At 39.3% G+C, this 72,089-nt stretch overlaps 3 protein-coding genes across 7 annotated transcripts; 1 reads left to right on the top strand and 2 right to left on the bottom strand.

The window, feature by feature from the left end:
* Nucleotides 1-117: 117 nt before the first annotated feature.
* Nucleotides 118-6,254, bottom strand: LOC148874262 (seed imbibition 1). Of its 5 annotated transcripts, none has more exons than XM_088973054.1 (14): nt 6,024-6,254; nt 5,198-5,539; nt 4,819-5,066; nt 4,619-4,709; nt 3,584-3,632; nt 3,228-3,319; nt 3,042-3,149; nt 2,819-2,953; nt 1,847-2,257; nt 1,588-1,729; nt 1,398-1,465; nt 1,182-1,316; nt 857-1,074; nt 118-667 (listed from the first exon to the last, which is right to left on the bottom strand). In XM_088973054.1, the coding sequence occupies exons 2-14, from the start codon at nt 5,386-5,388 to the stop codon at nt 291-293; spliced, it is 2,265 nt and encodes a 754-aa protein (XP_088829180.1). In that variant the 5' UTR covers nt 5,389-5,539; nt 6,024-6,254; the 3' UTR covers nt 118-290. The 5 variants fall into 5 exon arrangements, with proteins under 5 accessions (XP_088829180.1, XP_088829195.1, XP_088829205.1 ...); XM_088973069.1 differs by having other exon boundaries at nt 5,198-5,417; nt 6,024-6,218; XM_088973079.1 differs by lacking the exon at nt 6,024-6,254 and adding an exon at nt 5,926-5,975 and having other exon boundaries at nt 5,198-5,417.
* Nucleotides 6,255-38,918: 32,664 nt separating this feature from the next.
* Nucleotides 38,919-44,128, bottom strand: LOC148874261 (potassium transporter 5-like; the record flags this gene model as incomplete). The annotated part of the gene is made up of 9 exons (XM_088965717.1): nt 38,919-39,995; nt 40,088-40,342; nt 40,434-40,548; nt 40,687-40,739; nt 40,907-41,167; nt 41,268-41,318; nt 43,056-43,310; nt 43,423-43,648; nt 43,862-44,128. Coding segments are annotated over 9 exons (2,367 nt in total), but the record flags the coding sequence as incomplete, so codon positions are not given.
* An 18,323-nt stretch (nt 44,129-62,451) lies between these two features.
* LOC148874260 (uncharacterized) lies at nt 62,452-62,871 on the top strand. Its single transcript, XM_088960531.1, has one exon. The coding sequence runs from the start codon at nt 62,452-62,454 to the stop codon at nt 62,869-62,871; it is 420 nt and encodes a 139-aa protein (XP_088816657.1).
* The last annotated feature ends 9,218 nt before the right edge of the window (nt 62,872-72,089 follow it).

Below are 72,089 nucleotides of genomic sequence, written 5' to 3'. Positions count from 1 at the left end.
AGAGAGAGAGAGAGCCTTTTCTTTTTCTTTTTTTTTGCTTCTTATTTTTTGCGGTTCATGGGACTACACGAGGGGTAGCCCATCCCCTATACTCATGAATAGGTGCAAACATACACCTTTACTAAAACAAGGAAAGACAATCCACATAGATTGCTCATACCATTCATTTCCATGCACTACAAAACATATTGCAAACTCATGTCCATTTAAGCAACTCTTGAGGTTAAGCAAGAGATATTGGACTAAAATTGGATACATTGACTCCCCTAAAAACCGGATGATAGAACCATTTAGAGCTCTATGGTTACGTGCCACTGATATAGCTCTTCCTTTGGGATTCTCAGGACAATGCTTACCAAACCGGAGCCTCCATCATATGTAAACTCTACTTCCTCTGTATCAGCAGTTATCCTCCTAGGCTGAACAGATGAATAGCAACAAAATATGCCACATCCTCGAACTTTCATATCAATTGTTGAGCTTCTCTTAGATTCATATCTCAAATCCTTGATGGCTCCTCCAGAGTTAAACATCTGGATTAGTCCAATAGGAGCAAAAAGTTGTCTGTTGGAGAGTTCCTTAGCAGGGACCACTGTAAGGACTTCATATTCACGGGATTTTAAAGTAACTGGCAAAGAAGAATTTTTTGGAAGATAAATAACCTCTCCTGCAATGGCACAAGAATAGAATTAATATAGAACCAAATATAAATGTTACATGTTTCTACAACTTTTAGTCTTTGACCAGCTTCTAATTTATAGAAGTTGACTTATTATCAAAATTTTTAGCAATCCTATATATTAAAGAGCATAATATGACAGAGATGCAATATGTAAGTTTAGCAAGCAGTTCATACCACCCAAATGAGAATAAATGACAGCATCTCCATTCCATCCATCTTCAGCAATTTTTGGTAGGTACTCAACATCATTTGAATGGATAACCCCAGTGATTGTCCCAGGTTGTTCATCATGGATTAGATTCTTCTTTCCAACCATACACCATCCTGCTCCTTGGCAGTTGAAAACTCCCATAACTCCAGAGAAATCGTTCAGATTCCATATCTTAAGGAGGCTGTATAGCAGCAATGGTGAGTTAATCAGAATCATTCAGATTCCATATGTAAGCTGTGGATGAATACATGTGCATGTGTCTATCTGTGTAAGTAAGACACTTCCTACCTCCTTCCATCTCTGGCAGGGTCTGAAAACAAGCAATCCCTTGTAGGTCTTCCTGGAAGCTTGGCCCGCAGTATGGATCCATCAGGAAGTACAAGCTTCTTTAATAAGTTGAAGTCATGATGTCCAGGTTTGTCACTGAATGAAATGGGTACCAACATGAAAAACTATTCCTTCACATTGTCAACAACCAGAACACAGACCTATGAAGTTACAAACCTGACATAAATAGCACATCCTCCAACTGCACGAGCTGCTCCATGGTATTCAGCCATGGGATGGAGGCTCTGATCAGAACATGATTCTCAAAGTTTATTATCCAACAACACTTGTTAAAAACAAGTTGCCATTCAGCAACTTATGCCATTGAAAGTCTATATGATCATAAAATGGTAACTTTTAAGCTTACATGGAACATATCCCAATCAGGTTGCATGAATTCCCCAAGGAAAATGCTGTTGTAGGCAACAGAAGCAATATGAATCGTATGTGATGCTGGATCTCTTGGCCAGAAATCATCTGATGCTCTTATAACAGCTGTGCGCTTTGAGCTATATAAAAAACACATTACCATATCAAAATTCTAGATGTACATTCTACATTTTTTCCTGGATATTAAAATTAGATGATGAAAACACTGAAAACAAATATATGAGAGCTGCAAGTACCTGTATAAACCATCTGTATTGTGACTCATACAAGATATAATTCCATTGTCCTGGAAATTTCTAGCAATTGAAGCCTCTAATGCTTGATGGTACTTCCTAGCAAGTTTCACTCTCCCTCCATGGCCAGCTCCTAGAGTCTCAAGTATGTTCTGAACATCTACTTTGACTCCATCAATGCCAGCTGATGCAAGATACGAGTGTAGTTCATTGTAGAAGTTGAAAACTTTCTCAGGGTTCACAAGACCTAGGCCATTAAGAGCAATGCTGTTCAGAGCTTGGCATGGCTCATTGGACTGAACCCCAGGAGATGAAATGGGGTATGACATCTTCGATTCATAGTGTTCCATTTCTGCAACACCAGGCTTAACACCACCCCAATACCCAGTTATCGCATGCCACACATAAACATATCTGGACGGAAAGATTGGAAGGAAGATGAACAGATGAACATGTGGTCAGAAAATTTTCTCTATAAAATAACACATTGATTAAAGAAACAGTAGGATAGGATAATTAAATGAAGTACAATCTGCTTTTGATGAAAAGTAACTTAGATACAATCCCTCAAATAAACAAACAAGTACATAAATAATATATAAAGCTGATATTTTCCCTTAGCTTCACATCAAAATGACCACTGTCACAAAAATTTTAGTCCATCTCTTCTCTCCCAAATCTACTCATCTTTCTTTTTTCTTGCACGCGCAAATGCATGTCACTCAACTAATATACAAATGAAAAAGGACCATTACCCAATGTTAGTCTCAGCAATCTGGGGTCTTGGGAGGATTAGACCAGGTACAGTCCTAAACTTTGGCATTTTTTTCTGCACAAAGTGGCTGCCCTTAGACTCAAACCATGCTCTTGCGCTTTCCAGCCAGAGATTTTACCATTAAACCAACCAATGGCCCCTAAGGCCCTAACTAATAAACAAATACGAAGGAAGAAAAATACTAAATAAGGTAAGCTTACTTTAAAGCATGCTTATCTTTAATTTCAGTAACAATGTGAGCAATTCCCATTGCCGGGTCTTTTTCTCTGTGGCCCTCCTTGCCATTTTTCTGAAATTTGTGATTTTCTTTGATATGGGTTAACCTGTTAGCAAAACTGAAAGCAAAAAGATGATACCAAGATGAAGCTAGCATGTAAAACTACAAATGGCAAAAAAAATCTGGATGCTGAGATAGCTGCTCACTTTGCTGCATCTTGAACACCTGATGGGATCCCAGTGGCATCCATACCAACTGTTTGCCATCCATCATCAATTATGACAAACTTTGGGGGAGTTCCACCTTTCTCCAGGCTGCAAAAAGATAGGGATATATCACTCCAATTTACCAGGAAAAAAATACTTATCAGATACAGCCAAGTCGAGTTTTACCTTTTTAAGCCTTGTCTCACTCCTTCTGCAGTCACATCCGTATAGAACGCGTCCCATGTACACCAGCCAAACCAGTTAAGCATATCTGGCATCTAAAATAGAAAATATATATACATAATTCTACCAAAAAAACTGATACTCCAAATCTGCTATATCAATTCAACTGCTCAACTAAGCCTTATCCCTACTATATGGGATCGGCTATGTAAATCCTGTTCCACCAGTTCCTCTTAAGTTGAAATGGTCATTAGCCTCATTGGCTTTGTTTTCAAATACAGGTTAATAGTTCAAGCCTTGTGAAGAACAACTTTTAACCAAAAAGGACATAGGTTGAAGTAGTGAGATAAAAGAAATACCTTCTTCTTTTCACGATGAGAAAATGTTTGTAAGTGCTTCTCCACAGTTCTGTAGAAGTTTAAGATATGATAAGTCCACGATCTAAATCATGTTTACATGAACTGATGAACAAACACAATCTCCACAACCTGAACAACAGCTAACAGATCTATAGCTGTTCCTCAAGATAAAGTGTTGTAAAAATATAATCAAAAAGGCAGAATGGAACTTATCAGTCAGCACTTTCCAAACCCGAAGTGCAGCATTGTTGCAGAACCCGGTACTGAGAAACTAAGAAATGCAGTATGAGAACGGGTTGAGTTGTGCCACTTGGTCTCTTCTTAAAATCGCATTTGCCCCCTATGGTGCAGTTAGGTAAATGCAAATCGGTCTCTAAGATAAAACAACCCACAGGTTTCTAGTAGACATGCACTTGCTTACCAAACCTCTGCGAACCACTAAAGATGATGTTCAAAGAAGACGAAGACGAGGGTTGTGTGATTGTATGTTCTACGGCTGGATCGACCAACACTCTATTTATAGAGTGCTCTCATTCACCCGAATGTATCCTTTCTTAGATCATTTCTTAAAGAGAGAAATGTCTTTTTAAAATAATGCACCTATTTGAAGAAACACATAGAGGCAAAAAAGAAGAGACAAATACAAGAAAGGAGACGTTTAAAATTAAATTTGGTGTGGCACACGTGTGTGGAAATCACTCCAAACCACTCTCACATGCATGTAAATATTGTTTATGCGTGGTCCCTAGTTAGGAGAGCAAGTCTACTAATATACTCAAGTCTATATCTTTGATAAGCAATGTGACTACAAGAAGTTTTTAAGACATTGTAATAGAAAAAAAGTAAAAAAATAAAATTTCCAAAAGGAAAAGGGAGAGAGATCAGATTCTTGTAATTTGAATCTTCCCTCCAACATAAAATCATGACATTAGGCAAGATGAAGTGACAAGATAAAAAATAAAATTTCAGGGTATGAAATGGTCCAAGGGATAAATAAGCTTTTTTTTGGAAAACAAAGGGGATAAGCTTTCTTACTTCACAGTATTCGTTATGGCATCAAATGGATCTAATCCAGCTCCTACGAAAACCAAACGGCTCCCCTCAAATCCATCAACGGCAGGATCCCCTGCATGCACCGGTGTTTCTCTTAAAACCAGAAAGAAAAAACATATAATACCTTCGTGATATTTGAACCAACGATATCAAAATCCATCCAAAATGTTACTCCGCCATACCACTTTCCAAACAGATCTCCAACTCGTCATTTGCGTTGCCTTGAAGAACAGCTCTGAAGGCTCCCTCTAGAATAGGTAAGAAAACGATATAAGCCGCGGATTGGTCTACACCTTCACCGAAGTAAGACCCGTCGTGTCCTTCGACAATCAGAAACTGTGTCTCAAATGGGATATCCTTGCCCGAAGAACCCATCCTCTGTGTCATCCACCATAGCTTGAAGCGGAAGAGACACATGAAACGCAATCCCCTATAAATTAAGAACGAAAAGAAAAAAAGGGTTATACTAGTATTGTCTTATGAACAGAGAAATACATGAAACAGAAGGGGCAAATCAAATAAACAATAGAACAATTTACTTAGAAAAATTGGAAAACATACTCAAGCTTGCCGACAGGAAAGACACGACGACTTCCACTATGATCAGAGGTGACACCGATAAAAGCTCCATTGATCAATGCCTCACCACTAGCGGGAGTGATGACGATGTTCTCATGAACATCAGACAAAATGCAGTTACCCAGAACCGTCAACTTGCCATCAGCAACGGAAATTCCAGCTCCAACAGTCATTTTGTAAAGCAAAACAGAGCTAGTGATACCTACCACCGAGTACTGAGAATTATAATTCGCAGACTAAAAAGCGTAAGATTTTTCTCGTAACTCAAGTGAAGCAAGGAAAAAGGAATAAGAAACTCCGAAGATCTTAGGAAAATCCCATGCACTGCAAAAGATACAAATAAAAATGAACAAAAACAGTCACTCGTTGACAATAACCATGACAATACAGAAGAGAATAGGGGAAAGATGGAAAACCCCCGGACGACCGGACCAGTGCCGCAGGCGGAGATGCTTTTGGTTTTGGAGGAGGGAATATGCATATGCTTATATGTATTAAGGGAAAACTTTATTAGTTCCCACAACTTTAAACTCTCGGGCAATTAGTTCCCACAAATTTAAAATGAACCATTCAGATTCAAACTTTCAAAATGTCTCTCCCTAATAAAGTTATTTATATAACATCACATGATGACATGTGAAATTTATGCAATTTAAAACTTTTAAAATATTAAAGTTATCTTTTCAAAAATATTGTTCATTGTATTTTACCTTAAAATCAAAACAGAGCTTAATGACAGTGCTAAAATTTTTTAGCTTATTGCCCGAGAGTGTGAAGAGGGGAACATCCAGGGATCCACGATGCTCACCCGAGAAGGAGAGAATTCCAGGTAACACCTGTCATGGCAAGTGTTTACTCGGAATTTTTGTTGCTTCTCCACAATGTGGTTGCCAATGCGAGGCTCACTTCATGCCTAAGCTCAAGCTCGAGGAGTTTTCGCACTCTCTCTTAGTCTTTGGTACCCTCGTACTTCTCCCGGAGTCTAATGTTTTCTATTTTGAGTAGTTTGGTTTGTCAGTTTCATGGTGATGTTGTAAGCAGACCACTTTACCATGATAATTCATCATTTTAAGCAACTAAAAACAAGTAAACATGCAAGGTTGTTGGTACTTCCACCATGTATTTCTCAGTTAAAAAGGCGTTAAAACTGGTTTCATTGTTTTCCTTTTCAGTAAATTATATTTCAAGGATAAATAGGAGTTGAAATGGTGGTATCTATTTATCTGATTGTTGACGAACAGGTCTTACACTTGCAGTATTCTTATTATTATTATTTTTTATTAAAAAAGCTAGCCAATCTTCGGTGATCCTTGCAACAACAGTTGGTGTGAGTATCGAGAAACGGCTCATTTGGGTTGAAATGGAGTCATCACCTATCAAATTAGGAAGTGGAGGTGATGGAATTTCCGAGAGTCGCATCAAAACTCATTTTTATTAAATAATGACTCCAAAGCCAGAGGTACTAACTAATCAATCCAGATAAAACTCGGATGAGAGAGGAAAGAGGTTAGGCACCTCTCTCACGGTCCAATAGGTGGGACCCACATGACATCACAAACAAGCGTAAACACAGACATAATTATTTAAACAAACTAACAATAAAGAGAGAAAACCCCCGATAACATGCCAATACAAAAGAAAAACCTCCCTATTTTTATTTTTATTATTATGTTTTTTATCTATTTTTTTTATTTGAGTATTATTTTTTATTTGTTATTATTACTTTTTTTTTTGAAATCCTATTTGTGTGTTTATGCATCAACTATTCGATTAAAATATACCCTTTCCCCGCGATTCTCCCCACTTATTGGCATATTCTAACTGTTAAACTAGCCCCTCTAACGCATGGGTTGAACTTGAATCCATTACCATATAGATTTTTTTTTGCTATATTTTGTATTCTTTTTGGGTACATTACAAAGACCCCCTAGGGGTGATCATTTCATCCTGGCCCGGCCTAGACCACACAAGCCCAGCCCGGAAACTCTGGGCTTGGGCTTGGGTTTTGTGTTTAGGCCCGGCCTAGACCACACGAGCCTAGCCTGGAAATTCTGAGCTTGGGCCTGGGTTTTATGTTTAGGCCCGGTCTGAGCCCGAGCCCTTATTAAGCCTGCAAATTTTAGGATTGGACTTGGGCTTAATACTTCAAACCCGACCTCCATATATTTAAACTTACACATTTTGTGTATAATATATATATATACATCTTATTTTACATTATATTATATATTTTATATATAAATATTATAACATGACATGTATAATTTATATTGTATGTAATATTTTATATTATATAGTATATAAAATAAAAATGTATATGCATGTTATGTCATTTAATAAAAAATGTTATAGATATATAATATTTTATATATGAAAGACATTAGCCCGGAATCAGGCCCAATCCGGCCTAGGCCCGTGTAGACTTGGGCTAAGGCTTATGTTTTAGGCTCGGAACCCCAGGCCGGGCCAGGCCCTGGCCTAACCTTTAGCCCTTATCATAAGTGCAAAGCCCGGCCTAATCGGGCTGATCACCCCTACCCCCTGTATTATGACCGTAAGACAAAAACCTCATTCCGTTAGCATTGTGTTAAAATTTGCCGTTACAGTATTTTTTAATCCCTGTATTACTGTTGTAATAACTACTAGCGAGGGGCGCCCGTGCTAAGCACGGGCAATTACCAAGATTACGATTAAAATCATGTACTGAGAAAGATTATTTATAGAGTTAATAAATATCACTTAATGTAATGAAATGGAAGTAATTAATTAATTAATTTAACTGAATGTAAGTTTTTAAATAATTATTATTGATTAATGCTAGTAAAACTATTAAAAGTTTAAACTGTAAAAGTAGAATAAAATAAACTAAAACTAAAATCTAATATAAAATTATTTTTTGTAAATAAAAGCAACATTTAAAAATAAAAGTGAAATTTTCCCATAAACATCATTACATCAACCAACTTTATTATAGAAGAAATCGTATCATGTTCCGGGTCATACATGGGTAAGATATCTAAGTACAACCAGTTTGAACAAATCTTAATGGAAAAATAAAAATTATTTAAAATAAAATGCAACTTGAAAGCCATCCATCTCGGGCACGTTGAGGTCCAAAAGAATGATGTGAAATGAAGTTCCAGAGAGCCCAAGTCTAAGGCATTTAAACCCAGAGGAAACAACAGTAACTTGACAACCGAGCTTTTCTCAAGGAGCTTTCGTTTCACAGCCCCATTGATGTCATCATAATCAACTAATATAACTTGAAGGCCTCTGAATTCTGAAGGTAGCTGCTCTGATGATCCACCTGGTTCAAAGATGCCTCCTCCTATAGATGGTTGGAGTTGATACTTAAGGTCTCATGCTTTGTGCAAAATCCTTATTGTTTGGAATTACCCAAATGTTCCCTTTCATCATCTGCATATTGGTTTCAAAATCAAAATAGTAAATTCTGAAATATAAGATGCAAAATTAATCACCACAATGATGTATATATCCATCAGTGATATATTCTTCATTAGAGTTATCAATAGAAGCATGAACCAAGCCCAAGCAGATAACCAAATATGAGCCACACATAGAGTTATCAATGCAAGCAAATACAACCCATAAGAATGAAGATAATTTGGCAAACCTTAGTGGCCAATTGTCATCAGTAGACATGGCTTTTCGTTTGAATATTAAGATAAAAGATTTTATGGCTTGGCATATCCTGTTCAAGGTCGTAAACTCTTAATGACTTTCTGAGAAAATTTGTTAGAATATATAGTTTTCTTAATAATTTTGAAAATAACATGTTCAATTTAAAATGTTTAATTGCAATGTCACATGAAAAATTCATTCAGAATATTCCCAACCATATGCAATATCACCTGAAAATTTCTTCTCTCATCTCAGTTCTCAACCTCCATGGTGAAAAAGAAACTTTTACAAGCACATAGACACTTGGCAAGACAAGCTGCTTCCTTGTTCATTTATCAGGGTTGAGAGTACAATGCTAGTCTTTAGCATTGATTCAACTATGATCTGCTGCTCACTGCTCAGATTCTCATGCCGTATTACAGACAGCAGTCCCAAGATAAATATTTTCTCCCTAACCTGTTGCAGTGCCTGGTTCTGCTCTGCTAGTTTGTCTCTCATGAGCTGAGACTCTTCCAGAACTGCAGCATGGGATAGAGCAACAGCCACCTGATCAGCAACCATCTCCACTATCTCCAATTCCTGGCAAGTCCAAACTCTACCACCAGTGTTTGGAAGAACCAAAAACAGTATTGCATAACATCGTGGGATTAATTCTGGTGCCCCTCCTTTTGAAGTTTGCTACTCACAACATGGGCATCCAAATTGCCGCCACAGCACCAGGCTCACCAAATCCACCACTGCTTGCAATACCAAGAGCTGAGTCTGGCCTCAGGATCTTCACTCCCTTGCTCTCGTTAATTTTCTTTACATCCGGATCATTTATTGGGATTGCAGGGCAAGAGTGAATCAACAAACTCTTTCCAAAGTCCGCTGCCACTGTTGTTCATAAGGTCGGAGAAGATCACAATGTTTTTCTCTAAATAGTTATTACAAGGGTTAAAAAATATTGTAACCGCGGATTTTAACAAAAGTCTTAGCACAAGGGGATCTTTGTCGCAAAACAAAGTAGAGGGTAAAAAATAAAAACAGAGCATGCAATTTAGAAATAAAAAAATAAAAACAAAGGTTAACACCGTGTGAGAAATAAAATATGGGTTTCTATGGGCCCTTTGTAGAAGTTGGTTTGACGACTATCTCATCACCAACTTCAACCGCCTTTTCAGATCCTAACCATCTTATGTCAAAAATATACAAAAGAAAAAAAAAAAAAAAAAGAGAAGAATAGAAAAAGGAAACGAGGAAGAGGAACTTAGAAGGAAAATAACAATGGGAAATGTTTAAGAGGATGGTTGCATAGTTAACCTAATCAGATTTTGGCCTGTATTAGCTCTTGGTGACAATGATCAAGATGTGTACTAGACTCGTCTAGTGCGATTTAGGTATACACATAAACAATGGAGTAGAAGAGGTCCGAGTTTATCATGATTTCAATACATCTTTCTTACGATGGGAATAGTGACTGCAGTTGGAAGTTTGATGAGAGAGGACGATCCCCTTAGCTGCAAATCTCCTTCAAAAGGGAAAGAGATGATGAAGTAGCCAGATTTCCGCTACCATTAACATTTCTAGTTAACCAGTAATGAGGACTGAGAAGAGAGCTTTCATTGATTGTTCACAAAAAACCTTGAATGATGGAGAGGAGAAGAGAGGTAATGCGGGAAGAAAATGGAACCGTGCAATGGTTGAGATTCACACTGGAGTTGTGTGAAAATGCTGAGAGAGTATCGCCGTTGGGAGTTCTGTATTCTTGAAGATGATGAATAGGGCTGGTCGTAGGTAGGAGAAGGAGTAGAAGAAAAGGGAAGAAAAGAGAGAGAGAGGGGGGGGGGGGGGGGAGAGAGAGAGAGAGAGAGAGAGGAGAGCTCAGAGGAGGGTAGGTTTGTCGCCGCCTCTATTATTCAGTGACAAACAGAGAAGAGAGGAAGGGAGTGAACAATGCATTAGGTTTAATCATGGTAAATTTCTTAAACTATAGCTACTTGACTAAGTGTATCCTATCTCTATTGTTTCCCACAATTAACTGACTCTACCCCTATCGTTTACATCCATTAATGCTATGTTACAATCTACCAATATTATCTCTATTGTTTCTCACAATCTATGCACATGTGACGACCTATAAATTTTTTTCAAAACCCAATATTATCCTAGTCTCCTGAACCTTCACTCTCTCCATTCTCAGACCCCCCCTCCGCCTCTCGTCTCTCTCCCCTTCTTTCTCCATTCGGTTTCAATTAATAAAAACGTAGGAAAAAGCAGTTTTCTTCTCCACGAAGCTGCGAACAGAGGGGGGGTCTTATTCTTCTCGATGTAACAAACACAGCGGAGACCCATCACCATTACCGACGAGCGATCACCCCCATCTCTCTCTCTCTCTCTCTCTCTCTCTCTCTCTCTCTCTCTCTCTCTCTCTCTCACTCCTTCTTCGTAGTATTCTTTCCATACTCTGTTATCTCCAACTGAAACAAGGTGATGAACCAGCTCATCACCGATCTCTCCCTCCTTTTCTTCTTCTTCCCCTCTCTTCTCCTTCTCTCATTTTTCTTCCTTCGTCTTTTATCTCTCTTTCTCCATTCTCTTCCCTTTTGATTGAACGAATCAGAGGTAAAAACCAGCCACCGTCAGCATCTCTGCCCTATTTTCCCTTCCTTTCTCTTTCCTCTGCTACTCTTCTTCCTTCTGTTTTCCCTCTTTCTTTCTCTTTCTCCTCCCTCATTTCTTCTCCTCTGGCCTCCTCTTCTCCTTCTACCATTTCTCTGCTCTTTTGTCTCCTCTCTCCTCTCTCCTCTCCTTCTCTTTCTTTCTCTCTCTCTCTCCACCTTTGTCTCCTCTCACCGTCGGTTTCTCTGTCTCTCCCCCCCTTTTTTCTCTGCACAGTTGCAAAAGCTATTCTCCTTGGCCATTTATCTAGCAGTTGGCATTGTGAGTCCCTTCAACAGTGTTTCGTAGATTTTGGTAAGGATATGGGAGATGGGATGTCGCTCGATGTTTTGCCTGCATCCACGGCAACTTGGGAAACCACTCACAAACATGATTTCCATTGGACATGGGCCCTATCACATAAGTGGAAAGAGGCAAAGACACAAAGAGCGACTGTTGGGTTCCTTTTGGAATGTGTAGTAGTGGTTGATGTTGCATTGTGGCACGAACTGATCTCTTGAAGTAGTTGAACCATCCATTGCTCCTTAAGCTCTAAAAATTTCTTTCCACCAATAAGTTTGTTGGGTTCTTCATGGATTACTACCTGATCGAGCGCAATTCAGCCGGTCTTACCTGTCAACGATTTCGCCTCTGACTGGAGCGACGGGGGGTCTGAAACGGAGAAGATGAGGGAACTCCGGGGGGAACCCGGTGAGATAACTCCGAAGCTCAAGTTAGTATTCTCTCAAAGGCAAAGTAAAGACCAGATGGCGCAAAGTTCACATACCTTGTTGTTGGGGGTAGGGGGCCTTTTATAACCACTTCGCGCACTCGCTTCGAAGCCCTTGTCAAGTCGGGTATAATTACCCTTGCTTCTGTCAGTTCGGGTGTCATCCTTTCTGTTGGGATAGAACCGTCACTGCTTTTTGTCAGAACCGTCTCTGTAACTGGAGATGGCAGTGTTAGGAGGCGGTGGCAGGTGGCCGTTTGGAGTGCGGCTGTCAAGCGTCAGATCCCAAATTAGTCAAGTGCGCCGCCCTTGTGTACGGACTTCCTCGGTGTCAGGCATGGTACGATTTGTTTGGTTTTGGTGTCTTGAGGGCGATGTGGTGGAGTGGTGAGTGAGGCAAAGTCTTGAGTTTGGAGGTATGTCCTGTATTGCTATAGGGCAGGCCAGTTTGGTGAGGTGTGTCCCGAACTGCTATAAGGCAGGTCAGTTCGGCGAGGTGTGTCCCGAACTGCTATAAGGCAGGCCAGTTCGGCGAGATGTGTCCCGAACTGCTATAAGGAAGGCCAGTTCGGCAAGGTGTGCCCCAAACTGCTATAAGGCAGGCCAGTTCGGCGAGGTATGTCTCGAACTGTTACATGCAGGCCAGTTCGGATTACTGTCTGGTTTGGGGCCGAAGGGTGAGTTCGGGCTCCTAGTAGGGAGTTCAGACCGCTGATAGGGGAGTTCAGTCAGCCGGTTTCTCCCCTTGGTGCTCACGCCTTAGGCATGCTTTTGTGCCGAGTTGTTGCCTTTGCCACGTGTTGCGTAACTGTGAGGTCGGGCCAAATCTTCCTTCATCAATTGCCCCCCACTCCTCGCGCCAAGGGTCTTGCCCTGGCGCGGGGAGTTTGCGAAGTGGTAGGTGGATTTGTCTCGTTCTTTGAATATTGACAACGCGAGGTGCTTTGCCAGGGTTCTTCGGTTTTCTAGAGCATCCGAAAAAGGCGAGAGACGTGCCTACTGCTTATGAATGTTGACGGGCGTGGCAGTGCGCGTTTATTTTAAATTTCAAAAAATCGCGCCGTTGGGACGTGACAACGGGTCTTTTAATTTTGGTAAAGGCGCGCCACTGTCGTTTTGAGGGGACGTGCGCTGGCAGTTTTGTCAGTTGCAGAGAGACGTGTGCGGCACAACATCAGTTTTGGAAAGACGTGCGCCGGTGCGTCGTGGGTTTCAAAAAGACGTGCGCTGACATTTTGTTCATTTCGAAGAGACATGCGCCAATCATGTCTCGATCTCAGGGGACGTGCGGTCAGCACGAATGCGGGCCGTCGGGTTGGCTTTGATATGTACTATTGGTTTTTGGTTACTCTAGCTATAAATAGTAGGGGACCCCAGTCGATTTGTCACTTCTGCAGTTTTCTTCTTGAGCTCGCGTCTAGGCTTGTTACTTCACCTTCGAGGCTTTTGGCTTGTTCCAGTTTCCGGAGCCTTCAAAACTTTCCGGTGAGTACCTTCCTGAATCCACATTTTCTCCTCTATGTCTAGCTTTGATAGCTTAGACGATTCTTCAAGTAGGACTAATGTAGGTTCTACGAACCGAGTCGTATCCCCATATTGTCTTAGTGATCCTGAGGTGGAACTTGAGGATGACGTTGAACCCGTAGGCCGAGCCACTTTAGGTAGTTTGGCGTCTACCTCTCGTCAAGGTCGGATGCTAGACAGGTTTGGTCCTTCGACTATGACGCCCGAGGGGCTCCAATCTCTACTTATCTCTTACAATCTTCCTGGGGGGTATACCTATTTCATTCCTTCGGGTAGCTTTCCTTGGGAACACGATTCTGATGAGATCGTGATTTTTTGAGAGCAGCTCGCTGCGGGGCTGCGACTGCCTTTCCACCCCCTTCTCATCAAGGTCATAAACCACTTCGGAATCTGGTGGGGACAGTCTCCCTTTTTTGCGAACAGAACTTCCCTTTAGACTTGGAGATATTCTCCTCTATATTAATGCTAAAAAAACAAGTGGGTTCTCTTCCCGGGGAAAAACGGGTGTATTACCTGTCTCATCACCCGAGTTTCAAGCTTCTGCACGAACTTCCTAACAAGGTCCCGGTGTGGAAGCGGGATTACTTCGGGGTGCGAAGTGCACAAGGGTGGCCTTTTCAGACCGGGTGGAGGGAGGCCGCTCTTGATTCTGGTGTCACTCTCGATAAAGAGACAGTGAAGGGCCTCCAGCAATGGGCACGACAAGGTTTAAAGTGCCATCAGTACTTAACGAAGGCCAAGCTTATTGCGGCCAGTCTGAGTTCGGGTAGGTTTCTTAGCTCAGGTTTCTTGTTTGCTTTGTTCATTCGTTTTTTTTATGCCGAACTCTTTTCTACATGTGTGATGGACGTAGAGAGGACTCGCGGGGGGCGCCTGTTCCAAGGCATGAAGAGGAGGAAGCGGGTCGTCAAGCCAACTTGTGCCGAGCTGCCCCAGGATGAGGAGCCTCAAGTTCCAGGCCACATGCCAGAGGGTCTACCCAGGGACCCCGAGGTGGCTCCTCCGATGCATGAAGTAGCCAGGGTGCCTTACGCTGAGACCACTCACACGGGTGCTCCCGCCTACTCCAGTGCTCCTGCTCACTCTGGGTCCGCTCATACGCGGGCTGGGCCCTTGGGTTCGGGAGCTCAAGGGGAGTTCAGGAGTGTGTTGTCGCCGAACTACGCTCTTCAGAAGAGTAGGGAGGCTACTTTCCCCGAGGAGACCGCGGCGTGGACCGATCTTCCCTTGAATTAGGTCGCCTGCCGTGCCGTAACTCATGCTATGGTGGTAAGTCAGATTTTGTCTGCCTTCTTCATTTTCTTTCCTTCTTACTGTTGTCACTCATTTGTTTCTTTTGGTATGTGAACTCTTCTATTCACGCCTTAACGGCCCAGGTGGAGAGGAGCTCGCGACAGGCGCGAGCTGCTGAGGCGGCCGCTCATGCTGCCGAAGAGGCTTTCCATGCTGTCGAGGCGAATACTCGAGCTAATGAGGCGGCCACTTATGCTGCCGAAGAGGCTACTCGCGTTGCTATGGCAAGGCAGGCGATGTCTCAGCGGGATGCCGAGGCCATGGGGGTAGTCGTCAAGCACATGGCGGACTTGAGGTTGGATCTGCAGCATCAGGTCGAATATCTTCAGGAGGACATCAGGGAGAAAACGCATATCTTTTCCCAAGGTATTGAAGATGCCAAGAAGAAGGCCGTTGGAGACTACATTGCCTCTCCGCGTTTTGACGACCTGATGGTGGATTCTTATAGAAGGGGATTCAAGATGAACCGGTGGATGATCCAGAACACGTATCCCGACCTCGACGTTAGTGCCATATCCACTTCGCGTATAACTCAGGAGATGGCCAATGCTGCCGATGGCGAGCCGGATTCTGAGGGCGAGGCAGGGCCTTCGGGTGTTGTTGAAGTGCCTTCTGATGGGGAAGAAGTAGCTCCGAGCTTCTAAATTTTTTTCTTTTTTTTTGTACTCTCCTTTTTCTTGCAATGGAATAGACAATCTTTTCAGCTAAAGTGTTGTTCTTTTTTTTTTTTTTTCGAACCGATTTTTGGTCGAACTGATAATATGCCAATCTGTTTCTTGCCCGGGTTATTGTACTCGCGCGACCTGTTTTGGTGTCCTCTGCTCCGCTTGACTGATATTTTGCCGAGCTGATAATATGCCCGACTTTTCTTTGCTTGCTTATGCCGAGGTTCCTCTTGTTGGCTCTGCATCTTGGCCCTAAGGCTCTTGTAGCGATTTCGTCCACTTCGCTTGGCGGTTTATAGGTAGTATCGCCTTAAGTTAACAATGTTCCATGCTCGGGGTATTTGTTTGCCTTCTAAGGTTTCGAGCTCGTATGCCCCCCCGAGCACTCTCTTTACTTTATAGGGCCCTTCCCAATTTGGTCCAAATTTGCCCATGCCGGGTTTGAGCACCATAATCTTACGAAGGACCAGGTCGTCGACCCGGAAGCTTCGCTGCTTTAATCTGGCGTTGTAGTACCGAGCTACCTGCTGCTGGTAGACCGCTGTCCGGATGTGTGCGAGGTCCCTTACTTTGTCCAGTAGGTCAAGGTTGGTACGTAACTCATCTTCGTTCGTCTGATCGTCATATGTTTCTAGTCGCAATGTTGGTACTTCGGTTTCCTCCGGGATTACTGCTTCAGTGCCGTAGGTGAGGTTGAAGGGGGTTTCTCCCGCGACGGTTTTTTCTGTAGTTTGGTGAGCCCATAAAACACTTGGTAGCTCTTCCGCCCACAACCCCTTAGCTCGATCTAGATGTGCTTTCAGTCCGCGCAGGATGGCTCTATTCATTACTTCTATCTGACCGTTTGCCTGCGGATGCGCGATTGATGTGAAGTTCTGCCGAATCCCCATGTTCTGGCACCACTCTTGGAACTTGATATCCTCAAACTGCTTGCCATTGTCGGAGATCAGTACCCGAGGTAACCCGAAGTGACATACTATATTCTTCCAAAAGAAGTTCTGTATGTTTTGGGCCGTAACTGCTGCCAGAGGTTCGACTTTTATCCACTTTGTGAAGTAATCTACTGCCACCACTAGGAATTTTCTCCCACCTGTTGCTGGCGGGAATGGCCCTAGGAGGTCAATGCCCCATTGTGCGAAGGGCCATGGGTTGGCGAGGTATTTGAGGTCGGAAGCAGTCTAATGGTGGATATTAGTGTGCTTCTGGCACTTATCGCATTTTCTGACGAGCTCAACGGCTTCAGCCTTCATCGTTGGCCAGTAGTATCCTTGTCGAAGTGATTTTTGGGTGAGTGCTCTGCCCCCCAGGTGTCCGCCGCACAGACCTTCATGATTGTTGCGAAGTACGAGCTCGGCTTCGGCAGGTCGCAGGCAACGCAAGTAGGGGAGCGTGTAGGACCGTCGGTACAACCGTTCGTCAATTATGATGTATTTGGCTGCCTGGCGCTGCACCCTCTTGACCGCATTGCGGTATGCAGGGAGGGTTCCATCTAGCAAGAAGCTCGCGAGTGGGTCGATCCAGCTTGGCTCTGCTTCGAGGATGGGAGCGACCTCCTCTGGCCCACTGAAAATACTAGGCCGATGTAAGTCCTCTATGTACACGGTTCTCATGTTGTTGCGACTAGTGCTGGCTAAACGGGACAGAGCGTCGGCTTCAGTGTTCTCTGACCTCGGGATTTTCCTGATGAAGTGTGACTGGAAGTTGAGCAGGGCCTCTTTTACTTTCGCTAAGTATGCGATCATGGAGAGCTCGCGTGCTTCATACTCGTCCGTAACCTGGTTGACCACGAGATGCGAATCGCTGCAGATGACTATGTGCTTTGATCTTACCTTTTGCGCTAGGTTCAATCCGGCTATCAGTGCTTCGTATTCTGCCTCGTTGTTAGATGTCGCGAACTCAAAGCGTAATGCGTATTCCAATTTTGTGCCACCCGGGCCGCATAAGATTATTTCAGCCCCGCTGCCTTACTGGTTCGAGGAGCCATCTACGTGAAGGATCCAGGGTTCCTCATCTCAGTTTGCGCTTGGCCTGACCAGGAGAGATGCCACACTGGCTACTACTTCATGGGGTTCAGACTCTATTGGCTTGGGAGCTCTGGGTTCGCCCGAACTAGGGACCTCGGGCTTAACCTGTTGAGGGGCTTCGAGGCTAAAAGTGCATTCGGCGATAAAATCTGCTAAGACTTGAGCCTTAATTGTGGTCCGTGGTTTGTACTGGAGATCGTACTCGCTGAGTTTGATGGCCCACTTCGTCAGCCGACCGGAGACCTCGGGCTTCAGCAAGACTTGTCTTAGGGGTTTGTCGGTTAAGATGACAACGGTGTGAGCTTGGAAGTACGGATGGAATTTTTGAGCTGAAATCACCAGTGCGTACGCTATTTTTTCTATCTGTGGGTATCTCGTCTCTGCTCCCTACAGAATTTTACTAATGTAATAGACGGGCCGCTGGACCCGATCTACTTCCTTTATTAGTACCGAACTGACCACCTCGTTGCTCGCCGAGAGGTATAGTTCTAAGACCTCGCCCTCCTCGGGTCTGGCTAAGGTTGGCATAGTGGCGAGGTAGGTTTTTAGCTCATCGAACACGAGCTGGCAATCTCGGGTCCATTCGAACCCTTTGCCTTTGATTGCCTTAAAGAAAGGCAGGCAGCGGTCTGCCGATTTGGACATGAAGCGGCTTAGAGCAGCTATGCGGCCGTTTAGCCTCTGAACCTCTTTTACTTTCCGGGGTGGTTTCATATCAAGGATGGCCTTTATTTTGTCCGGGTTGGCCTCAATACCATGCCGGTTGACAATGTACCCTAGAAACTTACCCGAGGTGACACCGAAGACACACTTGTTTGAGTTTAGTCTCATTCTATAATGACGCAGAATTTGGAAGATAGAATCCAAGTCTTTTATTAATTCTTGCGAGAACTGTGTTTTGACGACCATGTCGTCTACATAACATTCTATTTTCGTGCCGATTAAGGGCCGAAAAAGCTTATTTACAACTCTTTGGAAGGTCGCCCCAGCATTCTTTAGTCCGAAGGGCATGACCTTGTAATAGTACAGGCTGAACTTGGTAATGAAGCTGTTTTTTTCTTTGTCGGACTGGTCCATCTTGATTTGGTTGTAGCCTGAGTATGCATCCAGGAAGCTTAGCAGCTCATGTCCCGAGGTCGCGTCCACTAGGCGGTCAATTCGGGGCAGGGGAAACAGTCTTTTGGGCAAGCTCGGTTCAGGTCGGTGTAATCAACGCACATGCGCCACTTGCCGTTAGCTTTTTTCACCAGCACTGGGCAGGCTACCCAGCTCGGGTAATGAACTTCCTTTATGAAGTCCACTGCGAGGAGCTTTTCGACTTCTTCGTCGATCGCCCTCTAGTGCTCCGGGGCTAAGTTGTGTTTCTTCTGTCTAATGGGTCTAACTACAGGGTCAGTGTTAAGTTTGTGAGTTATAAGGCCAGGGTCAATACCGGGCATATCTGCCGCGGACCATGCAAAAATATCTAAATTTTGAAGTAAGAAACTCACCAGTTCGGTTCGTAGAGACTCCTTAACGGAGGCACTGATCTGTAGCGTTCGCGCCGGATCTGTAGCCGAGGTTGGGACTACGACTGTTTCCTGAGTGGGCAAAGCTTGTTCCTCGCCCTACTCCGCAGGTCGCTCCAGTTCGAGGTCGTCGGCTGCCTTGGTTTTTCCCTTCAGGGCGGCAACATAGCATTTGCGGGACTCAAGTTGGTCGCCCCGCGCTACCCCCACACCAAAGTCCATGGTGAACTTCATTGTCATATACTAGGTGGAGACCACTGCACGCAGAATGTGCATAATTGGCCGCCCTATAATTGCGTTGTATGGGGAGGGGGTCGCGACCACCAGGAAATTGTGGTCGAGTCTTACCGCGCACGGCCATGTGCCGACTTCCACAGGTACTGTTATCTTCCCCAGGGGCCTGACTTCCTCTCCGCTGAAGCCCACTAAAGGAGAGTGCGCGGGCTTCAACTTGCTTTTCTGCAACTGTAATTGGTCGAACGCCGATTTGAAGAGGATGTCCGCTGAACTGCCTGAGTCCACAAGAACGCGCCGGACTTCGAAGTCGCTGATCCTTAGTTTTATGACGAGCGCGTCGTCGTGAGGATAGTGAACACCTCGCACGTCGTCTTTTGTGAAAAAGATCGGTTCTTCTGTCTTCGACCTCTTTGGAGGGTTTTGCTCCTCTCGGGCTGCCTCATGAACTGACGTCCGTGCTGCTGCCGAAGTAAAACCTGCTACAACCGAACCGCCTACTATAATGTGGATGGTTCCCCGAACTGGCCTCTCTTCTGGGGGAGGTCGCTGCAAGGCTTCGGCCGGTCTGTTGCTCGACTCAGGGGCATCCTTTCTGTGTTCCCCTTTTCGACTTGCTTTATTACTATTGTCATGTACAAAATGTCTCAAGTACCCACGATGAAAACTACAGTATAAATTTTTGTTCATTTCGTTTGGGTAGCTTTTTAGGCGAGGTGGCCACTTTATGTAGGGGGCGTCCTTGATCGTCATCAAGATCTCAGTCTGCCTTGTGTTCAACGGCGTGTAATCCGTCCGAACTGCTAAGGGAGCTCGGGACGACTAGCTTGGCTTCGCCTCTCGGGTCTGGCTTCTTCTGTCGCCTAGTGTAGTATCATAATCGAGTCTAGGGGTCAGGTGTAACTTTTCAGTTTTGCCCATCAATCTCCAAGGTCCAGGGCAATATTAGAAATCTGGTCCGGTTCAAAGATTCAAGTAATCCTACACTGCATGTGCCTTGGGTCTCACCCTGGCGGCTGAGACAGGCCACCCCAACATTTGGCAGCACACAGGTGTGCTGCCTTGGCAGGATAAATCTCCCCAGACTTATCCAACGGTTGTGAATATTCTAAACTAACACGAGTCTCATTAAGTGTCCAGTCTAAGGGTCTTACATAGAAACATACCACACGTCATGAATCAAACATGCACTTTATTCATTTACACTAAATGTCAAAAGTACATCAAAATTGATTAGAGCTAAGGGCATACAAAACTATCTAACAGTAGGGATAGGGATGCCGGTGCCCTGCCTTGAATCCACCCGTTGTCATTCCTATATTAATTGTTAATTATTAGTTGGTTTTTGTAATTATTTTTATTTATTTAAAGTTAATCAAATTTTCATTTAAAAATAATAACATTTATTAAAATTACTATAAATTATTAATAAAGCTAAATTTATTAAATTAACAATAATCATTTTCCTTAAATCAACATTAAATAAAAATATAATTATTAAAATTTTAGATATTAACAATAACTTTGAATAATTTTGGTTAATTAACAAAAAAAATTGATTATTAATATAATATTAATTAATATTAAATAAAATTATTAAATCTTTCAGACTTTCCCATGCATCGCATGGGTCCCCGCTAGTAGAAAAGTAAAAGCATTCATGTTGTTAAAAAAACAAAATATCATATCTTCCTTATAATTTCAGGTATTTACTAAATCCTATTATATCTTCCTCACATTACTAACCACCCACCGCTTTATCTTTCAATGTTTGGGGTAGAGAATGACGTTTGAACTTTAACATCCGTTTGAACATGTTAATCAAAAAAAAAAAAATGAAAAAAAAAATATCGATTTTGCCCCTTCCCCTACCCCATGTTTTGTTTAAAAGTTGGGTAAATTACATGAGGTCGGTGACAAAGACCTCCTATAATTTAATTTTGAATGTTAGATAAAGACCTTGCTCAGTTAGTGTTCCGCCAGTTAATTTTGAAAAAGATTTTCATCCAATTATTTTATGTTTTTTAAATGCCCAAACTATTTTTTTTTTTAAATTTATTTTACCTTTTGTTTTAATTTATAAAATCATCTTTTATTTTTTTTTACTTGTCTTTTCCATTAAAGTTAACGGAAATGGCTACGGTAAGGACAATGGTGAATGTATCTAGAGTTTTCAAAATCCATGCCCAACCGGTGAATGTCTCTTTTTAATTAACTTGCCAAAGATTTTTTATTTTTTTTCCCTTTCCAACGATGAATGCCCCTTTTTTAATTAACTTATCGAAGATTTCTTCATTTTCCAGCAACAATCACTGGTGAGATGTCAAAAGTATTTTCTGACGAGAAGCAATAGAGGTATTTTTGGGTCACTTTGGTTTTAAGAGAAAAGAAAATAAAGGTTAGAGGGGCATTTTAATAATTTAATATATTGGGGGTTTTTATCACAAATTAAAATATAGGAAGTCACAAAAGGGGTCTTCGTAATTTACCCTTAAAAGTTTGATACGAGAGGATTTATGCCCTTTTACATTTTTTACTCAACTAGTAAAAGTGATAAGATCAAATGTATGAACCAAGTAATGGAGACATGGTGTGTTTAGTGGGTTTAAATTTTGTATTCCATCATCAACAAAAATATTTCTTATTTATTATGCTTGTTTTGTATGATATATGAATATAGATTATCAGGGATTTATGCATTGTAGGTTGACCTATGTTACCCAAACACTTGGATCGTTGGGCCTGACAAGACAAACGACCCCTGGTTCCCCTAGCCTCACCTTGGTAATTGAAAACTATGAAGTGAAAATTTTATAAATAAACACAGTAGATTGTGATCACAATGTTTATGTTCTTTGGGTGTAATGTAGCTTGTCATGTAAAGCAACCTAGCAAGTCTCATATGGATAGAGACAACAAAAATAAAGAAGTTGTGGCACGAGAACCAAATGTACATCCATCTAACATAATTGAAGTTGGAAATTTTGAAAGGCTTGGACTGTGGATATTGTGCAATGTATTTAATGAAGTTTACTTCTCTATAACAGCAAAATTGTGATAATGGAGTGGGGTTTGATACCAGTATGTCACCACCATTCTGAATTTACAACAAACTCTATCTACAATTTAGGTAAAAAGAACCATAAAATGACTCCAAGCTCACAATAATTTGAACCAATAAAAAAGAAAAGGCAAATTAATAGAGCATACACAACGAGAATGCTAGTTGAAATATCGGGCCAGAAGTAATCGATAAATGTGTTGAGATTGGAGAGCATGTGAAGCTTCAACAACGGATGCTGCTCATTCAACACCGCCAATAGGCCACTTGCAGAGTTCACCATCATCGCCATGGAAGCAAATATTGCACGTTCTCCTTCCTTTTATAGGGTTTCATCTTTGTTCTTCTTGTATTTTCACAAGACTAATAATTGATAAGATCGAAGCATGGAATTTTGGGGTTCGAATGAAAGTTTGAAACAACAATATCAGAACCTAGTACCGATACCACGTCCTATGGAGTCCCAGTGGAAGAAATTGAATGTTTTCTAGTCTGGTTTCATAGGTTTCTTCGGGATCCAACAACCATCTGGAACCATGTCTTTAAGGTAATTTTTTAAAATAAGCATAAATCTTATGGTAAATTTCTTTTTTTCACTATATCCTATTTGATGGATCTGAGAAAGAGTGGACCTAGTTGAAAGCAGGGGCACCTTCTCTCCATTCTCAGGCAGACCTCATCATCATCAAAGCTCACTTTTCACATGGACTCCATTCGCAGAGAGGACTAAGGAGGCGACTTGAAGAGGTCTGAGATCGCAAATTTCATTCAGCATTCCCACCTCACCTTCACCGTAATTGGTCCATATATTGAATTTGGACCGACCCAAATTGGTCCAAAACATTCATTGGATTAGATTGGACCTGATCCATTTATAATAGACTCACATTGGACTAGATTGGATTGGATCAAATCCAATCCAATTGACACCCCTACCATAGAACCTGTGCAATGAAAATTCCAAAAAGGAAAACTATTCATACTTTTAGTTTAGAAGTAGTATACATATAGATTTAAAAAGTCACGTCACCATTCTCAAATAGAAGTGCAAACAATTCCTTACAAGTGGTGAATTAAGTTTACAAACCACTAGAGGGGGTGATTTATAATACACGACACGTGAAACTATACTATAACGGTATTGGTTGGTGTCCACTTGTCTGTTCATGACTCTGTACAATGTAAGCTCTTGAAGTCGCACTAAAGGAACAGCATTTTGGAAAAAGCCAGAATGGTAAAAGAAGAAAAAGCAAAGAAACTGGAACCAAGCAAAAGTCTAAGACTGGTCCCCTCCAGCTTACCACTAAGTAATGAAAATGAAGATAACTAGTTAAACCTTCCCTAGTACAAGCTATGTGAAGGGTCCCGACTCTCAACCTTTATTATATTTTGAAATTAATTTGTTATTTATAAAAATAATAATACTGTAAAATATTGGTGATGATTTCTAGTTTAAGCAGCAATCTATCAACCCCACAATTTCTGGGCCTTGCTGGTTTTGTAATCCCAGTATGACCCATAATATTTACAATAGCACATACTATACGAAAATATTTTATAAGAAAAATCTCTGGTGTCGAAGGACTTTGACCAATCAAATTTTATAAGAAAATTTTGATAACCAGCTTTGATTGGGAATAAGTTTTTTTTAGTATCATAGTCGAACCCCATTCCATATTAGCATTATTTTAAGAAAAGATGTTTTCATATCTTATCAAGTAGGCAGCTAACCATACAAGATGCCCTATTTCTTCCATGCATGCGGAGAGTTGATGTGGCTGATCCAAACCATCCACTTTAGCCCACCTGATAACACCAATCCTATATTACGTACCTTGGTTGGTGGTTTTTCCAAGTAAAATTAACCATTTACAGTCAATTTTAGTATAAAATTATCCATAAAAGGTTTTATTTGAGCACATGCCAGGGTCTTTTGAGTCTAAAATTTGTTCCATAGGTAACTCTTTGTTATAAATTTTCTTTTCTTTTCTTGTTTTTAATTCTGATTTATTATAAATTTTAATATATTTATTTTACACTAGTATATAGAAATACATTTAAATATTAAAGTTATAAGACATTATGTTTTATTATAAATTTAATAAATTCATTCTCCTTTTTGTAGTATTAAGATTATGTAAATTCTGATTTTTTATAAAACTTAATGAATTTATTATGATTTTTAATACTAAATTTATAATAAATTATGATTTAGTATAAAATTTATTAAATTTGTTCTGATTTTTTATATTAAATGTAGATTATGGTTTATTATAAAATTTAATAAACATTTTCTGATTTTAATAAATATTTTAAAAAATACTAATTAGTTAATATTTTATTACTTGAAAAATATTTTATGTTTTATATTATAAAATAATTAATTTATTCTTTTGTTTTTATATTTTGTTAATTACTTTTATAAATATTTTATTTGAAATATTATATTTTTAATGTACATTAGCCAACATCCTGGCGACATTAGTTGACATCTTGTTGACATAATAGGAAAAACTGTATTTTTTTTGTTATTTGGACTGATTTGGTCGACATTTCCGAAATATAGGAAACGTTGACCAACATAATGTAATTTTTATATTACCATCCATTTTCATCTTGGTGAGCCTTGACGTCGACATATGTCGGGTGACATTAGCGACATTTGGCGACATTTGAAACCATGATCACCACCTCAGTTTGAAACCCTAATCTTAGTCGCACCTAATTTCTCTTATTCTTCCTGGTCACTGGGCAATCTCCAAGAATCTTTCAATTCCTTGGGCAGTCTCCAATACTCCAGCAACCTCCAAGAACCAGGCGCTACTGCAGAAAATCCAATTCTAAAGAATTCTCATGTAGCCGACCAGATCAAGCTCACATGAGAACCCTAGTCTTTCCTTGCCAAGCTCTGATACCAACTTGAACAAAAGAATCAGAATGTTTCCTGATGTAATTCAGAAAGAAAAAGAAAAGAAGTCAACCTAGGTTTGAAGAGAAGAAGAAGAGAGAAAAGAGAAGGGAGAAGAGAAGAAAGAAGAGAAAGGGGTGCGGTTAGATAATTCTGGCCGCCCTACTAAATTTTATATATATTTATTCCTGACTTTACAATAAGTGGAGTTACTCTAATACCCCTACTTAATAAACAAAAGAAAAATAAACAAGGCCCAACCAACCCAACTACCAAAACTGTAACTGTTGAGTTGGGCCTAGTTGTTTTTATTCTTATTTTAAGTTATTTAGTTAGGAAGTTGTTGGGCTTTAAGCCCATTAGTTTATGTTTTTAAGTTGTGATTGTTCAACTACATTAGTAGCCGCCCTACTAAGGGCATCCTTGTAATATCTCATCTTTTAAGTTAAGTATAAATATAATGAGGGGTTGGCGGCTAGGGTTAATCTAAGAATCCTAGTTGACTTCCTACTCTTTTCTCCTTTTCTTTTCTTCTCTACTGCTGAAATCTTCATCTTCCTCCTCTTTCCCTTCACAAGAAATTTGACTAAATCTACAATCAGTGAATTCTACTTGGTTTCAGAGCAGGTCGAAGGTTCCTCGAGTTGTTTTCTCATGCAACCCTAGATCGGCTGACTGCATGGTGATTTAAGAGGCTGATCAAAGATCTCAGGTAAGCCTAGTTTTTGGATTTTTTGGTGGATCTGTGTGCCCTGTAGCTGGTCTAGGGTTTCTCATCAAAATTAGGAAAAACTAGAGAAAGGGGAAGAGTCCTATTTCTGTTGACTCTTCAATTTTGACCTAGGAAGTGGCACCCTAATTTTTTAGGGTTCCTTGGAGTTTTCTGTAAGGGGCGGTTCAAGTCCTGCCTAATTTGGAGGCTTCTAGAGAGTGTGACTACCTCTTCTCTCTCTTCTCCCGTCCCACAAAAAATGACTCTTCTGTGGGAAGACAGTCTAGGACACCAGAAAGGTGTTGTTGGTCCTAGAAGTGTTTCGTTTGATCTTCTTGCATATTTCAGTTATTTTCTTTACACTTTTCAGAAGCATGGAGGGTCACGGAGTTGAAAATAAGCTCAGGAGTGAAATGGGACCAATGGGAGGTGCTGGAGACCTTTTCGGGACTGGAACCATTACTACAGTTAGGTTGGATGGTGCAAATTACTTAGAATGGTCACAATCTGCAAAGATGGCCATTGGTGCTCGTGGGAAATTAGGGTATATCACTGGTGAAGAAGTGAAACACGAAACTAGCAACTCCCGATGGGTACAGGAGAATTATATGGTGATGACTTGGTTGTATAATTCCATGTTGCCCCATATAAGTAAAATTTTTTTTATGGGCAAATACAACTAAGGAAATATGGGATGGGGTTACAGAAACCTATTCATAGAGGGAGAATGTTGCTAGGGCTTATCAGTTAAGAAATTAGATTATTTCTACAAGGAAATAGACCTATTGCAGCCTATTTTTCAACCCTTAAAACCTTGTGGTAGGAGATTGACCATTTAGAGACATTTGCTTGGGAAACCACTAAGGATGCAGCTACCTATCAGAATCATCTAGAGAAGTATAGGGTGTTTGAATTTCTTGTTGGCCTTAATCCTGAGTATGATATTGCAAGACAACATCTTCTTTCCAGGGACAGTGTTACCCTTTGCTAGAAATATGCCTTTGTGTCAAGGGAGGAGAGCAAGAGAGATATGATGATGAAAAATCCTGTTTCTGATCAATCTGCCATGGTGAGTACTGTGAAATCTAAACAAAGTGGAGATCGGGGTGGCAGTGAAATCAAGAAGGAAGATAAAAAAGATTTGATCTGTGACTACTGTAAGAAGCCTAAGCACACAAGAGATACTTGATGGAAGCTTCACCCACATCTTGTGCCGACTAGAATAAAAAATAAGAAAGGAATTGCACACATGGAAGTTACTGGTGACATTCCGGCCCCTCTGGAGTCTTTTGCAGCTGCTATAATAAGGGCCAAACTTGAGAGGTATGGGCAACTTCTAAACCAGCGGGATACAACCAATTCCAGTTCAACAGCAAGCAGATAACAAAGTACATGTGGTACTGGTGGAGTCCACTCTACTTCCTTTCCTCACACAAGCAGTCCACACCCACTGCAAATTATGTTTCTACTTCAAGTAAGGAGGGAACTCCTTGGATTATAGATTTTGGAGCCTCAGAGCACATGACCCATAACTCTACTATTTTTTCTTCTTTCCAACTCTGTTCTGGCGGAGATAGGGTCTCCACAGCTGATGGATCCTATGTTCCCATTGCTGGGAAGTGATTTGTCAAGATTAGTGATTCTATTTCTCTACCCTCTGTCCTTCATGTTCTCAGATTGAGCACTAATTTGTTATTTGTTAGTAGCTTGATTAAGGACCTGAATTGCTCGGTAATTTTTTCTCCTGGTCATTATATTTTGCAAGATCTGGATTCAAAGAGGATGATTGAGAGTGGTTGTGAAGTGAATGAGATCTACCTCCTGGATGTGCTTCCTCCTCATCATAGTCATTGTTTGCCAAACTGAACTTGTTGAGAGAGCTGAGAAGAAGAAGAAGAAGAGAGGAGAGTCTAATGTGTTCGAATGGGCACATTAAAGGACCAGGATGCCCCTGATTAGTGATGGGACACCCAGTCTAATAAAACACAAGATACAATTAGGCCCAGTTACTAAGGTCTATTAACTAGAGACTCTAATACCCAACCCAGACAAGCGAATAACAACATATCAGCCGAACCAACACTCCCTCTCAAGCTAAGCATGGATGTCAATCATATTTAGCTTGCCCACTAAGTCCAAAAATATCACTGTGGTTAGCCCTTTAGTTAAAACATTTGCAATTTGCATCTCTGAAGGAGTGTAAGGAATGCAGAGTTCTCCTGTGACTATTCTTTCTCTAACAAAATGACGGGCTATCTCAATATGTTTTGTTCTATCATTTTGCACTGGGTTATTTGCAATGTTGATAGTAGCCTTGTTGTTGCAATACAACTTGAGAGGACACTCCATCTTCACTCCTAGTTCACCAAGAAGAATTTTAAGCCACAACAGTTATGCAACACCATGAGCCATAGCTCGATATTCTACCTTTGCCCTAGATTTTGCAACAACATTCTATTTTTTTTCTTCTCCATGTAACTAGATTTCCCCCAACAAAAGTGCAGTAACCTGTAGTCCTCTCCCACCGACTCTCGTAGACCATGATTCGGTTCTATTGGAGTATCTGTTGGCTTGCACCCCAACATGCCTGTCTCTTGTAGAAGGTCAAGGATGTATTTTCGTTGACATATATAGATGCCCTCTTTGGATCTAGCAACTTCAATCCCTAGGAAGTACCTCAGTTGACCTAGGTCTTTGGTTTCAAATTCAACAGGTAGGACCTCCTTCAGTCTGTTGATCTCCTCCTTATCATCCCCAGTAATTACCATATCATCTACATAGACGATAAGAGCAGTAAGTTTCCCATTCCTCTTCTTTATAAATAGAGTATGATCTGCCCCGCTTTGAGTATAACCACCTTTCTTCATGGCTTCACATAGCTTCTCAAATCAGGCACGAGGGGAATGTTTAAGGTCATATAGTGCCTTTCTCAATCTACACACTTTTCTGCCAAATTCATAACCTGGTGGAGGATCCATGAATACCTCCTCATGTAGATCATCATTTAGAAAAGCATTCTTCACATCCAGCTGATGAAGCTTCTATGAGAAGTTTGTAGCTAATGAGAGTAGGACTCTGATAGTGTTGAGTTTTGCTACAGGAGCAAATGTTTCTTTGTAGTCAACTCCTTCCTTTTGAGTAGACCCCTTTGCCCCGAGTCTAGCCTTGTATCTTTCAATGGACCCATCCTCCCAATGCTTCATGGTGAACACCCACTTGCATCCAACAGTACATTTCCCTTCCGGTAGATCTACTAGTTCCCAAGTCCCTGCTTTCATCAAGGCCTTCATTTCTTCATTCATAGCCTCTTTCCACCTTGGGTCAGACACAGCCTCAGAATACCTAGTAGGAACATGCACAGAAGAGAGAGCAGGCACAAAAGAACAATAACTAGGGGATAAGTGTGAGTAAGACACAAAATCCGCAATAGGGTATCTGATAGTACAAGAACGAGTAGATTTACGAAGTGCAATTGGAAGATCCAAGTTAGAGGAATTGATAGGATTACCTTGAGTTACTGAGGCAGGTTGATCCGAGTCCAATTGGTTGTTGTCATGAGTTAGAGGGCTCTTCTTCCTTCTATTGTAGGTAACTCTGATATCTTTCTGTTGCCTGTTGGAGCCTTTAGTAACATTTTCCACACCACTGGTAGTAGTTGGGCCAATGGGAGCCTCACTAGATTCACCTGGGATACCGCAACTAGGAGGATCAAGAGGAGAAGATGGAAGATCGAGGCAGAGAGGGGCACAAAGAAATGGAGAATAGAAGAATCAACCGGAGGGTCCTCTTCCATTCTACTAGTATCCCCCTAAAGAGGATTCGAGGAAGATTGAAAGTAGGATTGAAGCTCAAAGAACACCACATCTTTTGTAACATATCTTTTCTTGGTGATTGGATCATAACACTTATATCCCTTCTGAGTAGGAGAATAACCCAAGAAGATTCCCTTTGTAGCTCGAGGATCCAGTTTTGTCTTCTTTGGATCCTTGACATGTATGAAACATACACACCCAAAGACCCTCAGTGGAAAAGAAAAAACAGGGAGATGAGGGCAAAGAACCGAAAATGGAGTCTTCATTCCCAAGACCTTAGATGGCATTCGGTTTATCAGATATGATGCAGTGATGATTGCTTGAGACCAATAGCCTTTTGGAACCTTGTGCTAAATTAATAAAGTTCGTGCAATCTCCAATAAGTGTCTATTCTTGCGCTCAGCAACCCCATTCTGTTGGGGGGTATTAGCACAAGATGACTGATGAATCATTCCTGCATCCTCCATAAACAAGTTTAAGGATCTTTCGAAATATTCAACAACATTATCTGACCTGAATTGCTTGATTTTCTTTCTAAATTGTGTTTCAATCATTTTGCAAAATGCCATGGTTACCCGCGACACTTCATCTTGTGTCTTTAATAAGTAGATCCATGTGCATTGAGAATAGTGGTCAATAAAATTGATAAAGTATTGATAGCCATCCACAGAAACAATGGGAGAATGACCCCAAACATCAGAATGCACTAAGTCAAAAGGTGCTTGAATTTCATTAATAGAAGTTGAGTACACAGTTCTACACTATTTTGATAATTGACAGATTTCATAGACTAACTTTTGACTTGACACACCTTGAAACAATTCCGGAAACAACATTTCCAATGACGAGAACTGTAAATGACCTAGTCTACCATGCCACAGGTGTAGCTTAGATAACGACTCCACATTAGATTGACCACTAGTAGTAGATGTTTGAAGGGCTGAACTGATGTCTGCATCCAGGTAGTAGAGGGCTCCACGCTCATGACCGCTCTCAATCGTTCTCTTCGTCAAACTGTCTTGAAAAACACAATGTGTAGGAAAAAAGGTTATGCTACAATTCAAGTTCTTGGTAAGTTTTGAAACATATAAAAGATTTGAAGAGAGATTGGGAACACGTAAGACAGATTTGAAGGAGATGTCCTTGCTTAGGTCAACCACTCCTTTCCCAGATATGGTAGAGAGGGAACCATCAGCAACCTTCATCTTGTCTTGACCAGACATTAAATGATAGGAAGAGAATAAGGAAGACATGTGAGTCATGTGGTCAGTTACACTGTAATCAATAATCCAGGAGGTTGGATCAATGGAACTAGTTGCACTAAAGGCTGAAACAATACCTGATCTGGCAAGGGAGGTGGAAGCAAGCAAATTTGTCCTTAGGTGGGCCAGTGCCCGGCTAAGTACCTCTACCTCATCAGCTGTGAAATCCATTGGCCCATGTCCTTGGGAACTGGTAGTATGTCCCGAAGAAGAGGAAGCAATTGTGGATGAGTGTTTGGAACCTCCATTGTCGTGACTTGCTGCTAGGTTCCCACTTGCCGAATGGCCCTTCTAGTGCTTCTTCTCTTTCCTCAATGTTGCTGATTTCAAATGAGGGTAGAGAACCCAATAGTTATGTTTCACATGTTTTTCTCCCCCACAATGAGTACACCTCAGGTGTCTCTTGTCAAAGAACTTGTTCCCCCTTTGGCTTGTAGAAATGAGAGCTGAATGTTCTATAGACTGCTCTACTGGTTTAGTCTGCGCATCAACTTGCATCTCCTTTCTTCTCACCTCTTCATTTCTCACAAGATACTATACATGATGTAGATCCAAGCATCTCATCTCTTCCCTGAATTTGGGACCTTATGTTCTCATATACCGGATCTAGGCCAACCAAAAATTTGAATGCTCTACCTTTTTCAACTTGTTTGTCGTGTTTTTCCTTATCTCTGGCATTCTCCCTGTCTATAATGAGGTGGTGATCCAGCTCTTCCCCCAATCCTTCTAATGTAGCAAAGTATGTAGCAACACTCATGTCTCCCTGCTTCAGGGCAGCAATATTTTGATTCAGTCTATAGATTGGGGCATTATTATTTTTCTGCCCATAGGTCTTAGACACCTTCTCCCATATCTTGGCAGTTGTAGAGAAGTGTTGAACCATCCTAGCTACCCTGGGAGTCATTGAAGCAAGCAGCCAGGACATGATTACAGCATTCTCTCTTCTCCAAATAGCATATTCAGCACTCCCTATAGTTGTATTCATCAAGTGCGCCGAAACAAACCATTCCCTAAAGTTGTATTCATCAAGTAACACACTTGATATTTATAGGCTGTGCAAATTAGGGTTCTCTAGATTAGGAGACCTTTCACTAGTCCTAATATCTCTAGAAGAAACTTCCCCAGATATGGAAGACATATTCTCTGACTTGCAAGAGTACTAAAACCGTCACACAGGTTATGTAAAACCTCTTCAAACTTCCGGACCTTGCAGCACTATAATCTCAGACCCGAGGGTCTGTTTTAGGGCTATAATACCCTTCCCACTCTGCTATACTGCTCCACTCCTTGCTGTTGCAAGCTACCACTTTCAGTTGAAGTGCCGAGCCAAAAAAAAAAAAAAAAAAAAAACTTTGCTGTGTTTGGCCACTGTTGCCGCAACCCTGACCTAGTTGTTGTGGCTTATACCACACACCAATCACTGCTATCGTAGGTTACCTTCACCCACGAATTGCTCTAGGACTGCTGAAATCAGTCATCTCTATCAGATCTGTTTTACACAGATCTCACTTAGCCGAATGGCTACACCTTGCTCTATGTATCTCTTAGGGCATCAACTACTAGGACTAACTCCCCTTGGGCCCTACAACCAAGGAAAACCCTAGGTATAGGTTTTGCTGTGTTCTACGACCAGACTTAGGGTTTCTTTGCAGTACCAAGATAGAGAGAGAAGTGGGAGACAACTGTTGTAACCAGGCGAGAGAGGTGTTCTGTTGGTTCATTGGAGACTCCAGATTCAGCTAACATGGATTTAGGTATTCTTCTTGGTCCCGCTACTATTTCAGTTCCCATTGATTCTACTAACCCTGTTATAGATAACCTTGACCTTCCTATTGCTCTTAGAAAAGGAAAGAGAAAGTGTACTACTCATTGTATTTCACAGTACTTATCCTATAGTGGACTTTCTCCTTCCTACTGTGTTTTTCTTTCCTCTCTTGACTCAGTGTCTATACCTAAGGGTGTTAGTGAGGCTCTCTCCAAACTTGAGTGGAAGACAACTATGTAGGAAGAGATGGCAGCTTTTAAGAATCAAACATGGGACATTGTGGATCTACCTGAAGGCAAGGAGACAGTTGGATGCAGATGGGTTTACACAATAAAATATAAGGCAGATGGAAGTATAGAAAGATACAAGGCAAGACTTGTTGCAATAGGGTACACACAGACCTATGACATTGATTACTTAGAGACCTTTGCATCAGTTGCAAAGATGACTTCTGTTTGAATACTTCTTTCTCTTGTTGCGTCATACTCTTGGCCCTTGTTTCAACTTGATGTGAAGAATGCTTTCCTAAATGGGGATCTGCAAGAGGAAGTGTATATGGATCTTCCTGTTGGCTTTTACAGTGATGCTGAAAAGGGAAAGGTATGTAGGCTTAAGAAGTAACTTTATGGCTTGACACAATCTCCTAGAGCATGGTTTGACAGATTCAGAAAGGCCTTGATTACTTTTGTCTACACTTAGACTCAATCTGATCATACCTTGTTTGTGAAGCAAAGGGGATCTTTGGTGCCAGTCCTAATTGTTTATGTGGATGATATTGTTGTCATGGGGAATGACCTAAGTGAGATTGGTTGTCTGAAGAGGATTCTACGTAAAGAATTTGAAATTAAGGATCTTGGTGAACTGAGATATTTCTTAGGCATTGAAGTTGCAAGATCAAAACATGGAATTTTTATCTCTCAAATGAAATATATCTCGGATCTTCTTCAAGAGACAGGGGAGCTTGGAATGAAGGCAATCAGTACCCCTATTGATCAGAACCATAGAATCAATGCATCAGAAGGTGAGCCAGTAAAGGACATTGGGAGATATCAGAGACTTGTGGGTTGGCTGTTATACTTGTGTATGACAAGACTAGACATTTCCTATGCAGTAAGTGTGGTAAGTCAATACATGCATGCTCCACGAGTCCAGCATCGGGAGGCAGTTGACAAGATTCTTGCTTATCTGAAGGGACACCCGGGCAGAGGCATATTGTTTACTGATCATGAAAATTGAAACTAGAGGTTTATACAGATGCAGATTGAGCAGGATGCCTTGATGATAGGAGATCAACTTCAGGAGTGTGCACCCTTGTTGGGGGTAACTTTGTCTCGTGGAAGAGTAAGAAACAAATAGTGGTGGCAAGATCAAGTGCTGAAGCTGAATACAGGGCCATGGCACATGGAGTTTTAGAACTTCTTTGGATCCATTCCCTATTAGAAGAAATTGGTGTACAGGCAAAAGAACCTATGATGTTGTACTGTGATAACCAGGCAGCAATTAACATTGCCCATAACCCAGTTCAGCATGACTGAACTAAGCACATTGAAGTGGATAGACATTTTATCAGAGAAAGAGTGACTTTTGGAGAAGTTTGTCTTTCATACATTACTTCTGATCTGCAGCTCGCTGATGTTATCACAAAAGGTGTTGCAAAGAACAAGCTGGAGCATGATCTACACAAGTTGGGAATCTGTGACATTTACTCCCAACTTGAGGGGTAGTGTTGAGTTGGGCCTAGTTGTTTTTATTCTTATTTGAAGTTATTTAGTTAGGAAGTTGTTCAGCTTTAGGCCCATTAGTTTATGTTTTTAAGTTGTGACTGTTTAGCTACATTAGTAGCCGACCTACTAACGGCATCCTTGTAATATCTCATCCTTTACGTTAAGTATAAATATAATGAGGGGTTGGTGGCTAGGGTTAATCTAAGAATCCTGGTTGACTTTCTACTCTTTTCTCCTTCTCTTTTCTTCTCTATTTCTGAAATCTTCATTTTCCTCCTCTTTCCCTTCACAAGAAATTTGACTAAATCTTCAATCAGTGATTTCTACTGTAACATAAAGAAATAAACAGTAAAATAAAGTGTGGGGCTGGAACCACACACATGCTAATAACCTATTAACTATCTCTACACTTTTTACTTTGCCCGGGACTCGAAAAACCAACAAGAAATAGGTTGGCAAATTGACAAGAGATGCCTTAATAACTATAAGTCTTCCCCCTTTTCATAGGTAGCTTTTATTCCACATGGCCAATCTTTTCTCACATTTTTTCACCACCAAATCCCAAAATCTTTGACTTCTTGGGTTCCCACCAAGAGGCATTCCCAAATAGGTAATGGGAAAACTCTCCAATTTACAACCTAACAGCTCCTTGAACCTTTCCTAGAGATAGTCACTTTCATTTAAACCCACAATACTGCTTTTAGTGGAGTTAATTCTAAGTTCAGTCACCATCTCAAAACTTTTTAACATCCATTTTAGGTTGGAGATGTTATCCCAATCAACCTCTAAGAATAAGATTGTCATCTGCAGACATCAAATGAGACACCTGAACTGCTTCCCTACCTACCACGAACCCTTTCAGCAAGTTCAACTCCCTTGTTTTTTGAAGCAAATAACTGAGGAAATCAGCTACCAAATGAAGAGTAGGGGGGAGAGAGAACAACCTTGTCTTAGGCCTCTGTTTGCAATAAAGTAACCGGTAGGTTCACCATTTATCGAAATTGAAAACCAAGCAGAACTTATTGCACCCTCTAATCCATCTGACCCACCTTCTACCAAAACCTCTCAGGCTTAGAATCTCTACCAAGCAGTCCCAATCCACTTTGTCATAAGCCTTTTCCAGGTCCAACTTGATTACCATCCCAGCCTTACCACTTTGTCTTCTTTTTTCTACACATTCATTAGCCACAATCAAGGTTCAAAATATCGTTACACCCGTGTATCGGTACTTAAAATAACATGTGTTTATATGTTTTTAATTTTTTTTTCAAAATTTGGTTTTTGGGCATATTTTTAACTATTTTTTATTAAAAAGCGGGTGGTTCTTGAAACCCTTGTAAATAGGCGTATCATGAAGTGCCCGATATGATATGATTCGCCTGATACGAGGCATATTGTATTGAAATTTTTGAACCTTGGCCACTAGTATGCTGTCAATAATCTGTCTCCCTTTCACAAAGGTGAATTGGTTGCTTGAAATTAATTCTTTCAGCACCTCCTTTAGTCTTGACACCAAAACTTTAGCTACTATTTTGTATAAATCCCCACCAAACGGATAGGTCTGAAGTCCTTAACTTCCAAGGTCCCCTCTTTCTTTGGAACTAGAGTGATAAATGTCAAGCTGTTACCTTTGTTCACAATGGTCGAGAGGTAGAAATCTGAGAACACCTCCACCAAATTACTAAATCAGACTTGATTGTGTCCCAACACAACTGATAGAAAAGGATAGGGAACCCATCCGGTCCCGGAGCTCTATCTCCATCCATCTTAAACAAATGCTTCATTAATCTCTTGTTCTTTAAAGTTTCTTTTTAGCCAAATCCTTTTGTCTTCAGACAACTTATGTCCCTCCTAGCTTGAAGTATTCAAAGGAGTTCTACTAGATCCATCCTTTGAGTAAAGCTGAAAATTGCACAATGGCTTCTGAAATTTCTCCCTTCTCCTCTCTCTCTCTTTGCCCCACCCTCAATTTTGAGATGTAGTTTTTCCTCCTCCCTGAAGCATAACTATGGAAGAACTTTGAGTTATTGTCTCCCTCCTTCAGCCATCTCACCCGAGACCTTTGTCTCCGAAAGGTTTCTTCCCTTATTATAAGCTTCTCCCTCTCCTTTCTAATAAGTTCTCTTCTGCTTCTACTCTATACATCCAAATTCCCCATTTGCTCTCTTTGGCCCAAATCATCTAACTCTTGAATTAGCTTATTTTGTTGAAACCGGAATCCTACCCAACCATTCACTTTGCATTCCTCCCACCAAGAAGTTACTCTTTTCTAAAACTCCTTGTGGGTAGTCCCAGTGATTAAAAAGGCGCACCTAAGGCGTACAGGCAAGGCGCATTTTAGGGTATGTGCCGCCTAGGTCCTAGGTGCAACCCTTTCAGAAGGCGCACGCCTGGTGTGCGGCTGATGTGCCTTGCACCTCAGCCCAGGCATGCGCCTTTTGAAATTTTGACGCTTTTTTGCTTTTTTTTTGGAGCCCCCAGATCCCTGAGAACCCCCTATTTGGCACTTTTTTTTTTTAATTTTCTGACATTTTTTTTTTAAATTTTTGCACCTTGCTTCAAAAAGGCGTGTGCCTTGCCTTGCACCTTGTGCCTTGGGCGCAAATTGATCCCTGCACCTTTTTTGTGCCTTGCGCTTTTAAAACACTGGGTAGTCCATACCTTCTCCAACCTGAAAGGTGTCTTTCCTTTTCTAAAAACTTCATTTTGGAATCTGGATAACCACCAGTTAATGATCAGAGATCCAACGTGGCGTGATTGATTGCAAGCAGTTGGGAAAGTGCTCTTCCCAGTCATTGAACAATAGCCTAGAATCTTTGTTTTTTTTAATAAAATGCTATATGGAATGATGGAAAACAGTGATCTGAAGATGTTTTCATTTTGGGTTCAAATTTTGTATCCATTTTCTATATCTGATCCCTATACGGGGAAATGCCTTCTATTTAGATATAGTAGCTGTTGTATGCTACTAGAGGACTGATATGATGAATCTGAAGTCCAGATCATCCATCTAATTCTAGATTGTCCAACTGGCACTTCTCTCATTCATACCTTCACCATATCTTAGCCATGTAATAGATTTCTCACATAAAAGATATCCATTGAACTTTTTGCTTTGCCAAGTAATAGAAGACAGAAGGATAGCGTGGCTTTCAGCATTTGTTGAAGGACCCTTGCAATAAACTTGGCTAGTGAAAAGGGTAAGGTGTTGGGGGCAGTTCTAGTCCTGGAACATCAGCTGCCATTTATATGGTGTATGCATGTTTATAGTTAGTTACGTATGAATTGATATATGCATTTTTTGTATATGTTCCATCCCCTCATTCTGATGCATCATTCTTCATTGATTTGTTAGGTACTGGGTGGTATTTATTCTGGAAATGTATCTGGCATTACAGCTCAACATCTAGAATGGGTAAGAGTAGCATGTTTTCCATTTAAAATGCTTTGCATACTTATTTTGAATGTCCATGAATTTTGAGGAAAGATGATCAAGAGCTCTCTCTCTCTCTCTCTCTCTCTCTGGCACCCAGCTTACCCACCAAACCAAAGATACTGTCAATTTCTGCCAACTTCACCAAAAATAAAAAAAATGCATTTATCTCTTTTCTAGACATGTTTTGGTGTTCCATTTTGATGGATAAAGATTTGAAGAGACAATACAGTCCATGCTTAGACATACTGGGATCTGTGCATAATGGGCATCTATAGGCACCTTTGCTGCATATTTTAATACTCCAAGTTGCTGAAATCTCAGTAATACTGTAGATTATCACATATTTACTTGACACAACATCTGTGACCCCATGAGAGAACACACAGATGATCAAGTTGAACATTTAAATTCCAATATTCCTTTTCTTTTAGAGCTGACTAAGATGTGCCAATAAAAGATGAAAAAGAGAGAAATTAAAAAGAATTTAGAGTTTTTGTCTACTACCCCTTGGAAACACTCATGAGTTCTGTTTTTCTTGCATCCAGGTCCATCAGAAGACACTTCAAGTTCTACAGGAAATAGCATTTTAGTTTTCTATGGTGGACACCAATGTCTCACGATAATGCTAAGCAATTTTTGATCAACTAGTTTCCTTGAAAAAGAAGAGATCTATAGGATGCTGGGAATTCCTGATCAATTTTCTTTGTCAGTGAAATTCAAATTGACTTGTATATATGAAAAACAGAGGAGCATCTCATTTGGGTAACTGAAACATATCTTCAATTTCAGAGTTCAGTTTTCCAAATATTATATACATTTTATTTTGTGTCCAAGCATCTAGAAGTGTTTATGACTTATTACATGAATAAATTCCATTTTACCCAAAAAAAAAGAAAAAAGTTATGCCACACATTCTCCACTGACGTTTATGAGCAGCATTTCATTTCAAAATTGAGTCATACATGGTAATTCATGCCCACCTGTAGCAAATTCTTGTTTGGAATCTGCAGGTCCACGAATCCTTGCCTGAAATTCCTTCGGAGGAAATCATATACATAATCTACCACCACCCTCTTCAGCATACAAGAATCCTTACTAGCCCTGACCTCGCTGTGTCCTAACAAGTACACTACTCCAGAGCTTCTTGATTTTTCCAAGAATTGGATCTCTTCTTCTCCTCCTCTGTCTGGGACTGCTGCAATTTTGTCATCCTGGTCAAGTCCTTCCAGATACTCCATTCTGATGAATGACTTGAGGTGCTCCATCAACAAATTCTCAAATTCTTCATTCCCTACTCTCCTGTCGCGATATCCATACCTCGCTATGCATCTATACATCTTGTAATCTTTGGATCCCACCCGCCTAAGTGAAAACCTTTCAGCAGCTGGGACTTTGTTCACTGCCAAGTATTTAACAGAGACAAAAACTAATACAGAGTGTATGGCTGGAAGGTTGGTGAGGAAGTGAGAAAATATAGCTGGAATTCCATGAGTCAGTTCTGTGTAGAGAAGCCCAACACCAGGAACTCTTACAATGCCAAGGTCAAAGCCCAGGTTGTTTAGGTATTGAGTTGATACCTTCTTCTCTACTTCAAAAGCATAGCGTTTTGACTGGACATAGTGCCAGACATACATTACAAAGAAGAGACCCCCAGCAAAGGAGAGAGGAAGATAACCACCTTTATCGAACTTATAGAGCACAGAAGAGAAGTAGAGGAGCTCAAAGGAACCAAAGACAAGAACAAAGAGGGTAATGGAGTGAAGACTGGTTTGCCATATTATTAGCATTATCAAGATTAGAAGCGAAGTCGTAACCAGCATCACTGCAACAACAGCAATTCCTGTAGGTTTTAAGGAGGAAAAATTAATATCAGCTGATTCATGGAAATAACTGTGCATGCAAGTTATGAACACAAGATCTCAAGGCTGTTACCATAAGCATTGCCGATTTTAGTGGTGTCCTTGAACGATGCGGTGACCATGACACAGGCAAACATAAGCAGAAAGTTTATCTCTGGAATGTAGACTTGTCCTTCATGCTTGTGTGAGGTATGGACAACTCGGACTCTAGGGAAGCAACCCAAAGCCACTGACTGCTTTACAATAGAAAAGGTTGCAGAGATCATGGCCTGACTTGCAATGATCGATGCTGTCACAGCAGTCACAAACATAGGCCAGTACACTGAATCTGTCCATGGCATTTGAAGGGTTGTTTATCAGATACCAAGCTCAAATTGAAGCTTAAATACCTTGAGGCCCCGAGGATGGAAAGGAATTACCTGGAGTTGATTTATAGAAAGCATCTTGGACATCCTGTGGGAACTTGGACAAGTAAGCAGCTTGTCCAACATAAGCACAGACCAAACATGGGTATACTAAGCCAGTAAACGCAATCTAAGGAGGAAACAATTCCAAAGGAAAATAAAATTATTTGTTAGTTTATCAGAAAAACAACTACCACTCATTGTAATCTATTCTTCACAAGGTAATAGATATTGAGTGAATTCTAAATGAATTAAAAGGTTCACTTACCTGAATTGATCTTACAGAGAAGTGTCCCAGATCTGCAAACATTGCTTCTGTTCCTGTTTCACCAGATGTGTGGAGCTAATGTTAAGTGCAGTTTTATACAAAATCAATATAATCAGATTTTCAATAAAATTGTGTTTGGTGATCAAATAAAGTTGATGTTTTGCTTGATAGATCTCCAATGTTTGGTCCATATGTGAAAGCTGAAAATATGAATGCTTACCAGTCATACAGAGGACAACTCCTCCAAGAGATACCCAAGCTCGTTTTGGGTCTCCATTGAAATATTGATATATGTACACAGGGTTGAAAGCTTTCAAGACTGATGAATCATGGCGGATCAAGTTGAATATTCCAACGATCCCAATGAACAAGCACCATATCAAGATTGCCGGTGCGAATGTGTATCCTACTTTGTCTGTCCCAAATCTTTGAATTGAGAACAAGATCACTAAGATGGCTACAGAAATCATCACCACGATGTCTGGAAGGGACTCGTACAAAGAAAGATAAATTAGAGAATGACTAGAGACTAAACTATAGACAATATCAGAAGAAGTTTACTAAAGGATATATGGCTCTACCTGTGCTTATACTTGCATTTACTTTCCTCACTCCATCCACTGCTGATAGAACTGAAACAAGGTAAGGCTTTCTCAAGTCAGAAAAAGAAAACCCAAATGAAATAGGCGTGAGTCAGCAGCTAGATATGGGTTCTTCTAATTCAGAAACCTCTTCTTCGACTCATATGAGGTCAATGTAAGGATCCATATCTCTACATGTGTTGGACCTTTTCATAGTAATTTTAGCAGTTGATACTAAGTTATGCATTAAAAGGTGTCTGAGAAAAAAGAGATTCCTTTGCCACAAGGTATGAGGCCATTGAGCTGAAACTTACCATGGCCAACATTATGGAGGAACCATTTGGTTCGGAATAAAACAGCCATCTGGAGGGTTTCTTATTTACTAGATTTGTTAGTCATTTTGATAGTAGAGGGATCCTCTTTGATGCAATAATAGATAGAATTAGAGAGCTAGGGATGCAAATTGCTGTGAAATGTCCTCATGAGCACCCAAAAGATATCCAGATTGCAGTTTAGATTGGGGGCCAACATACATGATAACTCTTTGGGCTTGTTTTACAAAAATGTACCCAATATCTAATTTTGGACTCTTATGGGCCTCACTTAATTCATAACTGTCTAATATGGGACGAAGTACGTAGCGTTAGTCCGTTAATCACCAACAGTGGTTGTGGGTCCAATATTCACTACCCCCTGAACAGAGTCAAGAGTAAGGTAGCATTTGATAAATCTGAAATCTAAAATCTGAAAGGTTAAAAAATATATTATTCAAGCCTGAAATCTGAAAAGAAGTAGAAATGATTTTCTGCTTTTTAGAGGGTCTGAAAAGATAAGATCATTTGAGTCGGAGCAGTTCTCCAACATCTGAAATTGTGAAGTTTACTATTTTACCCTTAGAAATAGACTATTTAATAATATTATAAATAATAAAAAGAATATTAAATTTCTGTTAATAAACAATTTTTTTATTTTTGAAACAAATAATTATTTTATTATTTAATTAAAAATGATATTTATTGATTTGTTACTATTAACTAATAATAAATAAAAATATTTTAAATATTACTAATAAACATATTATGAAATATTCTTATTACTATATAAATATTAATATTTATTTAAATTAAAAGGATACTATTTATAATTTTATAATAATTATTTAGTAGTAATATATTTATTATTAGTAAATAATATTAAAAAATTATTATTATTATTATTATTATTACTATCGTGATTAATAAATATATGAGTATTGAATAATAATAATAATATTATTATTTTTTGGTATTTTTTATTACTTTTAATATTATCAAACAATCCTTTTAGATCATGAAAAACAGGAAATCATTTTTACTTCTTTTAAGATTTTAGATCCGAATAATGGTTTTTGAATTTTCATACATCATCAGACTTTAAAGTTATCAAAAGCCACCTTGACAACAAAGTTTTGTTTGTATGTGATTGTAATGTACAGAATAACTGCAACCCGTTTATTGGCTGTTGGGGTTGTACAATCTACAGTGTATACATGCTTTCGGGCCCATCTAATCAGATCTCCTTCCATCATGCATCATGCATCATGCATCACGCATCACGAAAACGTCTCTTGTCCCCACCCAAATAACTCAGTATACACTGTATTTATAGACAAGACATTAGTAGGTGAACGTATCATTAAGAAAATTGAAAAACAAGAACGCAAAAGATATTTTAGAGACTGAGCCAATTCAAAAGTATTTTTCTAGAGAGAGAGAGAGAGAGAGAGAGAGAGAGAGAGAGAGAGAGGACCTGAAATGCAAGGAGTCAAAATCCCGTCTCCAATAACCATGCAAGTACCAAGGAGAGCCACAGTAAGTAAAGCTGTCTTGACAAAAGAGCTTCCTTCCATGATTTCTTTGATCTTCTCTGCTCTCTTCGAGAGTTTGTTAGCAGTTCCCAAGTTATAAGCAGAAAGCTTCATCTCCTCCTCTCCTTGTTGGCTGCTTGGTATTGCACTTACCTTCACATGTCTACATATCAACGAGTACATAGCAAAAGTTCCACCTAATAACAGTTGTTGAAATTAATAAGAACAAAAACCGAGCCTTCTCAAACCGAGATGGATTTTTCACTTGGAAATAATCTATTAATTAGAAAGCTTTTCACTTGGTATTACCGTCTCCGTTGTCGTTGGCTTGGAGAACTATGAGAACATATTTGATGAGGGGGAAGAGAGTGAGGCTGTAGATGATGAGTGACAGAGCCCCGATTATATGGTTGTGAGTTGGGTTTTGATCGGTGAAGGTGCTCGCAAATACATACAACGGAGATGTTCCGATGTCGCCGAAAACAACTCCGATGCTCTGGAACGCCAGCTTCATTGCAGCAGCCATAGATGCTGCCTGTACGTGAGAGCGAAGCAAGAAAGAGAAGCAGCTCAGAAACTGTTGATATATATAATCTCAAACAACAAAACCCAACTTCAAAAAATAAATAACATGATCAAATAACCATGAACCTGAAAGTATTCATCAGAAGTAGAAAAATGAACTGAAATATTGTAGACATATATTTCTTTAATTTTAATTTGCTTGCTATTTTGCTAAAGCTCAGACCTTGGTTAGCTTGGTTTTGGTAGACATTCCAGAGACCTTAGAGGCCTCTTGATCAAGTGAGTCGAACCTTTGAAAGAGTTTCTGTCGTTTGGATTGGTTTTGGGTAGTTTCCACATCCACTTTCTCTTCTTTGTAATCTATCAAAACAATATTCTTGATCTCCTTTTCCTCCTCCCTCTCCACCATCTCTACCACATTGATAACTGCGTCGTCGTTACAGACTTCTTTCTCCATGGCTACCAGGCAAAGAAGTCCAGGCACAACTGCTCAACTCTCAAGAGCTCCCTCCCCACTTACAGTCTTAAGTGTTACTTTGCCAAGAAGTGAGGAACCTCTTCCGTTTTTATAGGCGCTCCCAGTCCCAGAGACGTACCGAGTTCACTTGCCCCCCAAAACTTTTCAAAATGGGCGAGCTTCAAAAAAAATAAAAAAACAAAGGAAAAGGGCGACCTCTAATCACTTTTGACACGTGGCAATACCTCATTGTGTTAACAAGATGTTCAGTCGACGAGGGAACCTGCTCTGCGGCTTAATAACCTGTTTGTCCTCTTCCAGTTTTCTAATTTGCTTTTTTGCTTAACTTTTTGTGGTAGTCTTGCTTTTGCTTACTCGGGTTACACTTTTTTTTTTTTGATAACTATTACTCGGTTTAGACTAAACAACGTGTTTCATGTCACGGTACTCTCCTCCCTGGAAACTACAAAAAATTACTGAGATGACTCAGAAATCTGAGAACCGTTGGATTGGTGCCTTGGTGGGGCCGACATAATTTTGGAAGTGACTCGTGAGATGAGAAGGGAATGGGTGGATATCCACCTGTTACTGTTGGGATTTTTGCTTAGACAAAGTAGGAGTTTCTACTTATACTTTCCTTTTTAACGTCCCTTTTCTCACTTCTCAATTTTCTTCGGTCCTTTACAAGCGAACCAATGACCGGAACAACAACAAAACTTGCCTAGATTTCGTTCAGAATGGCCACTGGCCATTTTCCAATTAATTGGGCATGGGCAATTGGAAGTAATTGATTGCGCGTATAGACCGTTTATACATTCGGGTAAGGATGACAAAGTAAACATGTATTGTTCATCCGTTGTCAATCCATGTAAATGGGTTAATAACTTTCTATTGGATAGACCGGTCCGTACGTCCATCCAAACCGTTTTTCAAATCCATTCTCCATGTTTGAGTCAATTAAACAAAATTTTAACGTTTTTAGATAAAAAAAGTTATGGTTTAATTTTAAAATTCATTATTACATATAAAATTAATTTCCATTAGAACCAATGCAACTTATTTAACAAAAATATTTTTATTAATAAAAATTAGTACTTCAAAAATTCTAACTTCATAATTAATATACTTACAAGAACTAATAAAATTAATAACATATAATAAAAGTTAATCAAGCAATAATTAATAAAAACAAATTTACTAATATATTATTAAATAAAGTTCAATGGAATTTATTAAACAAAATTAGTATTTAATAGAAAATAATAAAATGTCAATTTATTATTATTCCAAAATAAAGTTAATATAAAATAAAACTAAAATTAAAACTATTAATAATTAAATTCCAAACAATTCCATTAATTTTATTAAAATAAAATTTGTTAAAGTTCCATATATATATATAGATAAGAGTGTGTGTGTGTCCATGTGAGCATGTCTCTCCTTTGAGAGAAGCTATTTATCTATTTTCTCCATTTTTTTGTATTTTTTTAATTTCTTTTGTTTTAAAAATATAAAACAGTAATATAGATTAATAAAGCTATACACTATTAGAGAGAAACCTTTAAGTTTTCCAAGGCCTCTTATTCTAATGCATGTTATTATTACATTTAAAAGAAGATAGAGAAAGAGAGAGAGAAAGAATAGTAATAATAGTATAAATCAAGGTTTTTACAACCGAACTAGACAACGAATTGGTTAGAGGTCCAGTTTCTAGGTCGAATGGTCTGATCGTTCAAATTGAATGGATGACCCATTCTGACAAAATAATAATAATAATAATAATAATAAACGGCCAAGATCATTGGACAGTTCAAACGGTTTGACTGCCAAGGTCAACGTTTTTTGGTGAAATAACAGTTCTGGGGTAAAACGGAACCGATCACCTGACCAGTTCCCGACTTTTCCGATCTGGTCCTATTTTGAAAACCATGATATAAATCAAATAATATAAATAGTTGTGGTTAAACAATAAAAAATTATTAATTTAAAAATCCACTAAACTTTCACTAATAATAAATATTAACAAAACTTAGTAAATATTAAAAATGTGTTTCAATTCCACTTAAAAGTCCAACTTAATAAACACTAATAAAAATAAGAAATTTAAATATAAAAATATTAATTGATAGTTATAATAATATTATTAGATAACTTATGAGTTGAGACCTTAATAAATGGTAATAAAAAATATTAATTGATAGTTTTAAAATACCAACAATTAATTAAAAATCAGAAAAATTATAAAAGACCTAAACATAATTAAAATACTAAAAATAATTAAAAAATATTGAAAGTTAACAATTAATTAAAATAAAGGTGTTTACTTAAAATAATGAAAATAATAAAATACAATTAATAGTATTTTATTATTAAAAAATAAAAAAATATTAAAAAATACACAAGCCAGAAATTATTAAAAATTAATGAAAATTAGTTGTATTTTTAATAACTATGGTATTTATTTATTTATTTTTACTGAAAGCACATGCAAATTGATTTTGTAGTGACTAATATGCAAAAACAAATGATGAAAATACTGGAAATTATTGAAAAAAAATACCCATATGCAAAAAATACTAAATAAGAATAAAAAACAAAAATTAATTAAAAATCCAAAATTTCTAAAAAACCAGAACTTAAATAAAATACTAAAAATAATTAAAAAATAAATTAATTGTATTTTATTGCAAAATACTGAATAATAATTAAAAATAATGTATTATTATTATTATTGGTAATAATTAACAACAATCATTTTTAAACTATAATTAGCAGTAATTATAATTTAAGCTATAAATAGTAAAAAAATACATTTAATTACTTTTAGCCAAGAAATTAGCAATATTTCTGAAAATATGATAATTTCCATAAATCACTATACTTTAAATAGATATAGTAATTTAATAATTATAAAATTTTAACAACTAACAACATTTTAATAATTAATAATAAAAAGTAACAAATCGTTTATAGCTTAACCTAACCCGACTAGGTCTATAAATTTGCAAGCTCAAGCAAATATTTTCTTTTGAGTTAGGTCTGGTTGAGATATGCACCATGCTCACACATTATCAGGGATAATTAGTTCTGAAGTCTAATTGGGTATCAAACTTTTGGGCCTAAGCTAAACCACCCCTAATAAGCTCAACTTGGAAGTTATATGCATATATGGTAAATATTATTATATAATATTTAAATAACAAATTTTATATTAAAAAATCATAGTTTTAAAATTAACACAGGGCTCTTTATCAATAGAAAATGTGCAAGCCCAAGCCCAAGCCCAGCCCTTATATAAGGCCCAAAGCTCAAGCCCAAGCCCGAGCCCAAAGCCCGATTTGTACACAAAATGTCTTATTTTTAGTATACTTTTATAAACTAATATTATATTAATTTAGTAATAATTTAATAAATTAATAAACTAATTTATATTTCCTAATAGTAAATTGATATTTATTAATAATTTAAGAAGCACATATATATATATATATATATATATTTATTTATTTATTATATATAACATAAGTACCTTTTTATATATGTATAGTATCGGGTTGGGCTTATTTGAGAAAGCTCAAGCTTGAGCCCATGAGCCTAAAATTTTGTCCAAGCCTAAAAAATAGTGGTTCAGGCCGAGCCAGACCGTCGGACTACCTAGCCCATGAATAGGTCTAATTGTATATATATATATAAGCAATTGTATACATCAAAAATCATATGAAATAAAAATTTAAACATCTTCTTCATTTTTTTTAAATGGACCTCTCATAGCTTGGCTCGGTTTGCGGCTTGGCCTGGCCCAAGGCTCAGCCCAACATGACCCGATTTACACCTCTACTTGAACTCGTCCAATACTGGGGATAGGGCGGGGAAATTCGAGGATTCCCCATCCTTGAAGAGGAGTGGGGTTCCTTGCCCCTGAACCCGCCCGACATTGAGGAGTGGTTGCCTTGCCTTGAACCCACTTGACGTTGGGGATGGGGTGGGAATGGGGTAGAGTGTCTTGATAATGGGGCAGGTGGAAGAATGGTGAGATCCATCATATGGACGCCAAAAGGGTTGCAGAATGGGTGGGCGAATTTCAAAAATTTCTTGTCATTCTTCCAACTGGGAATCATATTCCCTGATTTTTCCAGGATTTATCTTGAATCAAAACCGAACCAATTCTGAACCAAAAGAGAAGGGAAGGGATATACCTAGTCCGGAGAAGCAGTATCTCCCAACGTTGGTGTTCACGCCCAAAGAAAATCCCAAGAACTGCTCCCACTGAAGATGACACAGTGATGATGGAACAGAACCCGCAATGTTCGTCCCACAAACCAGGTTCTTTTGAAGAACTCGATGGAAGCAGTGAGCACCATACACAATCAAGAACTTTTCTTGATCTTCCCTCACAGAGAACTCAAACTAGCAGTAGATGGCGGCAGCTGTTGGAGGAGAAGGCTAGAGAAGAAGATGGCGAACAACTTTTCTTTTCTCTAGGGTTTCTGAGATCCTATCTCAAGAATGCAGTGTTATCTGCGAAATCCTTTGGGTTCAAATTCTTGTAATTTGAATTCTTGTTTCTCCTCTTTTCTTTGTGATTAAGAAACCTCCTAATCTCATTAGGAGTTATCCTAATCCAAATCTGTATTTGGATAAGGAGTCTTCTTTGGGCACTGTTTGCCGAACTGAACCTGTTGAGAGAGCTGAGAAGAAGAAGAAGAGGAAAAAGAAGAGAGGAGAGCTGATGTGTTCGAATGGGCACTGTTCATCAGCCGACACTGTTCACTAATATAAGAGCAATACATAATTGACATGAAAGGACCAGGATGCCCCTGATTAGTGATGGGACACCCAGTTTAATAAAACACAAGATACAATTAGGCCCAGTTACTAAGGCCTATTAACTAGAGACTCTAATACCCAACCCAGACAAGAGAATAACAACATATCAGCCGAACCAACAGTCATCATGTCAACAGGGATAGTGAGTCAGGGTCTATGGGTCAAATTATGCTTTGGCATAATCATTTAGGCCATTTACCTTTTTCTTCTTTGAGTCTTTTGTTTCCAAAACTTTGAGTCTGTTAGTTTGTCAAGTTTGGAGTGTGAAGGTTATCAACTTGGAAAGCATTGTAGACATTCATTTAAACCTAGTAATAAAATGTGCTATTCTTCTTTTGATGTTATTCATTCTGATGTGTGGGGACCTTACCATGTTCCTTCTATGGGAGGCTATCGATATTTTCTCTTATTTGTGGATGATTTCTCACGATACTCTTGGATTTACTTGGTGAGATCCCACGATGAAGTACTATCCTTGGTGAGGCAATTTCATCAAATGGTGCTAACATAGTTTGGAACGAGAATAAAGGTGTTCAGATCAGACAATGTCAGGGAATATTTTGAAAATCACCTTGCGTCATATCTGTTAGAATATGGTGTTGTCCATCAGAGTAGTTGTCCCTACAGTTCACAACAGAATGGGGTTGCAGAAAGGAAGAACAGACACATTGTTGAGATTGCAAGAAGCATGATGATCACATCTACAGTTCCAGTTTAGTTTTGGGGTGATGCAGCTCTCACAACAGTATATCTGATTAACAGGGTGCCCTCTCGTATACTTGGATTTAGCATCCCATTCAGTCTCCTTTTTCTTGAGGGGGAGATGCTTCTTATTCAGTCTCCTTCTCTTTTTCATTTTTCAACCCCGCCTTCGGTTCTCTGGTTGATCTCTTCCTCTGTTCTCATAAACTTGTCCGCAAGCTTGAGGAAGTCAGCTAGGGTTGCTGGCTAGCTAGCCACCATGTGCCATTTGAATTCTTTGTGCGTTACCTCTCTTTTGGCCACTGTGAGTTGTACCGCAGGGTCTAACCGAGGGGTCTGCAAGCATGCTTCATTGAACCGCTTGACATAGCTCTGGATGGGTTCTCCTTCTCTTTGGATTACCCCGAAGAAACTTTCCTCGGTTCTGGGGCACCTTTTGCTAGTAACAAAGTGGGCGGTGAAGATCTGCACGAACTGGGCCCAACTTCTTATTGACCCAGAAGCTAGGTTCCGGTACCAGGTGCGGACCACCCCCCTGAAGGTGGTGGTGAAGGCCATGCACATGCATGACTCGTTGTTCCTGGCAAGGTGCATTTGTGACTGGATTGCATCGACGTGGTCGTTGGGGTCAAAGGACCCATCATACTTGTCCAGAGATGGAAGTTTGAAGTCTTTGGGCAAGGGGACTGCCAGAAGTTTTGATGAAAGGGGGGAAGGAACTGAGAGAATTGGGATGTTTTTTACCTCGTCCGAGCTCGTCTCTTCCTTGCCTCTAAGCTTGGGTAGGACACGGGTAGCAGTTCGGCGACTTCGCCGGCGCCTTCTTTGAGCGGGCCTGGTGTTGGCACTGTTGGCCTCCATATTGCCGAGCTCGATGGGCCCGAACTGCTGGCCTGTTGCTAGGGCACTGAACCGGTTCTCCGTGAGTGGGAACTCGGGCCTGGAGCACCGAGATGACTTTGTGGACGAGGTTCCTGACCCACCTGCGAGCTACGAGGCGGGGGCGATTTTTCTTTGCTTTCGGCCTGGGGATGAGGCCTGGCTATTAGGGGGGTTCTGGGGTTGGGAAGCTTCTCCTCGGTGAGGTCGTCCACCTTGAGGGGAGGCCTTAACCGGCTTCGAAACAGGGTGTCGGGGGGGGGGAGCGGTGACTGGTTTAGGTGTAGCTAAGGGAACTACTGCTGGCAATGGTGTTGGGAGAGGTGGTGCAGTACCTGGTGTTGCTGGAGTTGGTGCTGCTGGAATTGTTGCATTTGGGCTTGCATTGCCCGCATGCATTGCATTAGATCGTCCAGTTGGTTCTGGCGGGTCGCCAATGGGACAACAGTTGGTTTAGCGAAGTTCATTTCAATAGGGAGTGGAAGAGGGATGTTCAACGAAGGGGGGTTCAGGGGTGCCACTGCTTGTGGCACATTCAAACTGGGGTTCCCATCCACTGAAAGAGGGATGGTGAACTGCCCAATGCACACCGCGGGAACATGGAGTTGCTCTCCGGTGGTGGCCGTTTCTGTTCCACGTCCGACACTGTTGGAGGAGGCCATGGGTGTTGGAGTTTTTGAAAGAAGGATAGGTAATTGAGATTTAGAGGGAGGTTTTTAGGAGCTTTCCCACAGACGGCGCCAATTGATGGAGCACAATCCGGCTGGTCTTAACTGTCAATGGTTTCGCCTCTGACTGGAGCTACGGGGGGCTTGAAACGGAGAAGATGAGGGAACTCTGGGGGGAACCCGGTGAGATAACTCCGAAGCTCAAGTTAGTATTCTCTCAAAGGCAAAGTAAAGACCAGATGGCGCAAAGTTCACATACCTTGTTGTTGGGGGTAGGGGGCCTTTTATAACCACTTTGCGCACTCGCTCCGAAGCCCTTGTCAGGTCGGGTATGCTTACCCTTGCTTCTGTCAGTTCGGGTGTCATCCTTTCTACTGGGATAGAACCGTCACTGCTTTTTGTCGGAACCTTCTCTGTAACTGGAGATGGCGGTGTCAGGAGGCGGTGGCAGGTGGCCGTTTGGAGTGCGGCCATCAAGCGTTAGATCCCAAGTCAGTCAGGTGCGCCGCCCTTGGGTACGGACTTCCTCGGTGTTAGGCATGGTACGGTTTGTTTGGTTTTGGTGTCCTGAGGGCGATGTGGTGGAGTGGTGAGCGAGGCGAAGTCTTGAGTTCAGTGGTATGTCCTGTATTGCTATAGGGCAGGCCAGTTCGGCGAGGTGTGTCCCGAACTGCTATAAGGCAGGCCAGTTCGGCGAGGTGTGTCCCAAACTTCTATAAGGCAGGCCAGTTTGGCGAGGTATGTGCCGAACTGTTACATGAAGGCCAGTTCGGATTACTGTCTGGTTTGGGGCCGAAGGGTGAGTTCGGACCGCTGGTAGGGGAGTTCGGTCAGCTGGTTTCTCCCCTTAGTGCTCGCGCCTTAGGCATGCTTTTGTGTCGAGTTGTTGCCTTTGCCACGTGTTGCGCAACTGTGAGGTCGGGCCAAATCTTCCTTCATCACTACCCAATCGAAACCAGAAAGGTAGAAAACTGCCTATTTATCAAAAATTTCGCTCAACAAGATCTGGGCTTGGATTATTTTCAAGCCTCTTCAAAAAGGAGACTGAATATTGAACCAAAAAGGTACCCATTTATCAAAAGTTCTTTTCACCAATAACTCTCTTGATTCTAATGCAAATCGTTTCAAATGGATCAACTATGATTGAAGAAGGAGAATGCACGAAGGTAGCCATCAATTCAAAGGATTCATCACTGGAAACGAATATTGAGGACGAGGTCGAGGATGAAATTTCTTCTAAGGTACGTTTAAAACCCTATTTTCTTGAAGTCCTTTTCTTTCCTGTGTTCTTTCTTTAATCTAATCATCTCTTTTCTATATGTGCAGCTCGCTACAGATAGACTTAATTTGAATCACTGTAACCAGGGTTCGAATGAAGAAGCTAGACGGAAAGGATTGGAGAAGGATCGCAATCAAATGGATGACTAGGAAACACCATGCCAAGAAACCTTCATGATTTGTTTCCACCTCTTCAAGTTTGGGGCTTACACAAGCCTGCTCATGTTTTTCATGTTATGCATTCTTTGGGTCATCAACAAAGAGGAGAAAACTATAAATGCTTTTTCTCTCAAATCTACTTGATGTTCCCTATAAAAGATGATCTGCCTTGACATCTGTAAGACACCTCTTTAACAACATAAGTCGCAGAAAGAATGGATTTGAGAGTCACCCCTAGCCCTAAACCACTAAAGCTTAACCATGAATTATCGAATGTTCTACTTAATTCTCCAATGACGAATTGCTATGGATGATCATCTTACTTTAAATTTGGTTCTCTGCAGGTTTAATAATTTTGAGCTTAAGTTTATTTTTTGAAAGCTAAAACCTGAAATAGCAAGAAGTGGAACCTGGAAACCACCATTTTTAACCAGTCGGAGAAGGGTTAAATAATAAAGCCAGCATTATCGAGAATGGGGGGAGAGAGAGAATGAAAGGGACAAAGAGAGGAAGAGAGGGAGGGAGAGAAGTACGCCGCTACTACTGCGTGATGAAACATGGGCGAGAGGGAGAGAGAGAGAACGAACGAATGGGGGAAGAGAAAGAGAGAGAGTTGTAGAGAAGTTCGGATTCATGGCTTCATCCTTGATTTCTTCCGTGATTTCGACGATGAAATCACCGCCGCCGTTGCATATAAGGAGTTCGTCGGAAAACTAGCCCAATTGAGATAACCCTCGTACACAGATTATAAAAAATAGAAGGGTAAAATAGTCTTTTTATCTTGTTAGTAATGGAATATTAAGAGATACTAGGTAAAGGAAGTATTAGTCAATTGTCAGAAACAGTAGGGGTAGTGTTAGTTAATTTTCAAACAGTAAGGGTACACTTAGTCAATTAGCTAAACCATAAATGATAGTTTAAGAAATTTACCCTTAATTAGGGGTATTTTTGTAATTTTGAGATTCTAGTTCAATGATGGGGGCTTTGGGTCAATGATCATAGGGTTGAGATTGGCTTAGGACATAGAGAGGGGTTTTGCATGTGTGGGCCAATGAAATTGGTCGAAACAGAATCTTTCTAGATGGATAGGTAAACGGGGGTATTTTTTACTAAAATTTGGCAAGATGAGGTTTTTGAAAATTCTGAGTTGATTAACAGGGTTAGATTGAGCCAAATGAGCATAGAAACATAATCTATGTGCGATGGAGGGCTAAACAAAGGTGCTTTGGATTGAAATTTTATAGGTGGGTATTTGGAGATGTCCAGAATCTGATGGTGATATTTGATTAGTCTTGTAGGGTTAAGATTGTAGGAATTTAGGCTAATGGAATGATCCAAAAGGAATCTTTGTTTGATCTATGAGCAAATGGGGGAATCTGGGGTTGAAACTTTATGGGCATGTATTTTGGTGTATCCAGAGTTTAATGGTATGGTTTGATTAGTTTGGATGTGTTAAAATCAAGGGAATATGGGTTTTGAACGTTTAGGCTAACTAGAGGCATTGAAATAGAATCTTCGCTTAATGAAGGGGTAAATGGAGGAATCTTGAGATGAAATTTTATGGGTAGGTATTTTGAGAGGTCTTGAGTCTAATGGTGGTGTTTGATCTAAGGGTAAAAGTGTAGACGGGGGTTGATCAGGGCCATCAGATTTGTATCGGGCAAATTTAACGACAGATTTGAAGACTTTTGGAATGAAAGTTGGGTTCTTTGGGTTTTGGTCATTTCGTAGAGGTGCCCCTCTTTACTGTGAGGTATGAAGCTATGAAACAACTAATACTGAAAAGAAGCACACAAAGATTTTTGCAAAGGGAAGGCTTGGAAGAGGGACAAGTCGAGGAAAGAGGATTGAGGTGAAGGAGAAAAGTTCTCGTGCATCACCATTCCATTTTGTACAGGTCATTTTATTTTTAGCAAAGTGATTCCTCCTAGGTATCAAGTAGACTTGTTCATGGGGCGGGGTAGCCCAATAGCCCGGCCCGGCCCTTGGACGGGCTTGTTTAGGCTTTTTAGCCTGCAGGCTTGACCTCATGCCTAAAAGTTTAGCTCGATCATTTTTTGGGCTAGGCTTGGGATTTGTCAAAAAAGCTCAGCCCAAGCCCGACCCGGCTTGATTTTTTATATAATATAAAATGTATAATTATGCTTATATTTTCTAAACCCTAAGTTCCTAACCAACTAACTCTTTCCCTTTTTTCATCAATACTTTCTCAGTTTTCACTCTTAGTCTCAGTCTTTCTATAGCTTAACAAACCAACTGGTACCACCAACGAACAAGCAATCTCTGGCAAGTCGGCGTCAAGCATATGCTAGCAGCGGCAGGTAGAAACCTTTTTTTTTACTTTACCTTCTCTAGAAAACTCAAGCACTGGAGCCACCAACGAACTAGCAAAAATCTCATTGTTTTTATCATTCTCCGACGGTGATGAACTAGGTTAGCAGTGGTAGCTAGTGACAACGAGTAACCAGATCCCCTCTCTTTCTCTCTCTCTCTCGGGCTACGAGCTATCCCAAGTTGTAAGCCTGTTGGTTGGGCCTACAAAAATTCTGTTAATGAAGGTTCTAGTATCAAGAACCTTCGGAATCAAAGTACATTTGTCATAAAAGAAAGAAAGCAAATAGAAATCACCGATAAAGAGAAACTTATCATGTGAAAACAAATACTTTTGCCAAGGTGACCCCTCCTAGTGAAGGAATGAGAAATCCATCATATGGATGGCCGAACCCTGCAGGAAGGTTGGGTGAATTTTCAAAAATTTCCTCTCCTCTCATCTGGGAATCACATTCCCTGTTTTAGAAAATCTGCATTTTCAATGATCAATCTTGAACCATAAACCAAACCAGATCTGAAACCAGAAGCAGGAGAGGGATATACCTAATACAGAGAAATAGTATCTCCCAATGGAGGTGTTGACACCCAAGGAAGGAGCCAAAAACTGCTCCCACTGAAGATGGCGCAATGTAGGATGAAGCATAATCAATAATGTTCGTCTAATGAACCGAACCCTTCACAAGAGTTCGTTGGAGGCTATGAGCACAACTTTAGATCAGCCTTTCCCCAAAGGCTGATATCAAGATCCAATCTTGATCGTTCCTGCTAGAAAGAGGAGATCGAACTGGCAGTTATGGTAGTGGCAAGAAGGAGGCGGCAAGGAGAAATCAACGCAGTCTTACTATAAGCTATTTTCTCTTTTCTAAGTTTGAGAATGTGATTTTCTAATAGCTGTCACCCCCTCCTCCTTTTATAACCTTAAAGGGATCAGCTCCTAATCCCATTAGAAGTTGCTGATGCAAATCATATTTGGATCTGAATTCCCTTTAAGAGATAAGGATAGACCATTATCTTATCTGCAGATTCGATCAGCCCTCTCCTAATCTTATCAGGAGGTTTCTAGATCTGAATCTGTATTCAGATTTGGGTTCTCTTAGTGGATAGGGTAAGACCCTATCCTATCTGCTAATCTACTCTCAGATTCGCCCCCTTTGATTTATTGATCAAATCAACCCAGTTCGAAATGGGCTTTAGGCCCAATAAGTATATGTGCTCACTTAGCCTTCCAAACTACTGCCCAGTTGGGCTTTCTTGTATGGCATGGGATCCAAGCATTGATTTACACATCAGCCATAGGTTCAGCCCAGCCTTTGTTATAAGGCCTAGCCGAATTCACTGGAAAGCCCAGTGAACCCCTTGAGCTCATCACATGGACTCTATGGGCCCAACACTTACACTAAGTGGTCCCTGGGCCAAGCCACCTTGTAACACCTAGGGACTGTGGGCAGATGCAAGATTAGCCCATCAGGTATTACCCTCAATGGTCTTACACTTAACCTCTCAGCCCATAATGATCATACACTGCCTAACAAGAGAGGACATCTCCCTTGGCTGCAAGGAACAATGCTACACTCTCTACTCACATGGATCCCGGGAATTAAAACCTTTTTGTAAACAATTTGAAACCATAACATATATATACTTTTATATTTGTATATAAAATATATTTTGCAAAACAAATCTCAATGATTGAAATCAGCTGTCAATAGTATTGGTTTCCATCAGAGAGAATGCATCCCTGATCATTACCTTTGTCCGACAAGGGGCTGATCCTGTCACTATGATCACCCACTCAGGTATTATCCTCAATGGTCTTACGCTTAACCTCTCAGTCCATAATGATCATACACTGCCCGACAAGAGAGGACCTCTCCCTCGGCTGCAAAGACCAGTGCTACACTCTCTGCTCACATGGATCCTGGGAATTAAAACCTTTTTGCAAACAATTTGCAACCGTAACATATATATACTTTTATATCCGTATATAAAATATATTTTGCAAAACAAATCTCAATGATTGAATTTGGCTATCGGCAGTCTTGGTTTCCATCAGAGAGAGTGCTTCCCCGATCATTACCTTTGTCCGACAAAAGGGCTGATCCTATCACTATGATCACCCACTCAGATGAATTCTCGGACTGTGCCAACATACCTAGGTTTTGACCCCCTCTAAGGATCTCACCGATTGGCATATCAAAGATAGCCCAATCCGATATCTAGTGCAGTATGATAATCGAGTCTAGGGGTCAGGTGTAACTTTCCAGTTTTGCCCACTAATCTTCAAGGTCCAGGGCAATCCCGGAAATCTGGTCCGGTTCAAGGTTTCAAGTAAACCTACACTGCATGTGCTTTGGGTCATACCCTGGCAGCTGAGACAGGCCACCCCAACACTTGGCGGCACACCAATGTCAGCCTTAGCAGGATAAATCTCCCCAGACTTATCCAACGGCTGTGAACATTCTAAACTAACACGAGTCTCATTAAATGTCCAGTTTAAGGATATTACACAGAAACACACCACAAGAGCACAAACCAAATATGTACATCATTCATTTACAATAAATGTCATAAGTACATCAATCTGATTGGAGCTAAGGGCATACAACTGTCTAACACCTAGGTATCAGGAACCTTGCAAAATTAGGGTAAAATTGAAAATTACTAATTTTTGGGAAAATGACCCCTGGTAGGTAAAAACCATATGGAATTAGGGTAAATTTATTGTAAAGAAAAAGCATTAAAAGTCAATCAAAATGCAATACTGAAAGTAATTCAAAAGCCCTAGTAATTTGAAAACTTAACAGAGGTCTTGTGGTTGATATAACATTATTGCTCTTTTGATAGGCGATAGACATCCTTCTATGTAAGAGCAGTCTACTCTCGAAAACTTCGACAAAACACTCAATAAATTCAATGATGGTGCAAAGTGTTGTGCTTTCAAGTGCACGACAGTAATGATCAAGATAGTAATGCATGATCAATATGATGTCATGAGCTATTATTTTCCTTTGTGCTCCTTGGAAGTGATGGGGGATTTTCAGACTAAACACAATAATGGGATGGTTAAAGGTTGTAATGATTCCAGGCATGCTGCCACACACTTCAGAAGGTGGTGAAGGACCTGTTACCAAGTTCTCTTAATCATCATTTTTATTTTTCATTTTAATTTCCATCATTCTTTTTTTAAGGCATGATCAATGCTGCAATTAGAAATAAAAACAATGATAATGATAAAATGTGCGTTATGTCACAGTGCAATCAATAATCCACTATATGTCGATAAATTAGTAGGAAGCATTTTACAATATTAACTTCTTCACCATGAAAGACTTCAACGCCATGAGTGATTTTGTGTTGGAAGGGCTAGGATCCATCATATGGATGACCAAACCATGCTAGGTGGTTGGGAAAAATTTTTAAAATTTCCTAATCCTTTTGGGAATCAAATTCCTTATGTTTTGAAAAATTACATTTTTTTACATCGGTCTTGCATTGAACCAAACCATATTTGAATCCAAACAAAGGGGAAAATGTATACCTGATACGGATTGTAGGTAGGGTAAGGCTTCGTTGGGAGACGGTCTCTTTGAAAGATAGAGAAAGACTAGGAATTTGGGAGATTAGCTTTCGGGCTAAGGGTGTTAAGAGTAAAGAATCCAAAAACAAAGAGTGCTCGAGTGCTGGGTGTTGAATGAGTTTCAATACGAGGAGGGTCTCTATTTATGGGGGAGATCCCGAGATCCTAAAAGGTAGGAGATAAAAGGTACTTAGGAACTATTGGGAAAGAGAATATTAGATTTGTTGTCAATCATTAAGTGCACCATTGGGCTTTCACCACGTATCTCATGAGGATCTTCTTGATGATCGGATTTTCTTTCCCTCAGGATCCCTCATTACTCATGTGTGTTACTACCTCTTATGCACTTTATTTAATTGACGTGGCATTTAGTGATGTCACTGCCTGGCGGGCAGAATCTTGTTAACCCTACGTGGTGTTTCGCTACGTCTTTTGATGGGCTATGGGTTTGGGTTTATCACGAATTTGGGCACGTGCGGGTCTTGTCATAGGTGCAGCTCGGGTTTGTCTTGGCTTGGCCTAGGACTGGGCTCGTCGAGAGAGTGCGATGAATCACAGGTTTATCGCGGTTCTGTGATGCGCGCTGTGGGTTAATCGCAGAGAGAAAGTTAACTATAGGCTGATCGCATGTATCTATGCAGTACCAATACAGTGTTTGAAATTCCTCAGAATTTTTCTTGAAAAAATTTGAAGAAAACTGATGTCTATCAATCTTTGAAAGCCTAGGTCATGGTCATGATAGGGTTTCTTAGAAGACAAAAGAGAAAAAGAGAGAACAAGAGAGAATGGTGTTCTAGTCTGGTTCACCCTCTTCTTATTTTATCTTCTTATGAAGCACTCTCCTAATCAAATTAGGAGATTATCCAAATCTAATTTGGATCTGTACTCTATTAAGAGATAAGCCTTAGGGGTGTCTATAAGAAACCGAAAAATCGAAAACCAATTTGAAAAATCCAGTTAACCGAACCGGTCGATTCGGTTTTGGTTTGGTTTAAAAAAACCGAAGGATTGGTTTGGTATTTGGTTAACCTATCAAAAAACTAGAGGTTAACCAAACTGAATTTTTATATATTATATATTTTTTATATTTCCCTGCCCCAGCGGCCCAGCCCAGCCCAGCCCCTAGCGCCCCTCTAACCCTCTCTCTCGGTCCAAGCCCAAAAAAATGATTTTTTTCATTTATTCAAACATGAAAACAAAACCCTTTTTTCTTTCTTCTTGTTTGAACAAAAGAATTCACTCATTTACTCACAAGAAACCCTAGCAAGTAAGCCACTACTCTTCCATCACCTCTTGTTTCTTCTCCGACGTCGTCATTGCCTCCGCTGTTGTCTAGTTCACCGGTTTTCTATTTCTCCCTTGTCATCGTTGCCTGTGGGTTGTGGCCTCTTTTAGTCTTCTTTCTTCTCCTCAGATAGAATCAAAGAACCAAACAATTTCTCCTCTCCAATCACCATCGTCGGTTCTATTTCTCCCTTGTCATCGTCATTGATTTTGGAAAATGCTACCGATATAATAATCTTGGTTCAGATAAGCTATACGGCATGTTCGGCATGCAATGGGACCAATTCAAATTTATGTGATTAATTTTCAAGAATGAGCTACTCTACTAGAACCATTCCACCACTTTCTATATTTTACAATCTGCTACGCTTTGAACAGGGGTTTTGCTACTGTTTAATATACTCTCTTTGATCATGTTAATATGTTATTGATAAAAAAAATATTTAAGTTGCACTTTTCAAGTCAAAAAAATATTTAATTTGATAGACCACATTTTGCTTAACATATAGGAAGCTATTTTAGTGCTTGTCCACTTGTAATATTTGAAATGTAGGAATAGATAAACCTTTCATGGCAAAGTGCTACTGCTCCTGCTAATATTGTTACATAAAAAGAAAAGAAAGATTCTTATGCTTTGGGAATGTACTCCAACGTAATTTATAGCCTCTAGCCTTTTGTTTAGCAAAACTAAGATGAACTCAAAAGTCAAAAGGAGATTTGAGAAGGCTATGATGATTTGTTTTGCATTGTTGTTAGCACCTTTAACATATGTACGGAATCAAACTTATGCTAGTGGTTTTCCTGATATTTGTATTATTTTAATAGAATGCACTTCTACTTGAGAAAAAGGATAGATAATTCTACAAAATTAATCTTGTCTTGACAAAGTTCTTAAAGGTATTTTTCAGTTTTCCCCTCTTTTGATAAGCTTGTAATGTGTGATTCCATCTTTCAGATGGTCAGGGGGAAGGTCCTATGTCATCATTTGTGATTTGAGGTTAACCTCAAAAAAGAATTCTTATTGTTTAACAAACTTCAGTTATGGATTTTTGATGATTATGTATGGATGGCTTCTATTGCATAATATGATTTCTGCTGAAAAATCAATTCCTACCACTTGCTAACTTTAATAGATACCTATTTAATCAAGTAAACAACTGCTTACTTGCTTTGTATATTCAACAATGGATGTTTGATGCTTATTTATACTTATTCATTCCTTTTCTTGAAAATTTTTCTAGCCTTGAAAATTCCCAACTTTTTCTTATTCATTCTTATTAATTATTTTTCTTATTCATTCATTCTGATTCATAATTTTTCTTTATTAGATGTCAAGTATGGGTAATAGTAACACAAGCACAAATCCTCCTCCTAAACCTCAAAGTGATGATGGCAATGCATCAAATCCACCTATTATGGAGGTTGATTCAAAGGTTACTCTTTCTTCTACTTCTAAAAAAAATCTTGGGTGTGGGTTCACTTCACTAAGATAGTTTGTTAAGTTAAAAGTGATCAAAGAGCATCATGTAACTATCGTGGTAAGGACTTAGCTTGTCCTAGTGCAAGTGGTACAAGTTGCTTGATTAATCAGTTGACTAGATATAAAAAGTATCCTTTAAATGCGGACAATAAACAAAAAACTCTGGGGTCTTCATATCAAAATGCAAAAGAGGGGGGAAGGGCATCACACCAATACTTGTAACTTATAAATTTGACCAAGAAGATTGTAGAAGGGCACTTGTAAGAATGATTATTGTAGATGAATTACCCTTTAATCATGTGGAATGGGAGGGTTTCCGTGACTTCTGTGGTACCATGCAACCATGATTTATAGTCCCTTCATATCAAACAATAATTAGAGATTGTTATGATCTCTTTACAGAGGAGAAGAGGAAGTTGAAGAAATATTTAAGAAATTACCATTGAAGATCCACCTTACTATAGACACATGGACATCTTGTCAAAATCTTAGTTATATGTGTCTCATTGCCCACTTCATAGATGGTGACTGGAGATTGTATAAAAAAAATTAAAATTTTTGTCCAATTTCCAGCCACTCAGGAGAAGTGTTTGACAAGGCAATTGAGAGATGCTTGCTTGATTGGGGCATTGAAAAATTTTTCACTGTCATAGTAAACAATGCAAGCTCAAATAATGTGGGAATTCAATACTTGAAAAAGAGACTTAGCAGTTGGAAGGAAAGTGTTTTAAAGAGTGGGTTCTTACACATGAGATGTGGTGCACATATTTTGAGTTTAAGTGTCAAAGAAGGGTTATTAAAGTTGGATGAGTCTATTTTTAGGATCCGTTATGTAGTGAAGTATGCAAGGTCTTCTCCATCACGATTGCAAATGTTTATGGATTGTGTAGAGAAAGAAAAGATAGAGAGTAAGAGTCTTATTTTCTTAGTTATTGGTACTAGGTGGAACTCTACTTACTTGATGTTGGAATCTGCTTTAAAATTTTAGAAGGCATTTGATTTGTTAGATACTATTGATAGTAAGTACATAGAGGAGCTTACTAGTTCAAAAAATAAGGGTTTGCCTAATGATGATGATTGATATGCTCGGTGTTTACTTCCTTTTCTTAAAATTTTCTATGAAACTATACTAAAATTGTCTAGGTCACTTTATGCAACTAGAAATGAATAAATGAAAGAAATTTATGGTATTGGACTTGTTATTTCTAGGAGGTGTACCGGTGGTCATTTTAGTGTTAGTTTGATGGCTTCCAAGATGAAAAAGATGTTTGAAAAATATTGGGAAAATGTGAGGAATATCAACATTATGTTGTTCATTACAATGGTTCTTGACAGTCAATGTAAATTGGAATATGTGGATTGTGTTATTAATGAATGCTATGATGTTGATAATGCTCAAGTGTTGAGAGAGAGGGTGAAACATGTTTTTGTCTCCATGTTTGAGTTTTATGGTTCAGCTAAGTCATCTCATAATGTTCAATCAAGTAATCAAATTCAAGACACAAATGAGATGGAAGTTGATAGTGTAGAAGATGTTACTGATTTTATGAATGCATCGAATAAAAAGCAAAAGCAGGCCAATGAGGAGTAGATACCAAAACAAAATTGGATAAATATTTAGGGGAGGAATGTGAAGATCCAAAAAATAAATCATTTGACATTTTGGCTTGGTGGAAAGTCAATTCATCTAAATATCAAATGCTTTCTATGATGGCTCGAGATGTGTTAGCTATGCCTGTATCTACAATTGTATCTGAATCGGCTTTTAGCACTGGAGGTCATGTGCTTAATACATTCCATAGTTTTCTAACTCCAAGAATGGTGGAAGCTATCATTTGTGGACAAGATTGACTACAAAGATCACATGGCTACTTTCATTTAGAGGAGAGTTTAAAAGAATTTGAGAGTATGGAATCAGGTAAGCTTTTTGTTTTCTATTTTATTTTTCCTATTCATTTTTATTTTGTTATATTAATTATAATTTGTGTTTATCTTAATATTTTTTTTTTGCAGAGATATCATGTATCAGTGAGGAGCATCCTCTTATTGCTATTGATGATTGAATATTTATGGTTGTGGTCTTATGAACCTCATTGAATTTAAATTTTCATGGTTGTGGTTTATGGACCTTGTTTAATGTTTATGGTTGTGAACTTGTGATTTGTGAACCTTGGAGGTAGTTTTGATTTTTGAATGATTATGGTTGTAGTATTGTGGACCTCATTGAATTTAAACTTTCATAGTTGGGGATCTTGTTTAATGTTTATCATTGTGAACTTGTGATTTGTGAACCTTGTTAAATGGACAAGTGTTGAAAAAATAGCTTATTGAATGTTTTTTTAGAGATATCATATTGATTGTTTTATGTTGGTTAATAGTTTAATACTTTTATGATATATAAATAATAAGCAAAAGGCTTAACCTATGAAAAAAATCAATTAGGTTATGGCTTGGCTTATTTGTTTCGAAACGACTAACAAGTGAAACAACCACTTCTCCTAACTCTTAGAGTCTAGAGCAAAGCAAGGTTTAATCCCCCTTGCTATTCCCTTGTCCTAAAAGCAATCAGGTATTCAGACTTAAGAAACATTTTTTATACTATCAATTAGTCTTATGGATTTGAAATTTAATACTTGAATTGTTCTTATTCTTTAATTCTTCCATTTCTCTATTGGTTCTATGATTAATTGCCTTGCTGCAAATCAGCCAAATCTACAATGGCCAATACCCAATAATTCCATAGGTACTAATCTTGGAACATGTATTATTTAGACAAACTGTCTTGAATTAGGAATGAAATTAAGAAGCGTGATTTTTTTTATAGATAAAGAAGCATAAAACTTAAGAAACATTTTATTGGATATCATGTTGTGTAGGTTTTTAGACAAACTTGGCTTGAATCAGTTTTTTTCCTTTGTTATTTTTATCATTTTAGATAGAAAACATTTTTTAATAAAAATGAAAGAAAAATGAAAACCGAAGACCGGTTAACCAGTTGTTTCGGTTTGATTGATGCAAAAACCGGTGGTACCGATTTGATTTGTAAAATATACCCACGATTCGATTAACCGAACTGTGGACACCCCTAATAAGCCTTATCTTCTTAAGAGGATGGGTTCTTCATACCCATTTCCAAACCCAGATTTGACTCAGAAGAAGTTGTCGTGTGACAGTCTACTTAATCTTATTAATTATGGGCCTTAGGCCCATTTCCTTTAAAGGCTCGTGACTCAAGATGTTGCATGGCCAACTTAGGCCTGACTTGTATAGCATGGGACCCCACAATGACCTCACATAACTCCACATGGGTCCTTAGGCCCATTTATTGCTAAACGTAGTAAACCCCTAAGCATACCACTATGGGCTCAATATGGGCCTAACATTTACACCTAAATGATCATTAAATGTATCATTCTTATGAAGACCCAAGGATAATGGACTTAACTAAGATAAGGTCCATCACGTAATCATTCCTATAATGGTCATTTACACATAACCTCTTGTCCCATAATGATCACAACATTGTCCGATAGGGAAGGACGTCTCCCCTAGCTACAAGGTACAGTGTCACACTCTTAGCTCGGATCTCGAGAATGAAAATATTTTCCAACATTTTTCATAAAACATAATATATATAGAAATATATTTTGCAAGACCAAATCCCAAACACAATTGAAATCCACCATCGGCAATTTAGGTTTCCATTAGAGAGAGTGTAAGCCATATCATTCACTTTGTCCGACAAAGGGCCCGATCCTATCATTATGATCACCCACTCAAATGAATTCTCAGACTACCCCAACCTATCTAGGCCTTGACACTTGATGGATCTCACTAATTGACATAACAAAGACAACCCAATCCAACACCTAGTGAAGTACCATAATCAAGTCTAAGGGTTATGTGTAACTTTTCAATTTTGGCCATCAATCTCCAAGGTCCATGGCATAACTGGAAAATGGTATGGGTTTAGTGTTTAATCCAAACAAACACTACATGTGCTTCGGGTCTAACCCTATCAATTGAGACAAACTGCCCCAACATCTTTGGTAGTACATCAATGTTAGCCTTGGCAAGATATACTCCCCAAGTTTATCCAATGGGTGAGGACATTCTAAACTAACACAAGTCTCATAAGTGTCCAGTTTAAGAGGTTATTATACAGAAATACCAATATCAACATGAATCAATAAAGCACTTTTATTCATTTACAACAAATGCATCTTTACATCAATTTGATTGGAGCTAAGGGCCTATACTACTTAATAGATCCCATTTGCACTTGGGTCAATCGGGTACAAGCCTCAATCTCATACTATCCACGTATTTCTCAAACACTTTCTATGTTTATGGCTTAGTCAATGGGTTTTTCACATTTTCCATTGATGCTACCATTTGAGTCTAAATATCTCATCTACCAACAATCTCCCATAAAACCAATGTTGTCATTCAATAATGGAATAAGTGATATGGTATGACTCCAAATTCTTAGATGAATTTCCTCATCCATACTACTTATTTGGTAGCCTTACTTATGATATGTGTTTGACCTTGGCTGTGAAATATTTTTCTTATTACACAGGGTCCCAAAGTATCCAAATATAGATTTTCTATCATTTGGGTCAGGCAGGAAGTCGAAATCAGTATAATCGCCCATCTGTAGTAAACTGCCATCGAAGATAAAACAATAGTCTTTAGTCCTACATAGGTACTTTAGTACGTTTTTTACAATAGTTCAATGCTCTTGCCCATAGTTAAATTGGTATCTACTTACAACATTGACGGCCTGAGAAATGTTTGGCCAAGTGCACAACATAGGATACATGATTCTCCCTACGGCTGAGGCATGGGGAACCTCTCTCATGTTCTATCTCCTAAGCAGTTTTAAGTGATATTCCTTTGGAGAGAGTGACTCTATGCCTAAAAGGAATGAATCCCTTCTTGGAGTTCTGCATGTTGTATCTGTTGATAATCTTATTAATGTAAGTAGATTGGGATAATCCAATTATCCTCTTCAATCTATCTCTATAGAATCAAAATCCCAAGATATAAGAGGCTTCTCCAAGATCTTTCATAGAGAATTGCTGTGAAAACTATACGTTCGCCGTGGTCAACATTCCTATATCATTCCCAATTAGCAGAATGTCATCTACATCGTAACAAATTGGATTCTAATTTGTTCGCACTTATCCTTTTGGCGTGTGCTAAACAACCCCATATTTTTAAGTGTCTTATACTTGATTTCCTACCGGTCCATAGCTAAAAAGGAATCTTAGGAACCAACTTGGTTGGAACACGATTCAGCATGTAAATTGCAATATCTAATGTATTCCCCTAAAGGATATGGGTAACTCTGAATGGATAAGGAGTGATTAGATCATATGTAATAGAGTTCAATTTTTTCTCTCTAACACACCATTTAACTATGGTGTAGCAGGAGGAGACAAATGCGATATAATCTGATTATCCTTTAAGTAGTCCCTGAATTCGTCGAAGAGATTTTCACCTCCTCGATTTTATTGAAGGGTTTTAATCTGTTTCTTGACTTCTTGTTTAAACTCCTTAAACTTTTCAAAGAATTTAGACTTATCTCTCATTAGGTACAAATAACCATACAAAGAATAATCATTGGTGAAAATTATAAAATAACAGTGTTGGTTTCATGTCCTAATGTTCATAAGACCACATGCATCAATATGTATAAGGTCAAGTGTGCATATATTTCTTTTACGCTTACTTGTAAATGGATTTTTTGCCATCTTGCCTTGAACGCAAGGTTCACAAGTTGATAGATCTTCCATAGTAAGAAAATCTAAAGACCATCCTTCACCAATCTTGTGATACGTTCTTCATTAATATGACCAAGTTGGTAATGCCACAAGTTCGTGGGATTAATTGTATTACGTTTTCTTTTCTTAGGGATGTGCTCCGATACGGTTTTTGTCACATTTGTTTCTAGAAAATGATGGAGAACATAAGGATCATTCTCAAGTTCTCTGTGAGTAAGGAATTTGTTATTCAATTTAATTGTAATCTTATTACTGGATAAAATAGAATAACCACAACTTAGAAATTGAAATCAGATTTCTTCCAAGTAAAGGTACATAAAGACAATTCCTTCTCTAAAATTAAATCTACTGTTCCTATAGCAGTAGCTGCAACATTTGTAGTCATCCCCAATTAAAGCACAACCTCATCATCATTCAGCTTTTTACTTTCCTTGAACCCCTGCAATGTGGTTAGATGCATGAGTGGAAGCCCCAGAGTCAACACACCTGGATGTAGAAGTGACCAACATATTGGTCTCTATGACAAGAGATTCGAAATTACCTTCTTTGTTCTTATAGGATTCCAGATACTGAGAACAATTCATCTCCCAGTTTCTAGTCTGCTTGTATAAGTGACATTCACCGAATGACTTGTCTCTCTTCTACTTATTTGGTTTGCCTCCCTTTTTCTAAGGCTTTCTCTTACCCTTCATTTTCTTCCTTCCAAATTTGCCACCTTCAACAAGCATGGTTACTGGCATATCCTTCTTAATCAGTTCTTCAGCTCTTTGCAACATATTGCTGAGCTCCTATAAACTAACTTTTAACTTGTTCATGTTGTAGTTCATAACAAACTTATTAAATGACAAGAGTAGAGAGTTCAAGATGACATCGGTCTTGGTGTCATCGTCAAGTTGGGAGCTAAGAGCCTCGAATTCATTTATATAACCTATTATCTGCATGACATGGTCATGAAATAGTTGGCGCTCGATCATCCTCGTGGTCATCAACAGTTTGAGGACCTTTTGTCTTGTAAAATGATTCTGCTCCTCATACATGGTTTTATGACTATCCAGGATATTTTTGCAGATATCAATTTTGTCAAACTGTCTCTAAATAGAATTATCCAAAGAGGCTATGGCATAACACTGGGCAAGAGAATTTTTCTCTTCCCATTCCTGATATTCCCTCCTTCTTGCCTTAGAAGTCCTATCACTCAGATGCTCCGATGCTAGGTTTTTGGCAACCTTGTCCAATTTCTTGCACGTGAACACCGGGTTTAAGTTAAGAAACCAGTATGCATAATTGGATCCTTTCAATTTGTTGTCATTTAACAATTTAGCAAACTGCTCGTGCGCCTTTTTTGATAAAAGGCACGATTAATTAGTCCATGATTTTACTATTGTTTTATGTTATCTTTCATAGAATGAACTTTTATCTATGTTCCATCTCCATTTATTAGTCTTTGAAATTTACCTCCTATCTCAGTGACGATGACATAATTCATGTCCTTGGAAATGTAGAAAATCACACAGGTGTATGGGACCAACTGTTTCATCTGCATAACCCCATCACTTTTTTTTTTCTGAAGGATCACATATCCACCCATCCAATGAGCTTTCCCTTTGGCCTCCATCAGACAAAGTTCATTATCATTTTAGGTTAAACCTTTTCTAATTGGTAAGTGTAGACCCGTCATATCGGGAACCCCAAGGCACTGTGGCAGTGTCTTCCATTATGGTGCATCTCCACCCACCAATTCAACCCGTTTTCATGTTAATGACGGAAGTCCTTTAGAGATATTATCATATGATATTCCCTATCTCATTGCACTTATATTAATCATGAGGGAACGTATATATCAGTCCCTAGGTCAGATTTAGGTCATACCATAGTGGCTCCCACTGACTTTCACAAAGTTAGATTCAAATGGGTCATTTAATTGGCTAGGGTTCCTGTGAGGTTCCTCTTGAGGAGGAAACTGTTGAGGGGCCTATTAGAAAAGGAGATCATACAATAGTTTATGGGCATCATGGTAATGATGTACATTCAACCATGACGTTCGTAGAGAGCCACATAAGTGAATACATGAGCCAAGCAATTATGGTTCATGAATGAATTACATCCATTCAGCACATCCCATACACATACATAATTGATCCATATCAATTCAAAACTTGAAAAACCCATATCCTTTTAGATTAACGCATGATCAGCCCATCAATAGACCAAATTATCCAATAATTTTATCTTGCCATATGGGTTAAATTGCAAAAAATAGTTCGGCCCATATAGTAGTCCAGGCTGAAATGGTTTAGGCTTGCTTTAATCCAACATAAAAGGGTTTTTCAAGTATGTGCCAAATTGGTCCATGCAATGGCCCATCAAACCCCTAGCCTAAAATCGATTTTGGGTCACTTAAACAGTGATCCAAGGGACTTTGGTCAGACCCCAAAGAACTTTAGGTTCGGCCCAACAAGATTAGACCAAAACTAGGTCTGATTGGCCTAGGTTTGGTGTACAACACATGCATCAATTCACATAGGTAATGATATAAAATTATTAGTTATTATTGACAATCATATCAGCAAATAAATAGCATATGGTTTGAATCCAATCTGAACAGAAACTGCATCACTACGAAACTACAATTTGTAAATCGTTCTCTATATGCAATCTTTATCTTCTTTGCAAGCTCCGACAATATCTCCGATGTAAAAAAATAGAAAGACCCTAATTTCTATTGCTTATATCAGAAGAACTTAATACATTCTTTCTAAAAAAGTAAAATAATTAATTACAGACCACATAATCAAATTAATAAATTCGTTGTGCACAAATCTTGCCTCCATCAAGAGTTTGATCTACCTTACACTTTCAACCCAAGATTTCAAGAATTCATAATAGAACAATTATATAATATATCAGAACGTAAATATAAAAATTATAGATCATAGGCCCACTTTGAGAACCGAATTCTCAGAGCTTTCTTCTAACCACTCAAATCGGCTAGACTGGTTCTTGTCGATTTGAGTTTTGGTTCAAATCCGGTTTGCTTCAGTCCAAGAGCTGAACCTAGCGCTCTAATACCACTGTTGGAAGGGTTAGGATCCATCATATGGATGTTCGAACCATGCTAGATGGCTGAGGGAATTTTCAAAAATTTCCTAATCCTTTTGTGAATCGAATTCCCTATGTTTTGAAAAACTACATTTTTCTGGATTGGTCTTGCATTGAACTTGATCATATTTGAATCCAAACACAGAGGGAAATATATACCTGATATGGATACCATAAATGCAGATTCCAAGGTAAAAGTTCATGCCAAAATTAATCCTTAAACTAGCCTTTGCTGAAGATGGAATACTGTAAAGGTGAAGCTGATTCAGTAACATAATTTTCAGCAAAACTACAACCTAACTACTTGGATTAAACTGGAAAATGTGAGACAAAAGTTCCTCTAAATCTTTCTTGCAAAAATCAAAAGAAAATTGATACTATTAGTCTTTAAAAGCATAGGTCGTGATAGGGTTTCTTGGAAGACAAAAGAGAAAAAGAGAGAACAAAAGAGAGTATTGTTCTAGTCTAGTTCATCCTCTTCTTCTTTTATCTCCTTATATTGCACTCTTTTAATCAAATTCCAAGATTATCCAAATCTAATTTGGATTTGTACTCTATTAAGAGATAAGCCTTATCATCTTAAGAGGATGGGTGCTCCATACCCATTTCCAAACCCAGAGCAAGTTGTCATGTGATAACTTACTTAATCTTATTAATTGTTGGCATTCGGTCCATTTCCTTCAAAGGATCACAACCTAATATGTTGCATGGCCAACTTAGGCTTGATTTGTATGGTGTGGGACCCAATATTGACTTCACATAAGTCCACATGGGTTCAGTTGGGCCTCTATGAAAAGGCTTAGCCAAATTTACTGCTAAATGCAATGAACCCCTAAGCACATCACTATGGGCTCAATATGGGCCCAACATGTACACTTAAATGGTCTTTGAATTTAGTCATCTTATGAAAACCCAAGGATAATGGATTTATGTAAGATAAAGACAATTAGGTAATCAGCCTTGTAATGATCTTTTACACTTAACTTGTTAGCCCATAATGATCACAATACTGCCCAATAGGGAAAGACTTCTCTCCTAACTGCAAGGTACAGTGTCACACTCTCTGCTCGGATGGATCCTAAGAATTAAAACCTTTTGAAATCATTTTTCATAAAACATAATATATATCATATAAATATATTTTGCAAAACCAAATCTAAACCACAATTTAAATCCATTACCAACAATTTAGGTTTCAATCAAAGAGAGTGTAAGCCCTATCATTCACTTTGTCTAGCAAAGGGGTCGATTCTATCATTATGATTTCTCACTCAAATGAATTCTCAAACTACCCCAACACACCCAAGTTTTGACCATTGATGGATCTCACTAATTGGCATATCAAAGACAACTCATTCTAACACTTAGTAAGGTACCATAATTAAGTTTAGGGGTTATGTGTAACTTTCTAGTTTTTCCCATCAATCACCAAGGTACAGGGCATAACCGAAAAATGGTTTGAATTCAATGTTTCATCAGTGTTAGCATTGGTAGGATAAACTCCCCAAGCCTATCCAATGGCTGAGAACATTCTAAACTAACACAAGTCTCATAAGTATCCAATTTAAGGGGTAATTATACAAAAATGTACAATATAAACATGAAACAATAATGTACTTTTATTCATTTCAATAAGTGTATCTGTACATCAATCTGATTGGAGCTAAGGGTATACGTTGTCTAACACTTTAGTGGCACAAGGGACTTTGATGCCACGATGGACTTTATTGCTACAAGGGACTTTAGCGTTAGAACAAACTTTGAAGCAGATATGATTCAAATGAGTAGTTCATGATTTCTACTTGAAGTAGGTGATTTTTATGCTTAAAGATGAGAATTTGATACTGATTTTTCCACCATGAGGGACTTTAATGCCTTAAAGGACTTTGATGCTAGAAGGAACTTTGCTGCCATGAAGGAC

This window comes from Nelumbo lutea, chromosome 1 (assembly GCF_056320005.1).
Source record: "Nelumbo lutea isolate HS-2025 chromosome 1, American lotus-T2T, whole genome shotgun sequence".
In the NCBI taxonomy this organism is placed as follows: Eukaryota; Viridiplantae; Streptophyta; class Magnoliopsida; order Proteales; family Nelumbonaceae; genus Nelumbo; species Nelumbo lutea.
Note: the sequence above shows the minus strand (reverse complement) of the source record. Positions and strands in the feature narration are given on the sequence as shown.

Bases quoted from the DNA above. Each gene is read 5' to 3' on its own strand.
- LOC148874262 (XM_088973054.1), bottom strand. From the start codon at position 5,388: ATGACTGTTGGAGCTGGAATTTCCGTTGCTGATGGCAAGTTGACGGTT. The intron at 3,320-3,583 runs GTATTTCTTTTA...TTTCTATTTTAG, and splicing joins CTCATCGTGAAAAGAAGAAG to ATGCCAGATATGCTTAACTG. The intron at 2,954-3,041 runs GTGAGCAGCTAT...TTTTGCTTTCAG, and splicing joins GGTGTTCAAGATGCAGCAAA to TTTTGCTAACAGGTTAACCC.
- LOC148874260 (XM_088960531.1), top strand. From the start codon at position 62,452: ATGAAAGAAATTTATGGTATTGGACTTGTTATTTCTAGGAGGTGTACC.